General features: G+C 37.8%; 1 pseudogene; it reads left to right on the forward strand.

Moving 5' to 3' along the window:
* Nucleotides 1–39,903: 39,903 nt before the first annotated feature.
* On the forward strand, nucleotides 39,904–40,891 carry LOC101437828 (olfactory receptor 13A1-like; annotated as a pseudogene).
* The last annotated feature ends 31,198 nt before the right edge of the window (nucleotides 40,892–72,089 follow it).

Genomic DNA, 72,089 nt, shown 5'->3' on the forward strand with positions numbered 1-72,089 from the left:
ACAATTTGGATGGATTGTATGGTACATCAATATAGCTCTCAATAAAACTGCTTTAAAATTATGTGATCACAAGTAAAGAGACTGAAATAACATCAAAGAACTCCCCAAAATGAAAAGCCTAGAACCGGATGATTTCTATCAAGATTTCACAGTTGAGTTCTACCAAGCATTCAAAGAAGACTATACAAATCTTATTCAAGCTCATCCAAAAAATGAAAAAGAAGAAATGCTACCAAACTCATCCCATGAAGTCAATATCACTCTAATACCAAAACCAGCTACAGATATTACAAAAATAAACTAAAATTACAGATCAATTTCCCTAAAGAAAATCCTCAAAAAAACACACAAAACACAACTTGTTAATCAAATCCAACACATTAAAAGGATTATTCATCATGACCAATTGGTTTTTATACCAGGCATGCAGGGGTGATTCAATGCAAGAAAATAAATCAGCATAATATAACTCATTAATAAGTCAAAGAAGAAAAATCACATGATCCTATCAATTTATACAGAAAAGTGTTTTGACAAAATACAGCATCTTTTCTTGATAAAAATACTGCAAATATAGGAATTGAAGGAAACTTTCTCAACATGATAAAGGCCATATATGAAAAACCCACAATTAACATTATACTCAATAGTGAAAGAATAAAAGCTTTCCTGTTGAGATTGGGAACAAGACAAGGAGGCACTTTGTCACCACTGTTGTTCAATACAGTGCTAGAGGTTCTAACTAGAACAATCAGGCAAGAAAAATAAATAAAAGTCATTCAAATCATAAAGTAAGAAGTAAAACTTTTGCTATTCACAGATGATATGATCCTATACCTAGAAAGACCCAAAAAAACTACAATAAAGCTGCTGGTGCTAAGAAATGATTTCAGCAGGGTGGTAGTTTACAAGGATAATACACAAAAATCAGTAGTGTTTCTATAAACTAGTAATACACAATCTGAGGGGGATATTGGGGAAAAATCCATTTACAAGAGCAACTAAAAATCAAATATTTAGGAATAAATATAACCAAGGATAGAAAGGACTTGTATCCATAAAACTACAATACTTTGCTAAAAGAAATTTTTAAAATAACTAAATAAATGGAAGAACATTCTATGTCATGTATTGGAACACTAAATATTGTAAACATGTCAATTATACCCAAATTAATATAGAGATTCAAAGCAATCCTAATAAAAATGTCACCAACATTTTTTAAAAGAAATAGAAACCACAATTATTTTATTTATTTGAAAGGGTATAGGGCCTCAATAGCCAGAAAAATCTTATAAAAGAAGAGCAAGGTTGTAGGGTTCTCAGTTCTGGTACTGAAATCATATTACCTAGCTATGGTGGTAAAAAATTAAAAAAATAACTGCATGTTACTGGAATAAAGATACAAAAAGACCAATGAACCAAGCTGATAGTTCAGAAACAGGCCCTTATATCTATGGTCAAGGGATTTTTGACAATGTTTTCAAACACATCCAGCTGGGGGCATAACAATCTGTTCAACAAATAATGTAGGAAGAACTGGATGTCCATAGTGAAAAGAAAGAAAGAGGACTGCTATCTTACACCTTACACAAAAATTAGCTCAATATGGATCAAGGAACTAATTATAAAATATACAATCATAAGCTCCTAGAAGAAAATGTAGAGAACCATCTTGAAGACCTGATCATAGTTTGTGGATTCTTAAACCTTACACCAAAAGCATGAGCAATAAAAGAAAACATGGAAAAATAGGACCTCCTTAAACTTAATTTTGTTAGTCAACAGACTTCATCAAGATGGTGAAAAGTCACAAATACAATGTCCCATACAGGCAAAAGTGCTAAATGAGGCCCTTGTTAGTGAAATCATGCTAGCAAGAAAACTCTCTGTTAAAGTGTTGACTAAGATAAAGAAAATATTCTGGCAGTAACTGTGCAAAACCCCTGCTGCCTACATGATAATGTGGCTGTGGGCCAGTGGGGGCTAATAGAATTAAATCTCTGGAAGAGGAGGAAAACATGGCAATATTGGTGTTCTGTTTTGTTTCCATGCTGATTCTGATTGGACCTATTGAGCCAAAATAATAAAATTAGTACAAAATTTTTATCAAGGTGTTAAGAGGAATTTTTGGTTTTAAATCAATAGCTTACTCCTGAACTTCAAGTCTTAGTATAGTCTTAAAGAGTAGTAATCCATAAGATGTGTGTTAACTGTCTGTCTAAACTGCTAAATAAGAGCTTGACATCATTTATGCTGCTCAAGTTATCCTAACTGGTTGCCCATTACTAATAAAAGGATTTCAAAGAACAAGCTTTCATGTTACAGGCAACATGGATTCCAAAAGAAATCTTAAAAGCAGTAAAATCTAAGATGTGAAATGATGGAGAGCTTAAAAAACAGCTATACCAAAAAAAGTAAGAATTATAAGTCAAATTGTAAGCTTTATGTTTCTGTTGGTGTGTTGTAATTGTTTTTGTGTTTGTCTGTTTGATCAATGTTAGTATATATTTTGATACCTCTGGATGGTAATATAAATTAATAAATAAAAATTTCTAAAAGAGCTCTATTCAAATGGCCAAAAATTAAGTAAGTGCTTATATTAATACATAAGTGTAAACGTTAATAAGATCTCTAGAATGACAAAAATTTTAAGTCTTGATGAACAAAATTACTATGTCTTCATAAAAAATAGTTCTTGCCTAAATTAAAACAAGAGTTTATTTTTCTTCACAGGATACAATGAAGTATGTAAAACTTAACTGAATATTTAAAAAGGTAAAAAATGTGTAGGAGTGCTGACTGAAATTTAATAAGTTTGTTTAAAAAAAAGTGTGTTTTGTCCTAAAATTAAATGGCTAATTTTCATAAAATCAGAATGAACATATGCAGGATGGAACTTGAATGCATATGGCAAGTTGTAGAAGATATTATGGTAACATTAAATAAGGGAATGTATTCTGTGAAGGTGAAATTTGTTTTAAAATAATATAATTATAGTCTTTATGGTTATAAATAATTATAAGAAGTTTGTGGAAGCATTTTTTGAATTAAAATGTTTGAATGTCTAATTCCAAGAAGTCATTATTAAACAGAAACTGAATCGATAATAATAACAAAAAGTCATTTTATAACAGGAAAAGTTGTTGGCAGCCAGCCTTCCCTGCCAACTTGCTTCTAAAGACTGTTTCTAGTATTGCATGCTACTGGTATTTAAAATACAGTTATTTTGTTGAGTGAAGCAACCCAGACATTGAAGGACAAATACTACATGACCTCAATGATATGAAATAAACAAGCTGCCCTAGATAGCAAGAGACTGAACGATAGGCTTGCAGGAAATCGGAGGGTGGAGGAAGGATATGAGCTGATGTCTGCAGGGGTGGAATTTAAGACGAGATGGTGGTAAGTATGAACACAAAGAAGAGATAAAAGGGGGGCAAGGGGTTGCCTTTGCTTGGGGCTTTGCGGGTTTGAGGGTGGCTGGGGAGGGACGGGTGGGTAATGTTGCCCAAAAGTGGGGGGAGGGAGGGGTAGCATACGAAACAGGAGAGGGTCAGGTGTTGGTGGAGAGTAAAATGCCGAGAAAATCATATCAAAATATAATAAAGAGGGTTACCTGTTTAGAATGCTCGGAGGGGAGGGTCTGATGCAGGACGGGCTCCTGGGGAATGTCTAAATGCTCATTCTGCCAGAGTGGGTGACACCATGGGGTAGAAACCCAAGTAGTGAGAGTGGGGGTGGACCCACATCCTGGGGAGGACTAATGCCATCCAATAGAGGGAACTGTATCCCTCGAGAGAAAGGGTGGCTCCCAGGGCATTGGGGCAGTTGAGCAAGTTAGGCCCTGAACACTATTCCATCTATCTCTGGAAGTGGCTCCTCAGGAAACGGAGGTTGGCTATCACTGTGGGCACCAAGGTGGAAGGAAAAATGGACGTTAAATGTGTGGAACCAAAGTAAATGGGGGGTAAGAGAGGAGTTTCTTGAGAGTACACAAGGATGGATATAAAACATGTAATATTACACCATAACATATAGGAGATGACAGACTGATAATGTAAACCATAATGTAAAACATAGGATAACTAAAAATGTAAAGAACTGTGTATCCTAAAGTATGCACCATAATGTAAACACAGATGTCACCTTGTTAGAAAGCTAATGTCTCAGACTCTGTACATCACTTTAAGTAAATATGATATGAATAGGGCGTAAGAGTATCACTGTGGAAGGGAAAAGGTTTTCTGGTGGATGTGTGGGAGTGCTGTATATTATATATATACATTGCTGTGGTCTAGGACTCCTGTGAAGAAAAGCTGAATAATTAGGGGGGGGGGGAAAAAAAAAAAAAAAGAAAAAATAGGATGTGGAATTTTTTCAAGTCAACATTCTTTATCTAAGTTCTTTATCTAACTTTATCCAAGTTCTTTATCTATCCTTTAAACTCATCGCTATATGCCATTCCCTAGTAAGGGACCATGACATTATATTGGGCTTCAAATTTCGGGGAGTTCTGGATCACAGAGTGTTTCAACAATGGCAATGGAGGGATACTGGTATGGGATACCAATGACAGATGATATATGACTGATAGGGAGCTGTACAGAACATATGTCCAGGGTGCATGGTAATGTTTGGATATACTCATAGTGGCAACAATTAAAAACCACAGTAGGGGGGGTACTGGGTTCCTGGCCAGTGGTGCTCTGTCGTGGTCCCTAGGGGAGCAGCGACAGTCTCCCAGGTACAGTGGTGGGGACCGGGAGGGAGTGAGGGTTCAACAGTGAGCCCCTGATACTAATGACTATGCTTGTGAGCTGATAAACCCAAAATAATAACAAGGCCTAGAGCAACTTTGTGCCTGGGAATTTCCTTCTGTCAGTCTTCATGTTACTCAAATGTGGCCAGTCTCGAAGCCAAACTCAGCATGTAAATGCAATGCCTTCCCCCCAGCGTGGGACATGACACCCGGGGATGAGCCTCCCTGGCAACGAGGGACCACTATCAACTACCAACTGATGATGCAACTGGAAAATGACCTTATACGGAAGGTTCAATGCGGATCAGCAGAATATCCATGTCTACATAAAATACCATGACTTTAAAATGCTGTTTGACCTAAAGTAAGGGGGAAATGGAAAGGAGAAATGAGTTTATATGGCTACGAGTTTCTAAAAAAGAGTCTGGAGGCTGGCAGAAGGTTTGCCCTCATGCACAACTGAGCAGAGTCAGAGAGACAGATAAAGCAGATACAACCCCCAGATATTGGTTCCTTTGAGGGCTAAAGAGACCCATGGGAGTTATGGTCATGGCCGATGGGGTTAACTACCAGGGCAGATGGCCCCTCTTTGGAAATGGTGTTTATGTGTGATGAATCTGGACTCAGATGGGATCTCCCTTCATAAGACTTTCATGCTAATGTGCTGGAGGTGCAGTTAATGTTGGGGTTTAAGATATATTTAGGGGATTTGAATCTCTGGACTGACAATGTGATAGCCAGATCCTGAGCCTCAACAGACTCCAGCACCTACAATCTGATTTATTGGACTTACCACACTCAGCTAAGATGGAGGTGAAGAAGGACAACCACCACACCATGGAGCCTAGAGTGATTACAACTGAAAATGGGAGGATTGCATCCAGCATCCAGGTGGAATCTGAGCCTCCTCTTGACATAAAGGTGCAATGGACACAACCAATCCAGTGTCCACATAGAAGAGGTGGCATTGGATTGGGAAAAGTGGACATAATGGACAAAGGGTATGGGGAAAGGCAGGAAGAGATGAGAGGTGGAGGCGTCTTCGGGACATGGAGCTGCCCTGGATGGTGCTTCAGAGGTAATCACCGGACATTGTAAATCCTCACAGGGCCTACATGATGGAATAGAGGAGAGTATAGGCCATGATGTGAACCAATGTATATGAGGTGCAGAGGTGCCCAAAGATGTACTTACCAAATCCAATGGATGTGTCATGATGATGGGAACGAGTGTTGTTGGGGGGGGGGGAGAGGGGGGGTGGGGGGGTGGGGTTGAATGGGACCTCACATATATATTTTTAATGTAATATTATTACAAAGTCAATAAAAAAAAAAAAAAAAAAAAAGAATCCATTCTCTAACGTCCCTGAGAGAACCTCATGGAGAGACTGAGTGGATTCTCCCAGTGACAGAAGGCTCACCTCCTATGAGGCTGCCCGAGCCACTGTTGGAGAGCTCTTGTTATTAAAAAAGATCTTTATTCTAAAAAAAAAAAAAAAAAAAAAATACAGTTATTTTTGCATATAACCAAACTAAATCATTATTTTTAAAAGTTTGTTTAGTGTTAATGGTAATTGTATGTTGTAAGAAGTTTGCTTTGAGACAGTTTCCAAACTCGTTTTGGTAATTTATGTATGTAGGATGTATAGAATGTGTTTTTATTATTAAAGAAAGAGAAAATAATTTTGTCCTAAGATAAAATGATTGGTTATTAAGAAAGAGTAAAAAGTGGGCCAAAACCTGAATGAATACTAAAAGTGCAAAAGAGTCATGGAAAAGGAATTTTTATGGTTAATGTTGAGTAAGATTTGATGGGTCTATCTATAAAGTTTTTAAAGCTTTAGTATCAAATAGTATATTGATGCAAAGTTAAAATTTTGTTCTTTCTCAAAATTTCTCAAGTTATTAGTCTGTTTTAGTAAAAGTTTATAGAGTTTTTCTGCTGAATAATCAGTATAAAAAGAAAGTCTGTTTTATCAAAATAACTTCTTGTACTTTAACCTTATCATTTCCTCGTTGTTGTTTTTTTTTAAGAAGCAAGTCTCATCACTTTTTAAAGGAACATAATGTTCAAACCTGCTTTCTCAAAGTCAGATCCTGAAAAGTATATTTTTATTTCAAGCTATTGCAAAAAAATTTGTTCTTTTACCTTGAAAAAATTAAAGAATAAAATAGTTAAATTCCTTTAATATGTTTAATATGTTGAATGGAAAGTGTTTAAAAGTGTTATAAAATTAAAAGGGTTCTTTAACCCTCTGTTAAAGTTGTATGAGTAAAAATTCATATGAATATTTAAAGAATGCATAAAATTCTTGGAAATTTACCAATGTTTCAGCATAATATTAGACAAAAATACGATGTTATTAATAATGGTTGTAATTATTTAATAGTATGTGTCACAAAAACAACTTCTTACTGTAAATTAAAGTAACACCATTGTAGTATGCAGCAGTCTCAAGTATTGCTAGTTTGTTGCAAGAAACTAATATCCAATTGTGTCACTATCACTTTGTTTTAAAACTTGCTAAGACTTTTAGTATTTCCTTAGGCAAGTCAAGCCAGCCTGCATTCTCCTACCTGCAGAGAAGTCAGCAATGGACTTTTGCAGTGCTTCCCCAAGGCTGTGTGCATAACCAAACCATCTTCCCTGGTGTGATGGCAAAGAGTCTGGCTGCATAGAAGACATATGTGACTGCAAACCTACTGATGACATTATGTTAACCAGTAATCCTTTTTTCAGAATTAAATGAAACATCAGAAACAATAGTATCTTATCTTAAGAGCCTAGAATAGGCAAACAATTGGGAAAGCCTGCAAGGTTCCTGCTGCTCTATCAAATTCTTAAAATGTTAGTTGGTTGGGTAAGACAAAACTATACTCTCTGCTGTAATTGATAAAGTACAATGTTTTCTCATGTTAATGTAGTTTGTAATATTGTTGGAATACTAAAAATCTTTCATCCCTCATTTAGCTCAAATATTAAAAACATTGTATGTGTTAATTGGGAAAGGTCTTTCATGGGAGTAGGAGGACCTCCAGCAGGTTGCTTTAAAAAGTTTAAAAAGGAGAGAGAAGGTAGATATTGACTTAGGTTTGTGGCAAAGGCAGCATTCTAAACAAGTGCCCCTTGGGTTTTAGTCACAACTCTGGGATGGGGCCAAAAGTACAAGATAAAGAAAAGCAATTGTGTGCAGCATAGGAAGCCCTGCTGAAAGTGAAAGGCTTAACCTAATAGTACTGGTCACTCTGAAGACTGCCATCCCTCTCTAGGGGTGGATTGCAAATACTAAAAACCAAACAGAAAGGATAGACTGTTGTTACTAACCCCCTGGGAAAGAGATCTGTGGAAGAATATCTGGGACACTGCCAGCAGTGAAAGGTAACCTGTTTATCATGTCCCTACCCACTCCTCTAATATCTCTCTTAGGACTGTTGAGGCAAATGCCTTCATGAACATCCAGAGCCATACCATTGAGACCTGAGAAGCAGCAGAGTGGCGCCACCAGAAAGGTGAACATCTTGAGTATCAAACCTTGTGGTGCCTAGCCCAGCAGTTCCAGCTGCCTGATACTTGCCAACAGCTCATGGACTTCACCCATGAGAGTCCTTCATGCTCACTCCAATGACTGTGACATTGGTCCCTTCTGCTCTTGGGAAGGATTAGGTATGCTTTCACTGCTGCAGACACTGCATCGTATCTCTTATAACAAGACAGCTATTATTTTCTGACTAGAAAATGAATCATCAAAACAATGGACTAAGTTTCAATTCAACATTGAGTTGTAGCCCCAGGTCCAATAAAGATGCTAACAGAGAGACCAAGGAAGGCATTGAAATTATGAGTTAAGGTTCCAGGTGCCCCACAGTCCAAAATGGGGGAGCAATAATAATTTGTGGCTGCCTATGCCTCAAACTATACAAACTGGAGAAAATGAGGTCATTTTTGATTGAGTACTGTCCTATATAGCCTTGCTGGTTGGGAATCTTAAGCCCATGAAAAATGAAAATCTATTCATTAAATGTCTGCTAGTTGGAAGTCTTATTGTTTATTGTTGTATAATCTACTGCAGTTATAGAGTATACATAAAATGCAGTTTTGAGCTTGGGAGAAGAATTGCAAGCTGTAAATATGTGCTTATGCCTATAATGTGAGTGGAATATATCTAGTTTTTGTGTGATCCTTTATGTATACAATAGCAGTTATATTCCTTAGAAATCAGTGAAACATCATTTGTGTGGTCATAAAAACAGTTTAAGTTTAGCTATTTCTCAATTACAAACCCAAATAACAAGCACTCAACGTGCTCCTTTGCAATTGCTTCCTGCCTCACAAACTATGACAGGAATTGTGGGTGGATTAAGATCCTTGAACCATATGATATGGATTAAGAGTTGGGAAGAGTGTCTTCTAGGAGGTATATTATCTGTTTCTGTCTGTTTTGTATATATTTAGTCCTCAGATGCAAGCTAGAAACCCTCCAGGATATGAAGCAGCAAGAAATCTCCAAATCTGCCTTCACTACTTTGCAAAAACAAGAGGGGGAGATGTGGGAAAATAGCTTGAATTTGAATGTGGGAACCTGGCTTGAAGTTGAAACATTTCCAAAATGCAGATAAGAAGTGTGGGCTTAGGAACACCGCCCTTGACTAGACAGAACGCTGTCTGGTCAGCATGAAAATTGTTTGTTTGTGGAGATGTTTATCTTTGTATGGCCTGCTCGGTAGCATTGCCAGTGTTACAGCTTTAGTAACAAGCAGCCTTGAAATTAACATAGATAACTACTGCTTTGTAATTTCTAATAAATACAATGTGGAAACAAGGGTTGAGGCTGTCAGTTCCAGAAACTGTTAAGTCCTCTGGTCCCATCTTTATTTTCTCTCTTATGTCTTTCTTTCTGTCCTTTCATTTCTTCAGTTCTGCATCACCTTCCCTTCATGCAAACCTATTGCTGAGCTGGTCTCAGCACAAGTGCATGATTGTTTTGTAATTTCACAATAATTCTAATCAATATATATTTTTAAAATATTAAAAGATAAAAAATTAAAAATAATTAAGATATACTGGCTCAATGTAGGATTGCTACAAACCTCAATTTGTGAAAACCACAGTATCTGCAAAGCACAAGAAAGCTAAGTACACCAAAACAAGATATACCTGTACACAAATCTTTATAGCAGCATTAATTTCAATAGCCAAAATATGGAATCAACTGAAATATCCCTCAAGTAACAAATGGTTAAACAAAATGTGGTAAATCCATACAAAGGAATGGTATTTGACCATAAAAAGGAATGACTATTGGTGAATATATTGAAAAATCACTGAATATTTCACTTTAAATGGATAGTATAGTATGTGATTTATATCTCAATAAACATTTTTTAAAAATCTTCATCGCTACTTTACAAAATAAATAACAGTTAAGAAGGCTAATAGATATGAAGGTGATAGTTATAGGTATATAGATATTAGGGAAAATATATAAGAATATATTTATAAGTTTGGGGTTGACAAAGACTTATTAGATAAAACTAGAAGGCTTCCAATGTAAAAATAAAATTGGATATAACTGGTATTCCTTATAATTTTAAAATATTTTCTCCTCATGGATAAACAAAATAAAGTCTACCCATGCAATTGAATACTATGTGTCAAAGGAGGGGAATAATCTATATGCTATAACATGGATGAACCTGAAAAACATTAGGCTAACTAAAAATATTAGACACAAAAACAAACCCAAAACTACATGTTGTGTGATAAAATTTATTTATTTTTTTAAAGATTTATTTATTTATTTCTCTCCCCTTCCTCCCCACCTCTGTTCTCTGTGTCTATTTGCTGCCTCTTCTTCTTTGTCCACCTCTGTTATTGTCAGCGGCAGGGTAATCTGTGTTTTTTTTTTGTTGCATCATCTTGTGTCAGTTCTCCATGTGGGCGGCGCCATTCTTAGGCAGGCTGCACTTTCATGCTGGGCAGCTCTCCTTACAGGGCACACTCCTTGCACGTGGGGTTCCCCTACATGGGGACACCCCTGCGTGGCACAGCACTCCTTGCATGCATCAGCACTGTGCATGGGCCAGCTCCACATGGGTCAAGAAGGCCCAAGGTTTGAACTGTGGACCTCCCATGTGGTAGACGTTCACCCTAACCACAGGGCCAAGTCTGCTTCCCATGATTAAATTTATTTTAAATGCTCAGACAAAGCAAATCTACAGAAACAATAAACAGATTAGGGTGTGATTTCAGCTGTAGGAAGAATACTATTACATGATTAGGAATATTATTCCTAATCATGACATATAATATAATATAATATAATATAATATAATATAATATAATATAATATAATGTAATGTAATGTAATGTAATGTAATGTAATGTAATGTAATGTAATGTAATGTAGTGCAGTGTAGTGTAGTGTAATATATATTCCTAATAATATAATAAAATGTAATATATAATACATACAATTTAATATAATATTTCACTGAATGGAATCATATAATATAATGACTTCACTGAGCATAAAGTTTTCAAGGTTCATTCATGTTTTACAATGTATCAAATAATATTCCATTGTTTTTATGGTCATATAACATTCCATTGTTTGTATATGCCATATTTTGTTTACCCATTCATTACTTGAGGAATATATAAGTTGATTCCATATTTTGGCTATTACGAATAAGGCTGCTATAAATATCTGTGTACAGGAATACCTTGTTTAGGTACACTTAACTTTCTTGTACTTTGCAGATAATGCTCTTTTTTAAAAATAATTGAAGGTTTGTAGTAACACTGAATCAAGTAAGTCTGTCTGCATATTTTGTTTTAAATTTATTAAAGTGTATCACTCATACATAAGTGATAATTGTATAGTAGTAGATGTATACTTACAAAACAAGCACACATAACAAAATAGTGTTCTCATACCTCACCCTACCACAAATACCTTGCATTGTTGTAAAACATTTTTAATTAATGATTAGAACGCATCCTCAAAATATTACTACTTACCAAAATATTCCCCCAACCTAACCTATTATTATTATTATTATTATATCATTTATATCTGAGCACACATAAACTATAAGTGTATAGTAAAAGTTGTGAACTTACAAAGCAAACATGTATAACATCATACAGGATTCCCATGTATCAATCCACCACCAACACCTTGTATTATTGTGAGACATTTGTCAAAAATTATGAAATAATGTTGTCAAAATCTTATTACTAGCTATAGTCCTAATCTTAAATTTCATGTATTTTTCCCCAAACCCACTCTATTTATATTTTTAAATATATTTTTATGACAGAAGTATTAAACTTAAAACACAATCATGCACATGTACAGAATTATCAAGCACATTCCTCTAGCAACACACCACACTATGGTGGAACATTTATAACAGACTATGATATAATATCATGAGATTATTACATTTGGCACACCTTTTCAATTCTTCTCCATTATCAATACAGTACATCTTTGGCATAGATGCATGAATATTACATTATTACTGTTAACCACAGTCCATGTGTCACTAGAGTTGCATTTTCCCATGCTTCTCCATATTCTTACCACCCTGTAATAGTGACATACATTGTTTCTAACTCACAAAGGACATTCTTCATTTTATTTTATTTTATTTACTTTGTAATAATATTACATTAAAAATATATATATATGAGGTCCCATTGAACCCTACCTCCCCCACCCCACCTCTCCCCCCCTCAGCAACACTCCTTCCCATCATCATGACACAGCCATTGCATTTGGCAAGTATATCTCTGGGCACCCCCGCACCCCATGGTCAACGGTTCACACCATGGACAAAGGACATTCTTGCATCTATACCATCAACCACAATTCTCACAGACCTCTGAGTTTCCTGTGCTATTCAAGTCATTGGTTATTCTCTAGCTTTCTGTCAATTGGCATTTACATCACTAGACTACCATTTTCATCCACATTCCCATTCACAAACCAGCTGTTACTCACTATAATGTGTCACCATCATCTCTGTGCATTTCCACACTTTTAGAGTAAAGCTAAATAAAATCTCTAAATATATTAAAAATCAGTAGTCCTTCTAAGTTCTTCTCCTATCTCCTTTAAGAATCCATTACCTATCATCCGGTTTTGAAGATATTTTACTACATTTTCTTCTAGAAGCTTTATTGTTCTTGCTTTTATATTTAGTTTTTTAAATCAATTTTTAGTTAATTTTTGTATGAGGTGTAAAATAAGGATCCTCTTTTCCTTCTTTTGGCTATAGATATTCAGTTCTCTTAGTACCATTTGTTGAATGGACTGTTCTGCTCAAGCTAGGTAGGATTGACAGGGTAGTCAAAAATCACTTGACCATAAATGTGAGGGTCTGTTTCTGAACCATCAGTTTGGTTCCATTGGTCCATTTTTCTGTCTTTATGGCATTACTATCCTGTTTTTACCACTGTAGTGAGGTAATATGATTTAAAGCCCAGAAATGAGAGTACTCCAACTTCACTTTTCCTTTTTAAGACATTTCTACCTATTTAAGACCTTTTACCCTTCCAAATAAATCTGATAATTGGGTTTTCCATTTATTTTTTTAAATGTAGGAGGAATTTTTATTTGGATTATATTGAATTTGTTCATCAATTTTAGTAGGATTGCTGTCTTAATAATATTTAGTCTTTCAATCCATGAATTGGAATGTTCTTCTAATTAGTTAGACCTTTTTTAAATTTCTCTTAACAATAAGTCATAGTTTTCTGAATACAACTGCTTTACATTTTTGGTTAAGTTTTTTAATGAATATTTGGGTTTCATCTGTCATATTTTATTTTGACCATTACTTTGACACTTTTAGTTATTTTACTGATATATTCTTCATTTCTAGACTCTCTTCCAGGTCTTTCTCTTCTGCCTTTCCTTTTCAGGCTGTAGAACACCCTTTACAAGCTGATCTCTTGGTTACAAACTCTATGTATCTGTTTATCTGTGAATATTCTAGACTAACACTCACTTTTGAAAGACAATCTTGCTGGATATAAGATTCTTGTCTGGAAGTTTTTCTCTTGCAGTATCTTAAATATATCATAGCACTGTCTTCTTACTTCCATAGTTTCTAATGAGAAATCAGCACTTAATCTTATTGGGTATCTCTTATATGTTATGCATTGCTTTTCTCTTGCTGCTCTCAGAATTCTTTCTTCATCTTTGGCATTTGATATTCTGATTAGTATGTGTCTCTGAGTTGGTCTTTTCAGATTTATTTGGATGAGAGTATGTTGTGCTCCTGGGATATGTATATCTATTTCCTTCATTAGGGTTGGGAAATTTTCTACCAATGTATCTTCAATTATTCATCTGCCTCTTTTCCCTACTCTTCTCCTGCTGGGACAACTATGACACATGCTTTATGTCTCTTATTGTCATTTAGTTCCCTGAGACCTTGTTCAATTTTTACATTCTTTTCTTCATCTCTTATTTTGTATATTCACTTTCAGAGGTCATTTCTCAAACGACCCATCTTTTCTTCTGCATTCTTAAATCTGCTATTGCATGATTCCAGTGAATTTTTTATTTCATTTATTGCACCTTCCATTCCCATAAAATCTGCAGTTTTTCTATGTATGTATTATGTATGTACACATGTGTTTTTACGTGCTCATTCAATGTCTTCTTAATGTCCTTAATCTTTTTAGCCACCTCATTGAATTTTTTTATTTTCTTATATTTTTTATCTGTTTCTGAGCTCTCTTTACTTTTTTATGAGCATTTATTTTTATTGTACTTTTTGAAGGTATATAGATCACCAAAAAAATGTTACATTAAAAATATAAGAGGTTCCCACATACCCCACACCCACACCCCGCTCCTCCCCCATCAACAACCTTCTTCATCATTGCGGCACATCCATTGCATTTGTTGAATGCATCTTGGAGCACTGCTGCACCACATGAGTTATAGTTCATATTGTACTTTACACTCTTCCCCAGTATATTCACTGGTTTATGGCAGGATTTATAATGTCCAGCATCTGTCCCTGTAATATCATTTAGGACAACTCCAAGTCCTGAAAATACCCCACATCACATCTCTTCTTCCCTTTCCCTGCCCTCAGCAACTACAGTGTCCAATTCCTCCACATCAATGCTACAGTTTCTTCCATTTCTAGTCACAGTATTCCTATAGTAGAATACCAGTAAGTCCACTCTAATCCACATTTTATTTCTCCATCCTTTGGACCATGAGATGATAATGCCCACTCCACCTCTGTATCAAGAGTGTGCTTAGATCTCACATGGTTGGTGGATGCAATTCCCCTGCTTGGAGTTGTAGAAACTTATGGTTTCCTGTTGTGGTTGACCATCTTCACCTCCTTGTTAGCTGACCTGGGTAAGTCCAACAAACTAGAGAGTAGAAGTCACAAGGCTGCTGCAGCCAGGATCCAGCTGGCACATGGTCAGTCCAGAGATTGAAGTCTGCTGAGTATGCACCAACCACATTTTCAGTAAAAAAGACAGAAGAGGCATGTTTAGAAAGGTCACATCTGAGTTCAACTCCACCACACTAAGAAACACAAATTCCAAAGTGAGGTCCACTGACAAGGCACTGAACTCAAGAGCCAAATACCATGAACATAGAACATGTGCATCACTGTTACCCTCAGGAGCACCAGTACCTGGGATTGTATCTACTTTGGCTGCTTGTAGGTTCCTGCTGAGATGTGCATAAGTATCACCCCTTTGATGACCTCCCACTTATTTTTTGAAGACTCTTACCCATATAAATTGATTGTCTTTACCATTTCCCCCTTTTATTCAAGATCTTTTTTCTAGTTGCATCACCAGTTAGTGATTAGTAGTAATCCCTTGGCACCAAGGAGTCTTATCCCTAGGAGTCATGTCCCACACTGCAGGGAAGGTAATGCATTTACAAGCTGAGTTTGGCTTAGAGAATGGCCACATTTGAGCAACATAGACACTCTCAGGAGGTAACTCTTAGGCACTCTGCAGCTCTAGGCCTAGTTCAAATTTCAGGCACACAGATTCATAAGCATAGTGATCTGTATCAAGGGCTCATCATTGGACCATCCTTCTTCATTGGTCTTTTATTAAGGAGATTTGTTTGAATATCTACCATTAGTTGTCTCATCTCCTTTGTGTCCTCTGGAGGCTTATCTTTTTCCTTTAACTGGGCTATTTCTTCCTGTTTCTTGGTGTGGATTGTAATATTTGTTGGTGTCTTGGGATCTGGCTTACTAGAGTATTTGTTCTATGTGCCACTTCTCTCCTTAGGGCCTTCTTCCAATTTCTCCCTTGCTGGTAGTGTGGTAGGAGCCAAGCATGTAGTTGGTGCTGTAAGTTGCAAAAGGTCAAACTGCCCTTATTGCCTCAGGGACTAATGAAGCTTCTACCAACTTTCTCCTTTACCAGGGGTAAGGAGTGAGCCACAGTCATGTGCAATAAGCCATATTCTGCAGGACTAGACTGTAATTTCCCAGGGCGACTGATGAAGCTTCACAGCTCTTTCTCCCCTGCCTGAAGCAGAGAAGGAGCTACAGGTATAAGCAGCAGTATATGCCATGCATTTTCAAAATGACTGCAGTAGCTCCAGTAGACTTCTGACCATGCAGTCTGTGCCAGCCAAATGTACCTAAAGTTACCCAACAAGGCTGGTGCATGGCCCACCTGCTCCCTCCTTGCTAGATTGTGGCTGAAGCCTATGCTAGGGCTACAGTCAGATCTGGGTGAAAGAAACTTATCTCTACCATCACTATGTTTTCTGTCAGCCTTTGCTTCCCCTAATAATGGGGGCAGAGTCAAAATGGCAGTTACCAGACTTTCCAACTTGGAAAGGGTCAAACTTTAGCTGTTCTTAGGGTTATACTTTAGCATGCCTAATTCACTAATCAGTAGCTGAAGTCACTAGCCAACATTCTCCTCCTCCCTTGTTTTTGGGAAATGGAGCTTCCAATTTCAGCCACAGAATAGCTCTTGAGGTAGCTTGAGCTACCAAAGTAGGATGAACACTGACCTCCATGGTATAGCCTGTATTTTCTAGGAAAGGTTGCCACAGGTCCCTCCAGCTTTCTCTCTTTTAGAGGTGGAGCTGGGACTTATGCTAGAGTTGCAACCTGATCTAGATGGAAAGAAGACAGTCCCCACCAGTACTCTGATTTTCCTCATGCCAGGGGCAGAGCTAAAATGACAACTAATGGCAATTTTCTGACTTGGAAAGTTTAAAACATTAGTTGTTCTTAGGATTATACATTAGCCCACTGAACTTACTAATCGGTAGCTGAAGTTGGCACTCAAATATCTTTTCCTCCCCCATTTTTGGAATTGAAGCTCCTAATTCCAGCCACAGAATAGTTCCCAGAGTGGTTTGTAATGCCAGTGGAGGAGGGGCATTGGTCTCCAAGGTTGGAGTGCTCTACTCAAGGATCTTCTCTGCTGTTTTGCAGTCTCCTCCTTCAATTCTTCCAAGGATGTGTAGTAATATGTGTTTGGTTTCTTTAACTTAGCATATCTTTTTTTTTTAATTTTTTACTTAGTAAAGTTGTAGATTTATATAAAAGTCATATAAAAATGCAGTGTTCCCTATGCCTCCCTATTTTTGACACTTTGCATTAGTCTGACTTTTATTACAGTTGATGAAAGAATATTGAAATAGTAATAACTATAGTTAATGGTTTGCATTAGATGTATTTTTCCCATATACCACACAATTATTAACACCGTATAATATAGTCACTCAATTCTTATAATTCATCAAATAAATTTATGATTCTTGTACCATAAACCCCAGTCCATCATCCACAATAGGTTTGATAGTGTTATAAAGTTCCATGTTTTATCTTGTTTCATTCTAGTAACATACATAACCCAAAATTTCCCCTTTTAATCACATTCACATACATAGTTCAATTCTGTTAACAGCACTCACCAAATATGCTGCTATCACCATCTTGATTTCCAAACCTTTACAATCACTCTAAATAGAAATTCTGCACAAATTAACATCAGCCAGCCATTCTCTACCCCAGACTATCTCCTCATAACCCATATACTAGATTCCATTTCTATGTATTTGCTCATTATCATTAGTTCATATCAGAGAGATCATGCAATATTTGCCCTTTCTGTCTGGTTTATTTCCCTCAGCATAAAGTAATCAATAATGTGCTGTAGAATCTATCTAGATCCATGTTGTTGCATGGGTCTTGACCTCATTCTTTATACAGCTGACAACTATTCTATCATATGTATATACCACTGTTGGGAGCAGTCAAAATAAAGTACATGCCAAACTCAGCAGAGCCAGCAGCATGGCTGCCAGAGAGGAGCCAACTTTCTCATTTGAGTAAACTATAATTAGTTCACCACAACATGGTGGGTCCCACATCATGGCAGAACTCAAATCTGCCCTGTCACTTCCTTGTTCTTCTCCCTCCCTGCTCCTTTGTTCTCTGTTTCCCGCCACTGCCCAGACTGATAAGATAGTGCGCAGGCGCAAGGAGCGAAACTAAAGTCTGCCTCCCACCAATCCGCAACCTCTACCTCCTCACTCCCTGCTCCTCCCCTTCCCAAGAGTATATATGCTTTGTTCCCCTCAATAAAAATTGCAGCTTGATCAGAACCCTGTCTTGCTGTCATTCTTCGTGTCTCTTGTCCCACCATTCTTTCTTGGCAGGTTTCGAGCCCTCGTTGCCGTCCCGCGGGCCGGGGCATACCACATTTTGTTTATCTGTTCATCAGTTGGTGGACCCTTGGGTTGCTTACATTTTTTGACATTTGTAAATAATGCCATTGTGAACATTGAAGGGCAAATATCACTTTGAGCCTTGGCTTTCAGTTCTTCTGTGTATATGTTAGTAGTGTGATTGCCAGACCACATGGTTATTCTATGCTTAGCTTCCTGAGAAACTGCCAAACTGTCTTCACAGTGGCTGCAGCATATTACAATCAGCAATGAATGAGTGCTTCTCTTGCTCCACATTCTTATTTACTTGAAACTTTTGTTTTTTAAACTGTAAGCATTCTAGTTGTTGTGAAATTATCACATTTAGGTTTTGATTTGTATTTCCTTAAAACCTAGTGATGTGAAGCATCTTTTTTATTTAATAGTACATTTTTAAAGATACATAGGTTACAAAAAGTGATACATTAAAAATATGAGGTCCCCTTATATTCCACAACCCACAACCACACTCCTCCCACATCAACAACCTCTTTCATGATTTTAGCACATTCATTGCATTTGGTGAATACAGTTTGGAACTCTGCTACTCCACATGGATAATAGTTTACATTGTACTTGACACTTTCTTCCAGTTCAATCAGTGGGTTATGGCAGGATATATAATGTCCTGCATCTCCCTGCAATATCATTCAGAACAACTCCAAGCCCCAAAAATGCCCCCAAATCTCATCTTTTCTTCCCTCTCCACAGCTCCAATGGCCACTATCTCCACATTATTAATACAATTTCTCCATTGCTAGAGTCACAATTGTTCTATAGTAGAATACCAATAAGCTCATTCTAATACATAGTTTATGCCTCCATCCTGTGGATCCTAGGATGGTGATGTTCATTCCACATCTAAATCGAGAGGGAGATTAGATCCCACATGGCTGATGGATGCAATTCTCCTGCTTGTAGTTGTACACATTCTGGGTTCCCTGGTATGGTGGTTGACCAACTTTACCTCCCTTTTAATTGACCTGGGCAAGCCCAATGAACCAGAGAGTAAGTGTTGAAGTTCTGCTGAGGCTCAGGGCCCAGCTGGTACATAGCCAGTCCAGAAAGTCAAGTCTCCTGGGTATATATCAACCCCACCGCCAACCACAGTTTCAGTAAGAGTGACAGAAGAGGCATGTATAGAAAGTTCACATCTGAGTTCAACCTCATCACACTCGGAGCACAAATTCCAAAGTAGGGCCAACTGACAATGCACTGAACTTCAGAGCCATCCGTCCTGATTGTAGAACCTGTGTGTCTCTGTAGCCCTCAGGAGCACTAGTAGCTAAGGCTGTATCTAATTCATTGTCTATAGGATCCTGCTGAGATATGCATAAGCACAACCACTCTGATGACCTCCCAATTCATTTTGAAGTCTCTTGGCCATATAAACTCATTTGTCTTTACCATTTTCCTCTTTCATTCAAGGACTTTTTGTAGTCGCATCACCAGTTGGTGATTGGTAGTAATGCCTCCACACAAAGAAAGCTCATCCCTGGGAGTCATGTCCCATGCTGGGGGGAAGGTAATGCATTTACATGCTGAGTTTGGCTAAGAGAGTGGCCACTTTTGAGCAACATGGAGGCTCTCAGGAGGTAACTATTAGGCACTCTGCAGCTCTAGGCCTAGCTCAAATTTCAAGTATGCAGGCCCATAAGCATAGTCATCAGTATCAAGGGCCCATCACTGGACCATCCTTCTTCACTGGTGTTTGGCCTTGCACTTGGGGAATTGTTTCTGTTCCATTGGGGAATGTGACAAAGTTCCCCCAGCTAGGAACTCAGCATTCACTCAGTTGTTGTGTGCAGCTCTACCTACTATGACAATATCCAGTGAACAGCTGAACATTTTTTATACCTCATATACATTCTCTGGAGAACTCCCTCCCAATCATGTGTCCCCCATCAATGACACTCCATACCAGTACTTTTCCCCTAACCTCTGCGATCCACAACTTCTTCAAAACTGAAGTCTAGTATGTTGCCAAATTCAATTAGTAGAAAAATGAAATAGAAATGATAGGTTTAATGATTAGAAATAGAATACATACTAATTTAGAAAAGCTAAAACAAAGTAAAAAATAAATTGGGGTATTAAAAATGAAAAATATTATTAAACTTTGTTTTTGACATTTTTCCTTTCATCACTGTAATAAGTGTTTCCCTATATGTACAGTGGGAAGGCAATCTTTTCCATTCCTTCCTCAGTGTGTACATATTTTGTTTTTAATTTTTAATTTTGTCTTCAAAATGTTTTAGATCATAGCAGGAATAGAATAAATTGAGCTTCTTTTTATATTATTTTTAGTCATTTGTATATAGTCTTTGGGAAAATGTCTATTCAAGTGTTTGCCCATTTTTTTTAACTAATCAATATTTGGTACATATTAACAAAGCATACATTTCCTCCAAAGTGTACAATCAATGGTATTTGGTATAATCACATAGTTGTACATCAATCATCATGAAAGCATTTTCATTATTTCAATAATAATAATAATTATTATTATTATAAACAAAAAACCTAAACTAATAAGAAAATTCTTCACCCTTTGTTCTCTCTATGCTTCCCTTACTGCATATAGCTGCTATTTCTGACTATTCTTGCACAATTACTTATTAATTAAGCATTTTTTGAAATACATTCTTATACCATATGATCTATCCAGTGTGTAAACAATGGTTTTTAATATAATTGCAATGTTGTGCATTTATCACCACAAAAAAATTTAGAACACTTTCCTTACTCCAAAAAGAAAATCTCCACACCCCTTAGACCATTTCTTAATTGGGTTCTTTGTCTTTTTATTGTTGTGCTGTAGAATTTCTTTATATATGTTTATATATTTTTCTAGAAATGTTTCTCTTTCATCAAAATATCTAATTTGTTGGCATAAAATTTTACATAATATTCCCTTAATCTTTTTTTATTTTTTAAATGTCAATCATGATGTTTCTCTTTCATTTCTGATTTTAATGATTTAATCTCCTTTCTTTTTTTTTCTTTGTCAGTCTAGCTAAATATTTCTCAGTTTTGTTGATGTCACCAAAGAACCAAAATTTGTTTCATTGGTTTTCTCTACATTATCTATTCTCTCTACATTTCTTTCTGCTCTTATCTTTATTGTTCACCCCCATCTACTGGTTTCAGGTTTATTTTACTCTTCTTTGTCTAGTTTTTTTTTTTTTTTTAAACTTATGGACAGTTAGGGTATCCATATGATACTATTTTTTTTTTAATATTTAGGTGTTTATATAGCTGTAATTTCCACCTAAGCCAAGCTTTAGCTGCAACCCATAAGTTTTAGAATGTTGTACCTTCATTTTCATTAATTTAAATTATTTTCACATTTAACATGATTCTTTATACATACTGGTTACCCAGAAGTGTGTTGTTTAATTTTATTGCTTGTTAATTTTATAAGTTTCCTTTCATATTGATTTATGATTTCATTCCATTGCATTGTAGAGAAATTTGCATTATTTCAGTCTTTTAAATTTAATGTTGCCAGTTTTAAAGCCTAAAATATTATCTATCTGTGAGTCCCTGAAAAGAACATGCATTCTGCTGTTGTTGTGTGGAATGTTAGATCCAGTGAGTTTATAGTGTTGTTCAAAAAACATCTCTTTCCTTGTGTATCTTCCTCCTTGCTGTTCAGTCTTTCAGTGGGTTGTTGATATCTCCGAGTATTATTGTTAAATTTTCTATTCATTTCTGTCAGTTTTTGCTGTTTTGTATTTTGTGACTCTGCTGTTAGGTGCATGTGTATAAAATGAATTCACTTCTTTGTAATAAAAATCTGCTGTGTGTTTGTTTAGTTAATTTTCTAGTCTAATTCTATAAAGTCTGTATTTTTTTATATGTGCAGCCTCTGAAATCTCTGCTTTGGTAGTCTATTTATTTGCCAATGTTTGGACAGAGGCTTCCTTACATACTGTGAACCAAGAAGTCTCTCAGACTTTGCCAAGAGACTGCATGTGTCAGGGCGTGTGTTTAGTCAGGGTTCTCTAGGGAAACAGGACAGGAAACATCTGTAAATATTCTAAGATTTGTATAAAAATTGGCTAACTTGACCATGTGGATGTACATGTTCAAATTTCCTAGAGCAGGCTATAAGCTGAGACCTCTGATGAAGGTTTTTTAATGAATTTCTTGGGGAAACATGGCTGGTTGAGGTAGAGATGGAAATTCCCTTTTCTGAGTCCTGAAATCATCACCTCCTAAAACTTCATTCAATGGAACAACACTTCTCTCATTCTTGAAGGCAATCTCCTCAACTTATTGTAAATGTAATCAGCTATAGATATATGAAATTGGAATGATAAATGATTTGACTAATCATCTTGATTTCCCTGAACTACCATTTTATCCAGAAAATTATAAAGAATAAACAGTGTAACTGAAGCAGTCTGACATACCAATAATCCTTTTTGGTGATAAAACACCCTGCCCTTGCCTGAGAGGAAAATCTGTAACAGAGAATTCAAGTTGACACCAGGGTCTGCTGACCTTTCCCAGATGTCCACAATCTTACATCAATATCTTGCTTGCTAATAATTAACTGGGCCTCAAGGACACCCTGCCCAAACAAGCCCCTAGCCCTGTAGTACATGGAACAAACAGAATGCACAGAATACACATGACAAGCATATATCATGTTCCTTGTATCCCTCCCCCTTCCCCCCATACCTTCACTTTTTCTCAAGCAGTCATATAATCTGTCCCCCAACGCAAAATTTTGAGTTGAGCAGAGACCTCTTTTGGTGCTGCTTTTGCATTAAAACAACTTTAGCTCTGCACCCCCTTGCTCTGCACCCCCTTCTAATTCTGTTTGTTTTACTTTCAGCACAAGAGTACTTGGTGTACAGAATTGGGATCTGAAGGTGGATGCTGTGAAGATGACTCTGATGTCTCAGAGAGGAGCAAGGTAAGTGCAAGAATCCTTTGTGTTCCATCTTCCCTAGGGTCATCTCCTGGCTTACCTGGCTAGCCCATCTTGAATCTTTGAACTCCTTCCATGTTGCAAATTAGGTCAAAATCTGTTAGAGTTGGACTCAGTTGTGGTTTTCCTACACATGGCTCTTTTGTCCTTCTACTTGAACCTATAATTTGTACTAGAGTTTGTAAGAGTATGTCCAAGGTACTTAAATCTTTTGGCTGTCCATGTGCCATCTTGGCCGTGAAACTCAAAAGAGTTGCAACACCTACTCTCCAGTTCATTGGTCTCATCCAGGACAACTAACAAGAGGGTGATGATGGACAACTACCATACCAAGGAACTGAAAGAGTATACAACTGCAAGCAAGACAGTCCCATCCATTGACTCTAGGGGTTCACAGCCCCCTCTCAATTAGAGGTGGAGTGGACATCACCACCTCAGTATGATCAGGACTGGGGAATGAGAAATGGACTAAAGTAGACTTACTGGTATTCTACTATAGACTTATTTTGATTCTAGTAATGGAAGAAATTATATCAATGATGTGGAGGCAGTGGCCACTGGAGGTTCTGAGGTCAGGGCAAGGGAAAAAAGAGGTGTAATATGGGGGAATTTTTAGAACTTGGGAATTGTCCTGAATGATATTACAATGACAGATAAAGGTCATTATATATCTTCCTATAACCTAAAGAATAGGGTGGGAAAGAGTGTAAATTACAAGGTGAATTTTAATCCATGATTAGTTGCAATGCTCCGAAATGTGTTCATCAATTGTAATGAATGCACTTCACTAATTAAGTGTGTTGCTAATGTGGGAAAATGGGAGAAGTGTGGAGAGTGGGGCATATGGGAATCCCCTATATTTTTTATGTAACATTTATGTAATCAAAGTATCTTAAAAAATAAAAATTTAAAAATTTAAAAATTTAAAAAGAAAGCTTGTGCAACCATATAAAAAAAAAAAAATCTGTTGACCTAAAGTCCAGTCGGGCCCTCTCTCATGGCCTTTATTTTTGGCCATCAGGTAAGAGAATTCTTTTGTGTCTGTTTCTTTACTGTTTTCTACAGTTGTGGGAAACATTAAATTTTATGTTTTTGTACTTCTGTATTTCTGTGGTTTGTGTCTTTTTGTTTAATTTATATTTTCCTTATCTCTGGGTGGTAATGTTAAATCAAAAATAAAAACTCTAAAAAAATCTCTATTCAATTTGCTTAAAGATACATTTATATCCCTAGAATCCCAGAAATTGTAGAAGCTAAGCTTCTGGTACTCTTTAAAATCCTTCTGTCTTATCCTTCTTCGTTCTAATTTAGTTTAACTCTCTTTCTATAATAATATTTCCCAAATCCTAATTAAGATTCAGGAGGTTTCATAAAGAAATTGTAATTGTTTCAATTTTATGCAATTTAAGTGTAATCTCCATAGATTAATATAGATACTAATGAAATAAATTAGCATTATACTTATTAGATCTTTAAAATAATGAAAACTATAATTTTGTTTTTCATAAAATTAAGTTAAAGGAAAAAACCTATAAATCTGACCTAAAGTAAAATGACTAGTTTTCACAAAATAAAATGAGGGATGTAAGTTGAGACTTAAAGGGATAGAAAAAGAAGTAATAAGTTTGTGGTAATGAATTCATAGTAATGCTAGCTAAAATTTGATAAGCTTGTTTAAGGGAGTGTATTTTTGTCCTAAGATAAAATGACTGGTTTTCCTGAGGACAATAAGAAGTAAGAAAAAAAAAATAAACAAAATGTTATAGAGGAATTGTGAAAGTAAATTTCATCTGTTAAAGGTGAAACTTATCTAAAAATGAAATAAGTAGTCTTTACTTATGGATAATTATGGGAAGTTTGTAAAAGCATTTTCTAAGGTGAAGTATATCTCTGTATTAATGGATAATTCCAGGAAGTCATTACTGAGTAGAAATCTGAGTTAATATTAATAACATAAAGTAATTTCATAACAAAGAAACATCAGATACTATCTCAGTCTTCATATTATGGTGGTGGTAGAGAGAAGATAATCTTGATTCCATTAAAATTCTTTAGTTTTCATGAAATAATTAATACAGTCTTTCCTATACTGCTAAAACAAAATACCTGTGATTAACAATCTTAGTAAAGATGTAAAAGTAAAATGAAACTAAACTTCAACTATATGTTGTAATTAATAATCCATAGAAACCACTTTATTTAAGCAAATTATGGCCTAGATTGTAAACTCTTTCAGCAGTCACATTTATACCTGGGCCCTGATCTCTAGCAGTTATTTCTAAATCCTGAGAAGTTTTACTCTTTGTGTATAACCTAATAGTGCCCTAGAACTTTTTGAAATACCTGTATGACACCTGGAACCCAGCACTGAAGTTAGTCAACTCTAAAATTGATGATGATGCAGCCTTATGGCTACATGAGAGTGACCATAGAAGAGCTGAATGGTTAAACACAATTGGCATCGTGACCGGCTCCTTTGGAGGATTAACATGCGTGGTATTGTTAGCCCAGCTTTTGCCTAGTCTACACAAATGTCCTACAGCCTATGGGAGAAAGTTTCATTGTTATATTACTCACTGGAGAAAAATATACCCTTCCGGGTACCTCCTAAACATTTGTGCTTGTGCCATTAGACTTCTTTTCCAGATTCACGTGGCTTCTTCTAATTTCCTGTTTGACTGGGCTGCCAATGAAGCAACAACACATGATCAATCAGACTGTTAGAAGAGAAATTATGTGCCACCATCTGGTGTATCTGGTTCTCCCTGGAATATCCTTTCCTTATCTTTAAGATAAGAGCTACCCTTTTAGGTGGCAACTCTTAGAGCCCAGGAACTCCAATAATTGTCTTATTGTTTATAATGTAACTGTGCACTTATATCACAGAAGTACTATTTATAAACACTCAGTTCTATGCTTAGGGCTTTTTGTGAAAGAGGTGGTGGAAAGATTGTAAAGGATGTGGGAGAGGGTGGATTGTAGCATATATAACTTCACATTTTCTCTGCCAATCCTTTCAGTTCTTTCCTCTCCAGATTGCAGCAGTGTGAAAAAATGGAGGCAATGTATGCAGGGTACTAACCCAAAGACATGTTGATCATTTTTAGTTATTACAGCCAGACCTTGGATAAAGTAACACACAGCCTTCCTTCCTGCATTTGTGTTTTCATTGCCACTGCCACTTTGGCTAAAGCAATTTCTGAAGTAACCCTAGACTCATCTCTCACAATTTTTGTGCCTCATACCACGGGGACTCTGTTAAAATATCCATAGTGATTGTGGTACCCACTTTACAGGTCAACCCCTCTGTAAACTTCTGTCCCCTATTACCATCCTACAATGCCTTCACTGTGCCTATCATCCCCCCACATCAGGGCTAGTTGAATGCACTGATGGCTGAATCAAGGCACAGCTAGGAAAACTTTCTGAACAATTTCACCTCCCTGGGTTAAAGATCTCCACATAGTTCTCATGAATTTACAGGGACACTCTTTTGACCTTTGCCAACTTTCCCCATATGATCTAGTTACTGGCAGATCTATGGCCTTATTTCTCTGGTCACAAACTGCTGATGTTAGCTCCTCATTGGTTAACTACTGCTAAGAACTCTCACAAACTCTTCTAAGTTCCATGAACATTCTCTATAGATCTCTGCAATTTTCTACCATCTGTAGATCCAGGAGTCTAAGTGTATTATAAGTGGCATCCTCAGAAACATGGACTCCCCTTTTAAGTCTGTTTTATTTTCAACATGACAGATGCAATCAATTAACTGATGATTTAAGTTTACTTATTATCATCATGGTAAGAATAAGGCCAGTGCTTGCTTGACCAAACAATTGAGCACCATAAATTGACCAAGTCGATGCATGAACTGAGTCATTAGAGCATGTTTTCCACATCCTGGCACACAGTTTGCAACTCTGCCTTAGGTTCCACTTTCTTCTTGTGTAGCTTCTCAAAGTCAGTCAGAGGTGAGAACTGACTGAGAGCCTTCTCAGATACTTCCCAGTTGTGGGACAGACCAGCACAAGTACATGGCATACTAGGTTGTCATGAATATGTCAAAGCTTTGTGGAATCCCAAGGTCATCTTATTCTCTAATTTTTCCTTTTAGGTTTTTTGGTCATACTCTTGTTAGCCTCAACTTGTATCACACTTCAAGAAACTGTGATGTTAAACAATTGCCACAGTTGTTTCAACAATTTCCCCGGAGGCAAGGCTGTTTGCATAGAATGACCTGAGACAGGTGAAATAAAGCAAGCTATGGGAATGGAGATTTTCAGCAAGCTAGAAAACATTTCAAATAGTGAAAATTCCCTGGAGGCATGGCTTTCAAGGTGTTCCAAACCTGTTCTAAACCCTCCAGTGACTGCTAGGTTGGTAGGCTCATAGCTTCAGTACTGATAAGGCTGTTGGTTTTCAAGGCTTGGGAAGTTTAGATATTGGGATATTAGCTTTTAGAAAAAGTTAAAGCATATTCTTTTTTTTTTTTTTTTTTGGCATGTAAAATTTAATTCTGTGAAGCAAATCCCATTTCCCTACTCCCTGCTGCTGTTTTTTATTATAAGTCATTAGTCCTACATAAACAATCCTTGTTGTTGTTGTTTTTTTGCAAGTCTTTTGTTATTTTCCAGAATTCCAGGTAAGTTTATTTGGACAGTTTTGCCAGTATTCTTGTTGCTTTTATGGAAAGTAGAAAGGTGGATTTTCAGAGGTCATTACTGAAATTGTTCTTCATTTTTGAAAGATATTTGCACTGGGTGCAATGGAATTTTGGATATTTTTTTCTTTTGGCACTTTAAATATATCACTCCATTGTCTTTGAATTTTGTGGATTCTGATAAGAAGTCTTCCATAATTTTTGAACTTTGATCCTCTGTACATAGTGTGTCCCTTTACTCTTTGTCTTCAAGATATCTTATTTTCTTTGGTTTTCAAGAGTTTGAATATGATATGCTGAGGTCAACTTTTTTTTTTTAACAGTGATGTGAACCTTTTTTTAAAATTCCTCTCCCCTTCTCCCCCCCACTTGCCTGCCTGCCCCAGTTGTATGTTTTCTGTGTCCACTTGCTGTGTGTTCTTATTTGTCCACTTCTGTTGTTGTCAGTGGCATGGGAATCTATGTTTCTTTTTTTGTTGCATTATCTTGCTGTGTCAGCTCTCCGTGTGTGTGCTGCCATTCCTGGGCAGGCTGAACTTTCTTTCATGCTGGGCAGCTCTCCTTATGGGGTGCACTCCTTGCACATAGGCCTCCCCTATGCAGGGACACCCCTGCATGGCATGGCACTCCTTGCGTACATCAGCACTGTGCGTGGGCCAGCTCCATACAGGTCAAGGAGGCCTGGGGTTTGAACCATGGACCTCCCATGTGGTAGGTGGATGCCCTGTCCACTGGGCCAAGTCTGCTTCCCTGAGATCAACTTTTGTATTATTATTTACTGTTTAGTTTTCTCTGAGGTTCTTGGATCCCTCAGTCACTTAGTTGTTTCTCACTAATTTGGAATATTCTCATAAAATAGTTCTTCAAATAATTCTTCTACTCCACTCTCTCTCTCTCTCTCTCTCTCTCTCTCTCTCTCTCTCTCTCCCCTCCCCCCCAACCTCTCTTTGCAATAGCAAATGTGTTAAAACTTTATTATTCTCCTTTAGTCTGGAAGCAACAGCCCTTTTGTATTTGCCCTTTTCGGTATAAAAGAAAACTTTCCTTCTATGGTGAGTACTTAATAGGACCTTAAAAATTCCCAATAGGATTAGCCCTTATTCAGTGGAGCAATGTCTTTCTATCAATCAATTTGACCCACATTCTTTCTTGAGCAATCAATTATTTTGGTAGGCACAGGATGAACACTTAAATGTTATGAGACTGTCTGCCACCTTTTGATGAGAATCCTTGTCTTCTGAAGAATGAGTCTCTTATGAAAACAAAAGGTAGTCAGAGATGGGTTAGGTTGACAACTCACCCAACACCTTCAAGATAATTTCCATGCAACTAGAACTGGAATGGCTTGGACAACTAGAGCACAGGCTCTCTACCAGGTAAAACAAGTATCCTATGAAATGCACACTTACCTGAAACCCAGGCAATCCCTCTCATTTTAAGAATTTGGAATGCTAACAATTAGAACTCACTAACTAGGATATTGTAGACAACAAATGTATACCATGTCCATGGAACTCCCCTTTAAATGAGGTCCATGCTGCAAAGGCAAAACTCTTAGAATGAAATGAATAATTAATTATGGGATCTCTCTGACTATTTATGCCCCTCATTCTATTGAAGCCCTTTCTACAAAAGATTAACTTCTCACACAATTCTCTTGCATTTCCCTTCCAATATCACCTTTTCTTGTTACTGTTGTTGTGGAAGCAGAGAGATTCAATGATCACATATGGAAGACCAGGACTCAATAATATTCTTGGGAAGGAAAATTTATTAATGACCGTTTAGGCTCAGGAACTCCTGTTCAAAAACCCGAGCTCCAGATAGGATCCTTGGGTTTCTTTGATACAGAGGATGTAGGAGTTGGGAGTCAAACGGCGGTATTTATATGCAAAAGGAATTTTTTGTTAGTTTCTGAGAGTTTCAAGTGTTTTATCTGAGTATCAGATAGGTTTTGAATTAACACATACTCTCTAGGTAAACTTGAAATAACACATACCCCCACACATATCTTCCACATTCCAGTTAAGCTTGAATTAACATATTTAGTTTGCATCCTTCCTGAATATTCTTAGTCTATAGAGCTTGTATCACTTAATTGGCTTTCCAGGACTGGAATGGTTGACATGGTTACAAAAGGTGGGGCTGCAGTTCTTATTGTTTGACACACACTGTCCAGGTTATTTATGAAGAAACACAAACACAGATTCCCCCCAACACACACACATCTCATATCATTCTCCCCTTTGATGCCAGCTTAACTTGTTAAGCTTTGGCATCACTGTTGTTGGAGTTATGAGGTGGGCAACTATTTGTTGTTTTGATTGATTATCCTACTTATTAATTTCCAGTGAGGACCTAAAGATAAAGGTTTTGGGTAATATCCAGGGCTTTTTCTTGTTCTCAGAAGAAGCTTTTGTTCTGGATAGCAGAATCTTGGAGGTGGAGGTTTTCTGGCAACCATCTTGGGGGTTACTGATGTTCAAGTGGACTCTCTGGAAAGTTCCAGATCCATTTATTATTTTTTTATTCATTAGCTTGTTTTATTTTCCCTTTAGAGAGTTTACACGTTTAATCGTAAAGGGGTGCTGAAAGGAAGATGATCTTTTTTCTGTAGCTACTTCCTGCTGGCCATGGGCTGTAGTTCCTACCTGACAAGGTGTAAAAACTTTGCTATTTTATTTCAACTGGAGGAAGACGGAACTGGCATTCTGTATGAAACTAGATGAAGTTTTCACATGGCTAACAAGATGCCCATTCTGAAAGAAACAAACTTAATTAGAACTTTGGGAAAACATGGCTTTTTTTAAGAAGACCCTGGATTACATAAGTAGAAAAGGTCAGGTGTCTGCAAAGATAGCACTTTTTTAAAGTTGGTGAGGATCAGTATATATATATATATATAGTTATTTTATGTTCTTGGTTAACCCCAGAGAGAAATTGTAACAGACAAGGATATGAGACACTTAGCTTTGTTTTTTTAAGATGCATCCCAGGCTAGTCAATGACTGGCACTTGTGTGTTTTCATCAGGTGCTTCTGGTGAACTGATATTCTTGGGTAGCTGACTTTATTCAGGATTAGTAAATCAAGCTGGATATTCCTTTAGCTTTAATAACTGTGGGAATGATCAAAACTACAGAGTAAAGGTTTTATATAATGGCTTTAATTAAGCAACTTCTGATGAATATTTTTACTGTTTTTATCAGGCTTTGTTTGTTTTTTGTCTTTATTTTTTTAATGTTACATTCAAAAGGCTTTGTTTTTTTGAAAACCTGTTTGACTAAGCTGGTTAGGGCATTTTTCCTCAGATGAGTGCTTTGGTGAAGTTTGTGAAGGACTTTTTACTGCAATGCTCCTGGCAGTTATATTTGAGCATTTTTAACAAGCCACCCATCAGTTTCCAGGGTGAACCCTAAGCCAGTTGCCCTGGTTTGTTTACCATGGTATTCTGTGGAACTTTAAGTACTAGTACAGGTGCTACAATAAGGGGTAGGAGGGAAACCTGGGTTGAGAGTTTCATATACCTTTACTTGCACCTTGGGGTTTTTTAGTAATTGAGCCTGGTATTAATTAACCAACTACCTGTAAGTCACTGGTGGCCCTGGGCTCAAGCACATCCTTCAACTAGTGTGGGGAGAAGGGTGTAAGAAGTTGTCCTAAGTTAATTTGGTGGCTTTTTATATTTTTTTTCTTTCTTTAATTTTTTTAATGTTACATTAAAAAAATATCAGGGCCCCATATACCCCTACCCCCTCACCCCACTCTTCCCATATCAACAACTTATTTCATCATCTTGGGACATTCATTGCATTTGGTGAATACATTTTGGAGCACTGCTGCATCACAAGGATAGTGGTTTATATTGTAGTTTACAATCTCCCCCAGTCCACCTACTGGGCTATAGCAGGACATACACTGTTTAGTACTACCCAGGACAACTTCAAGTCCTGAAAATGCCCCCACATCATATCTCTTCTTCCCTCTCCCTACCCTCAGGTCTTACCATGGCCACGTTCTCCACATCAATGCTACAATTTCTTCCATTACTATCATTGCTCTTGGGCAAGATGGCCACTTTTTTATTGTGTAGATGTGTTCATTAACTATTCAGAAAATGAAGTTGATCAGGACCTTTATCATGTTCAATGTTTTTCTGTATATGATCTATTAGAAGCATTACCATAGTTACCAGACATATACCTAGAATAGGATATAGGTAGAGTACTTAATACTAATTAATGTATTACTTAATGTATAAGTTTTTCTTGAGCTGAAATTAATAGCTTTCAATTTCAGGTTTGCAATACTATACAGATTATTTTTCCATGGAAGCAAGCTATAGTTCCAACTGTGATTAAGTTCCACTTACAGTATTCTGTTATTTACTGCTCCACTTCATATGTTCTTCACAGAAGCTGCAGCACCATTGATCCTAGAGAGAAACTAGGGCATAGATCTTGCAGGTCTGGTGCGTAGCACTCTCTGGCACTATGAAACAGTGCCAGTTTGGAGACCATACCTATTGTACATTTGGCTCTACTTAGCCACTGCTGGCTGCTGCAGGAGCTCAAAACTGCAAAGTAGTTTTCATCCACTTCAGGAGCACAAGAAGAGATGTAGTAGATACTTTTATTGTTTTAGGGATCAGTGACCAAACTAGCCAATATTTTATATGGAGAAGTGCTCTGCATGTATTGGATACCTGGTTTGAATGCACAAGAGATTTTGACAAGGTTGAAGTTTATCTCTTGATTTTTATACATTTTTAAACACTTTTAATGCAATGTGCTATATATTAAATGAACTTTCAGTACTTTGGTTTTTACTTTTATACTTCTACCATGAAGACATTAATTTCACAGGTATTTTATTTTAGCAGTAGAGGGAAAAATAACCTTTTTTATTTTTAAAATGAAAACTGAAGATTCCCAATGGAATCAAGGTAACCTTTACTGCCACCACTTGAATATGCATATTGAGGTGATTTTCAGACAGGTTTTATTGGTATGAAGTGTTTTTTTATTTAACTTAATTTTATTAAACACGAACTTGCAGGGTTTTTAAAATTATTTTAAAGATCTAATACATATAATGTAGACTTATTAACCTGGTATTTTACAAACCAAAGAAAGATTTCCCTGAAGGCTCTCTTTTTGCTCACTTTTCCAGACTAGGGCTTTGTGATTTCCCCTTTATGGTTTTTTTAAATTAATGGCTTATAACCAAAATGTTTCCAATGCTATGATACAATTTTTTTGCTTTAGATTTGCCATAACTGTAAGCAAAGGCAAACTCAGTTTATAATTACCATCACAATAGTTGAAGTCTAGGGGTAGGTGAAATTAATTCTAAAATAACTTTAATTAAATGTAAATTTAAGTTATAATTACTATTTACTATATTAAGCACTAGATAAACTTGAAGTAGTCATAAACAAAATTAAGATTACTATTACAATAGCTGAAATTTAAGCTACATTTGCTCCATTGTAATAATTTCAGTTATTAGTTTTATATATATATAAAGGTACTTATACAATGATTTTAATTCTTAGTTTCTAGAAAGATTTTATTTAAAATTAATTTGGGTACCTTTATTTATTAATTATGCAATTAAAATAATTTTATTAGTAACAATTCTGTGCAGTTTTTCCACCTTTTTTGGCAACTAAATAAATTTTACTCATGAGTTATGTATTAAATTTACCAGCAAGACAGTATTGGTATTTAAAGATATATTTCCAGGTTACCTTTTACCATCATCCAACTTGTAACAGGTGAACTCTAAATTTGATTTTCTAGGCATAAGCCAACAGACAAAGTTAAATAGATTTTAAAGCTGAATACAAAAGTAAGCACAGATTAAAACAAATAATTTTATTCCTTTGCACTTCTCGGACAGTTTTAGACTTGGGAAATAGGCTGATTAAATTTTAACATGAAGTTGCCAAGCCAAATTGTGTTGCTTTTTTTTCTTCCTTCACAGTTTTAGTTTTATGACTTTATTGTCTGATGGTTTTCCAGTTAAACCAGCCATTAAAAGGCCACTAAGTGATTCATTGTTCCAGCTAAAAGGCTTTGGGTTTCTGAGGTAATAACTTTCTTGCTAGAAAGAGGCATTTTACCAGTTTTACAATTTTTAAAACATTCCAAAGCATTTTAACACAAACCTGCAGAGAGAAATTCAGTAGCAGTAAGTAGAAAGGTAAAACATAGATAAAGGTTAATAATGCAAAAGTATCTGGCCTGTGACCACCCTGGAGAAAAGAACTTACACTGCATTCATTTTGGCTCTGCCCAGCGCCTTCCCACTTCATTTTTCCAGGCAGCTGGGCATGGTCAGAAAGGAACATAGCCTGCAAAGGTATGGACCTGGTGGGAGGGCAAGCCCTCAGCTCTCTGCCACTGCCATGCAACCCCCCAGGGAGGGGGTAGGAGAAGGCAGTGGGAGGCAAGTCTCAGAACAATGGCTGCTAAAATGGATTGAAGAAGCCCTACAGGGCCTGGCACCATCCCAGGGGAACCTCTGTCCTGGCAGGGCCATGACCCAAGTCACTGCTCTATGACCCAGCCATTTTGACTGGGTCCAGATCCAATAAACCTGGGTGTGTGGTACAGACATGGATGCAGGGAACCCCCAAGCTCTGGCAAGTGGCAAGAGTGATGCACAGGTGCAGGGACAGCTTTGGATGTCAAAGAGTGGAGCACACACATGCTCAGACTATGCAGTCTGCTTTATAAACTATAATTACTCTACTCCTTTGTTAATGACAGGAGAGGGGCTCCAGCTCAACCAAAGTTCACCATTTTACACAATTTAATACTACCATCTGGAGGCATGAAAATATACACTGGCATTGAATAAACACAGACAGGAACACAAAGCCCATCAATTTGACTCATAATTTTCATTTTTCCAGTATGGCCATTTTGAGCTACAGTTTTTTAATTATTGCAACCTTAGGGAGGGGGAACTTCTAACACCAAACTTTAACAGGACATTTTGCCCACCCTTGCTGTTTGCAAAACAAGCTCATTTGCAATCCTGCACCAAAACAAAGACTTATTTCTGGCTGAACGTTCCACTGTTTAACTCATATTCAGACTAAGATTTATTCCAAAAACCAATCCCCTTTCCTTAACCAAGATTTTCCAAATCCAGGCCAGTTTTTCAGGATGCATTAGGACTTAACTCCGTCAACATCCTTTTCCATTACAATCAAACCTTCACTATCTCAGTGAAGGCAGAACCAGATGTCAACCAGCAGTTAGCTTAACTCAAACATCAGGGTTTTTCTCCTTTCCTTCAGACTTGGAAAAGATGGCTTCTCCCAAATTTCTGGGGATACTGGGGTCTTCTTTTTGGGAGCTGATCAGACTCCCCTTCTAACATTTAAAGTTAGGTTTTCCTGACACTATTCCCTCCTGTGGGGGGGTCTTACCTGTTTGATGTGTGGAGGTTTTTCATTCCCAGAATTTCCTTTTAGAACTTCCAGTGCATCCAATTGTCCCCAGAAAGACTCCAGTGGACCCCACATCCTTTTTCTGGACTGAAAGGAGTCCAAAGGTGAGCAGATTTGGGGTTCACCTGAGCCATCCTGGCTTCTTTGGAGATATCTGAAGGGGTAGTGAAGTGCTGCCATCTCTGGTCTTTGTTGCAATCCTAGATACACCCCCAGGAAATGTGGAAGCAGAGAGATTCAATGATTGCATATGGAAGGCCAGGACTCAATAATATTCTTGGGAGGGAAAATTTATTAATGACTGTTTAGTTTCGGGAACTCCTGTTCAAAAACCTGAATAAGATCTTTGGGTTTCTTTTATGCAGAAGAGGTAGGAGTTGGGAGTCAAACAGTGGTGTTTATATGCAAAAGGACTTTTTGCTAGTTTTGTAGAGTTTCAAGTGTTTTTTCTGAGTATCAGATAGGGTTTGAATTAACACATACTCTCTTGGTAAACTTGAAATAACACATGCCCCCACACATATCTTCCACATTCCAGTTAAGCTTGAATTAATATATTTAGTTTGCATCCTCCCTGAATATTCTAAGTCTATAGAGCTTGTATCACTTAATTGGCTTTCTGGGGACTGGAATAGTTGGTATGGTTACAAAAGGCGGGGCTGCAGTTCTTGTTGTTTGGCACACACTGCCCAGGTTATTTATGAAGAAACACGACCCCACACACACAGCTTATATCGCTATCTTAATCTTGCTACTTTACTTCCTACTATTTCTGACAAAAATCTCATGACAGCAAAGATCTAACTGACAGCAAAGATCTAATTAACAATTGTTAATACCTTGAATAAATTTACACAAAATCCCAATTGATAATGCAGATGTTATCTAGTATACAGTGATTGTTAGGTTAATGTGTCACCTTAGCCAGGTAATAGTACTTAGTTGTTTGGTCAAGCGAGCACTGAGGTCATTGTAATAAAAGGCATCTCATGAACTTTAAGTCATTTAAAATCATTGATTTTATTCCATGTATGGTTGATTAAAACTGCAATCAACTGAGGAGACTGCCATCAGAAATGAGAGACATCTCAGTCAATCAGTTAAAGGCCTTAAAAGGAGAAATCATTTCAGCATTCAGAGAGAGAATCTCCTTCTCTACTTCAGGCAGCCAGAGTTTCCTGGGGAACTCAATGTGGACCTTTATCAGAGTACCTGGCTTGAAGTCTTTCAAAAGGAATTTGGACTTGTGCATTCCCATGGTATTATTAGACAATTTAATAAAATCTCACACTATTTACAAATATCTCCTGTAAGTTCTGTTTCCCTAGAGAACATAATGAATATAGGGATACATTTTACCATAAAGATAATTCAGTTATCTATCATTTTGGATATCTTAATGCCTCAAACCATGAAATAAAAGAAACAAATTCCTTATATAACATCATGTCACCCCAGCAAATTGGGGTTTTTGTCCTCACAAGAACATGTATACTTGGAGAAGGTAAAAGCAAATATATACACTGATAGTTGATATGCCTTGTGGTTTATTCATGATTTGGTGATGTTATGGAAAAAATAATTTTTAATTTAACCTCCTTTGGTAAAAAGAGCTCTTATGATATGGAATTGCTAAGAGGTATACGGTTTCCAAAAGCTTAGGCTATAGTTAAAATTACTTGAAAATATGAAGGAAAACACTGACAACCACATATTAGAGACAGCCACAAAAGCAGTGACAAGTTCTAATCTGTTGGGTTTTTTTTCTTTATAAGTCATTTTAAATGACTTTTCACAAATAACTCTATTGGGAACATAAAAAAGAAATTTTCTCTTGAAGTTCAACAAAATTATCCTCCTCAGAAGATTAAAAAAAAAAGGAAGATGTTAGCTGCTTTTGTAAGTCTGCAATTAAGTCATTGTTTAGCTCTAATGATAAGGAAGTACTATCTACTTCCTCCAAGAAACAGTTTTGAAAGTTATTCGTAATATGACTCAATGAAATACTGATAAAATGGTAAGATGAGGAAAGCAATATTTCTTGAAACCATCCCTTAAATAGCTATGAGAATATATCACAATTGTTTAATTTGTTCCAGTCATAATTGAGGAAAATCTTCCCTTAGCTTCTAAGAACATTTTCCCTTGACATCTATATGTTGTAATATTGAGTTACTAGATTTCATTAATTTATGCTATCCCTAGAATATAAATGTCTTAATAATAATTTGTATGTATTCCAACTTAGCTGAAGCCTTTCCCTGCAGACAAGCTACTGCTGTAACTGTTACAAAGCATTATTAGAAAAAATATATATATCCAATGTAGCAATTCCCTTGGAAATTCACAGTGACTGAGGAACCCATTTTACAGGACAAATTACAAAAACATAAGCAAAATATAGCCTGTTTTGCAACATTTTATTGTACCTATCACCCACAATTCTTAGGCTTATTAGAAATACAAATGGTATAATTAAAACACAATTAATGAACTTCCAGGAAGGATGGCAGAGTAAGAAGTAAATACAGCTGTTTTGGGTAATTATAAATGTTAGTATTATTGTATTCTATTTTTTGTTTGTAACTCAAGTTCTTACTTCCTACAGGTGCTAAAATGAAAATGCAAAAAAGTTATGATAAGGAAGACGCTGTGGCTCAATCATTTGGGCTCCTATCTACCATTTGGGAGGCTCTGGGTTTGTGTCCCAATCTTGCTGAAACTCTTCCAAAAAAATCAAAGCAGAAAGAACATTGCCTAACTCATTCTATGATGCCAACATTACCCTAGTACCAAAGCCAAACAAAGACATCACAAGAAAGGAAAATTACAGACCAATTTCTCTAATGAACCTAGAGGCAAAAATCCTCAAAAAAATACTTGCTAACCGTATTCAACAGCACATTAAATGAATTATACACCATAACCAAGTGGGATTCATTCCTGGTGTGTAAGGATGGTTCAACATAAGAAAATCAATGTAATGCACCATATAAATAGATTGAAGGAAAAAAACCACATGATTATATCTATAGATGCAGAAAAAGCATTTGACAAAATACAACACACTTTCTTGATAAAATATTGGAATAGAAGGAAACTTTATGTACATGACAAAGGGGATATATGAAAAACCCACAGCTAACATCATTTACAATGGTGAAATCCTAAAATCTTTCCCTCTAAGATCAGGAACAAGACCTCTTCTAGTTAATATTGTCTTAGAAGCACTTGCTCGAGCACTGAGGCAAGAACCAGATATAAAAGGCATTCAGATGGAAAGGAAGAAGTCAAAATTTTATTATTTGCAGATGACATGATCCTATACATAGAAAAACCCTGAGAAGTCTACAAGAAAGCTTCTAGAATTCATAAACGAGTTTAGTAAAGTCGCAGGTTATAATATCAATGCACAGTTACTGGACACTGTATGTCCTCCCATGATCCACTGGGTGGACTGTGGGAGAGTGTGGGATATGGTTTGGACCATTGACCATGAGATGCAGTGGTACTCAGAGATGTATTCACCAAGTGCAATGACTATCTCATGGTGATGGAGGAGGTTGTTGTTATGGGGGGATTAGTGGGGTGAGGGGGTGGGGGGTATATTGGGACCTCATTTTTTTTAATGTAACATTAAAAAAATAAAAAAGGACAAAAAAAATCATCAAGGCAGAAAAGCCACAGAAGTTCTTGAAATTCAGAGGTCACCAATTTGGGAGGGAAGTCATCTGGAGTAATTGATCTGTGAAATGTCAGAGAGTGGGCAGAATCAGCCACAGGAATGGGATGATGGAACAAGAGAACACAGGGCAAGGAAAGATGCCCAAAGACCATGTGTGGATTCATGCATATGGTAAGGGAGGAGAAGAATTGCCCATCCCAAAAGGCTGAAAAGTGTAGCCATTGAAGAAGGGGTCCTGAGAGGCAAGGCTTTGTCAATGCTGCAGAGGCTCAGAGTGACTCAGTAAAGTGAATTGTTGCTGTGGCAGCAGACGTTGGAAGGAGCCTCTCTGGCCAGGTCAGCAGATTGCAGTGGATGGAAGGGACAGAGGGAGAAGGAACAGACAGTCCTCTGCAAGGCATTTTCTGCTTAACCTTGCTGTATAGGGAGAAGTTAGCTGGCCTGTTGAACAAAATCTGGAGGACAAATATTTTCAATGTGGGAAATGAAAGGAAAAGTCAATGAAGGATCTGAGGTTTTCTGAAAAGAATTAAAGGAGATGGTAGTTGAAATCAGTGGGCCTCATCAATAAAACTCTTTCCCTTTCTGAAATCAAGGTGGGTTCTAAGATTGTCACACCGGGAAACCTAACTCTGGCCTGAGTGTAATGTCACCTCTACAGAGAACTGCAGATTTCCAGAGGGACCAGTCAACATCGATGCCCAAATGGACCCGGCCAGGCAACCATGCCCAACTGGACACTGGTCATGGAGTTGTGCTCCAGGATTTCTCAGAGTACCCAGAGCTACGGCTATCCCTGTTTGGCTCCTTCTTCTTCCTCCTCACAGTGGCACTCATGGGAAACATTCTGATCATTGCCATCATCATCTGCAGCTCAAGCCTCTGCAGCCCCATGTACATTTTCTGGTTCAACCTGGCTACCATGGACATCACCTGAACCTCTTCTTTGCTGCCCAAGGTGCTAATGGGTCTGACCTCAGAAGAAAATACCATTTCTTTCCAGGGGTGCATGGCCCAGGTCTTCCTTGTCTGGTCTCTGTCTTCTGAGTTACTGCTGCTCACACATGGCCTATGACCACTATGTGGCCATCTGCCAGCCCCTGCATTACAAAATGTTGATGAGCCCATGTGTGTGGGGGGCACTGGCCACAGCAATCTGGGCTATCTGTGCCCTTAATTCTTCCATCCACACTGGTCTGATGGTGCAGCTGTCCTTCTGTGACTCCAATGTCATCACTCACTTCTGTAAGCTCCCCCCATTATCACTTCTCTCTTCCAGTCCAACCTACTTGAACAGCATCATGACTATCTTGGCTGATGCCTTCAATGGATTCATCAATTTCATGCTTGCCCTTGTGTCCTATAGCTGTATCATTTCCAGCATCTTATGCATCCACTCAGCTGAGAGAAAGTAGCGGCCCTTCTCCACCTGTTCCTCCCACCTTATTGTGACCTCAGTCTATTACTAAGCTGTGTTTTGTGCCTACATCAGCCCAGCTGCCAATTACAACCCTAAGAGAAGCAAAGTGGCTAGAGTACTGTACACAACATTAAATCCCACCCTGAACCTGCTCACCTATACACTGAGGAACAAAGATGTCAAGGCAGCCCTGGGGAAAGTCTTCCCCTTTTGAAGAAATTAAATGTCATTCTTCCAGCATGTGCTATCTCCTGCTTTTTCTAAGATGACTGTGTTTATAGATGGCACACCTAGATAGCACAGTTACAGCAAAATTATCCTCAGATGTGGGTGCTGGCCATGTTGTTGTGACTTTGCTAGGCTGGTTGGTTTGCTGAAACTGCAAGGACCTTGTGCTCTAGCCTCAGCACAATGTCGTAGGATATGAGCACATGATAACATTTGGGTCTTCAGAACAAGACTCAGCTCCTGAGAGGTACTTGTCTTGCACCCTGGGAAGAAAAGCCAGGCCCTGGGACACCACTCAGAGACCTGATCCTTAAAACTCTCCTGTAAACCTTTCCTGATTAATTCATCTTTAGATGTTCTTACCCCCTTCCTTGCACCCCAAGTTATAACTGAAAAGGTAGATGGTATTTGCACCTCACTGTTCCCCCACACATTGCCCACACATATGTATTGCCCCCATCCATGCATTTTCCCTACCCATGCACTACCTCCATTCATACACTCACCCAGAGGAGCCTATTTTCCTAGGATCCTCCCTCTTATAAGTCCACATTTAGCATCAGTACACATTCAAACCAGTTCAAGTGCCCCATTGTTGCAAAGTCTTCCATCAAGTTCTGAGCCAAAAATAGCACCTTGCTCTTCCTCTTCAGTGCTGGTTAACTGGACCTCTTGTGGCCTCTATATCCAAAATACTCATTTAACACCTAGATCAGTGTCACCATTAGTGACATGTGCTACATCATGTGGGAGGTAATTCTATCGTGTTCTGTCTAGGACAGGTCTCCCTGTCTAAATCATCCCTCCACCTACTCCCTCTAGTTTGGAAATGTGTCCAATGACACCACATTGCCAAAGTTTTTCAACTTATCCACATAAAATAACACATACATACATGTTCCAATTTGAGTTGCATCAGCAGCCAACACTGATATCTGAAGCTGCTAGGTTCTTCATGAACCATTTAAGTACTTTTACCCACACTTTACCCACACTTCATGAAGTGTGATGTTTGGATCTTGTCGTAGTCTGATTTAAGTGGGAAGGGCTCTGGGGTATATTGTTATGTCCAGTTTGGTGGAATGGAAGAAGAAATCCTTATTATACAACTTGGGGGTTGCTAATGGTGGATCCTGGATTGAGGGTTTTGAATTGAGCATTCATTTCCAAAGATATATGTGACTTTAAACTATAGAAATTTATTCTATCACAGTTCTGGAATCTAGAATTCAAAATCAAGGTGTTATTGGACCATCCTCCCTCTGAATACTCTTAACAGGGAATTCTTCCTTGCCTTTTCCAACTATTGGTGGTTCCTGGTGATCCTGGGCTTCTGGCAGAACACGTCAATTTATCCCTCCATTGTTATGTGGACAACTTCCTTGCATCTCTCCTCTGTGCCTGTGTCTTAAATCTATGCCTCCTTTCTCTTATAAAGAAACCAGCTATTGGATTAAGAGGAGACCCTTAAGTTAATTACATCATCAAAGACTCTATTTCTAAATAAGGAAACATTCACAGGTTCCTGAAAGATATATTTCCTTGAGTGATATATTAAACCTACTAGTCATCACTTGCTGACAAATTTCATGCTAGTACCACATAAAAAATGCAGTCACCCCATGCCACTATCCCCCCAAGTATCAACCCATTACATAATCAACTCTATGTACAAAATCTTATCTTAATATTATGAGTTCAAAAGTTCCAAATCACAACATTAAATCATCAAAATCAAGTACAAGTGAGAATCTGAATATGACCCATGGAGAGGAAAAAATTTCCTCTTTTGTTGATCTGTGTAATTAGAAAATGATTCAATCACTTCAAAAATACAATAGCAGGACAAGCATTAATAAAACATTCACATTCCAAAATGGGTAAATGGGGAAAAAAGAAAGGAGTCATTAATCTGAGAAAAATTCTGTAATGCAGCAAGTCTAATTTTCTTGGCTCCACTTGTTTCTATGATTAATTATGTCAAAGTCTAAAGAGGCCTTTCTCAACATCTCACATAGGCTCAAACTCACACAACCAGTGTCTCAGAAAGAAAAATTTCAGCAAAGTTGGCATGCTACTGATCCAGTTCTCTTGTGTTCCACTGGTCAAATAGTCTTTTTAAGCTTCCCTGAAAATTGTCTCTTTGATATACCCCATGGGGTTGAGTCAGTCTAGTCACTTCTGTAGATTAATTTTCAGTTTCAATTTATATCATGGAAAGCTTAAAACCATGGCTTAAGTTACATGAAAATTTATTTTTTTTTTTTGCCACATAAAGGAAATTTGGAGAGAGTACAGGGCTGGTGGCGTGGCTCCATGAGGAACTTTATAGACAGGCTTCTCCATTGCTCTGCTCCCCTTCTTTAGAGCATAAAGCCTATATCACAGCCATTTGGCTCTTTGTTTTCACCACATTTCAAACTTACCCTTGTGATGCACTTAGACAGGGGTCAGAACCTTCTCCTCTGACCTCCTCTGCCCTCCCCAGTCCCCTAATTTTTCACATTCTGCCTTCCACACCACCATCTTCCCATTCTGGTTTATGGTCTCTCAATCAATGAGATTCATACATTTTTCTCCATGAGGGAGACAGAATGGGACTTCATGAACCTTGAATTCAGGTAAATGATTTTAAGCAAGAAAAACTGCCTTTTTAAATATTTTATTCTATTACTTATCTTTTTTAAAGTTAATAGATCACACAAAATGTTACATTAAAAAATGAAAGAGGTTCCCATATACCCCACTTTCCACCCCCGAACCCCATCATTTTTTTACTGTATGTTTGGAAGATACATAGATCACAAAAAAAATTACATTTAAAAATATAGGAGTTTCCCATATACCCTCCACTCCCCCACCCAACTCCTTCCCCATCAACAAACTCTTTCATCATTTTGGCACATTCACTGCATTTTCTGAATACATTTTTTTAAAAAGATTTATTTATTTATTTCTCTCCCCTTCCACTCCCCACCCCAGTTGTCTGTTCTCTGTGTCTATTTGCTGCATCTTCTTTGTCTGCTTCTGTAGTTGTCAGCAGTATGGGAATCTGTGTTTCTTTTTGTTGCATCATCTTGTTGTGCCAGCTCTCCATGTGTGTGGCACCATTCCTGGGCAGGCTGCACTTTCTTTTGTACTGGGCGGCTCTCCTTGCAGGGTGCATTCCTTGCGCATAGGGTTTCCCTCTGCGGGGGACACCCCTGCATGGCAGGGCATTCCTTGCACACATCAGCACAGCACAGGCGAGCTCCACACGGGTCAAGGAGGCCTGGGGTTTGAACCGCGGACCTCCCATGTGATAGACGGATGCCCTAACCACTGGACCAAGTCCGCCACCATGCTGAATACATTTTGGAGCACTGCTGCACCACATGGATAATAGTTTACATTGTAGTTTACAATCTCCTTCACTATATTCATTGGGTTATGGCAGGATATATAATGCCCAGCATCTGTCCCTGCATATCAAATCTCTTCTTCCCTCTCTTTGCCCTCAGCAACTACCGTGGCCACGTTCCCTACATCAATGCTACCATTTCTTCCATTACTAGTCACAGTAGTTCTATAGTAGAATATCAGTAAGCCCACTCTAATCCATATTTTATTCCTCTATCCTGTGAATCCTGGATGATGATGTCCACTTTACCTCTATATCAAGAGGGACCTTAGATTCCACATGGATGATGGATGCAATTCCTCTGCTTTCAGTTGTAGGCACTCTTGATTCCCTGGTGTGGTGGTTGACCATCTCCACCTCCTTGTTATCTGACCTGGATAAGTCCAACAAAGCAGAGAGTAAGAGTTGCAACTCTGCTGAGGTTTGGGGCCCAGCTGCCATATTGACCATCCAGAGATTCAAGTCTCCAGAGTATACACCAACCCCAGCATCTACCACAGGTTCAGTAAAAGTGACAAAAAATGTATGTGTAGAAAGGTTGAGTCCAACTCCATCACACTCAGGAACACAAATTACAAAGTAAGGCCCACTGACATGACACTGAAATCCAGAGTCATCTGCCATGACCATAGAAACTGCCTGTTGATAATGAGGACTGATCTATTTTACATTCCCAGAGTTACTTTTAGACTTATCCTTTTTCTATTCAGGTTTTATCAAGGGAGTCTTATAGGGATCACTTGTTACAGACAAAAAAATTAAACAGAAAACATCAGTATTCATCTTTGACTTTAAATTAAACTTTAAAACACACATCCTCACCAATAGTTTGAGGTCATAGGTTTGTGAGGCCAACAGTCAGAACATGAGGTTCATGCCAAGCAGGAGCAGTGATGATGTGGGACACTTTGTCCCAGCTTTATAGAACATAAGAAACGTTTGTCATGGAGAAGGGCAGAGAATACAAGAGAGCAAAAGCATTAAAGGATGTTGAAAATGTTGACACAGTCATGCCTGGGAGATATGAGGATGGGGAAATTCATGCCCTGAGAAAGAAGCAGTCCCATGGAGTATCTCCCCAACACCAAAGAAGGGTAGCAAAGAGGAAGAAGCTATGGGTGTGACCATGCCGATGATACCCAGGAGGCTTTCCAAGCTTTGAGATTTAGCCATATAGAAAATTGACATTTCCATGAAAGAAGGTAAAAATAACAGAGAGATCTGCAGCATCACTGAGTCTTCATAACTGAGTTGAGGAGTTCATTTGTAGATATCAGGCTGAACCAGTCATTGAAGACCAGCAGGGAAGTCCATATGTAGCAGGTGACCTCTGGAATAACACAACTCTCAGAAGTTTCCTCATCTGCAGTGCCAGCTGGAACACAGTGCTGGATCTTGCTCTCCCCTGTTGTGATGCTACAGAAACCCCCAAAAAAGGGAGAGAGAGTGGGCCTCACTATGATCAACTTGGTGTAGGATTCTGCTGATGTGCAAAATGGGACCTGACATAGAAATAAGTTCAGTGATGGAGAAAATGATCAAGGTTATGATTCTTGCTCACCTGGATTCAGATTAGAATACTGTAGATGCTGCATTATTAGTGTCTCTTATGATGGTTTTGCATGGTAAACAGACATTGTCTCTCCCATCTCTCCAAAGACTTCACCCAGTAGGTGGCTGAAAGAGGAGGAGTCCCTATCCTGCTTCTGTGTCATCTGTGGAGAGCTCACTAGGCCTAGGCATAACTCTACCATTCCTGATCCTGCCAAATCCCCACTCTCTCTACTTTACAGGGTCTCTTCCAACTCCACAAAGTAGGGATTGCCTCCTGGATAGTCATGTGCATGAACAGGGACCTACAGTTGCAAGCTCTCTTCTACAATAAACAGATTAATTAATGATGTAAAATAAATTGTATTTGGTATTTTGTCATCTTGCATATACTAATCATAATTTCTTCTTTAAAATGACCACACCAGTTAGTCCTGCCCTGGCCATAACTACAGCTAGTTAGGCATATACCTTCTTATGATCTAGATGATAAGAAATGCTCTCAACTTCCCCAAATGGCTCTTTCTGCTTCTGCACTTTGCAATGTAATACAAGACCTGAGAGCTGCTTTTTCTAGGAAAAACAAACCATTTTCATTTTGAAATATTTTTATAAAGTAGATATCCTCATGAGTAATATAATCCAAAGAACACATCTTAATTAACTTGGGTATACTTCTTTAATGAAGTATTTTTCCTCTAATTAGATTAATTATATAGATGGAATTAGGGGAACTGATTGTGTCCTTTTTTCCTCTCCTAAAAATCTCAGAATAATCTTCATGCCTTTGCCCATATTGGGGGACTTCATTTAAGGATATGGGAAAACACTATTGGGAAGGATGACTAATATAGATGGGATTTTAAATATTTCAAAAACTTCTGTCTAGGTTTGAATCAGTTTAGAGTTCTTTTTCAGGCTGAGAGAAGATCTAAACCATCCCAAAGATCACAGGAACTGATATACTCCCAGAAAATGAGAGCAGAAGGATGGAATGGAGAGGGCTAGACTGGTCTGTAGTGGGCAACAGGCTGGCAGAATTTAGGGACAAAAAATCATCATAATTGCAGAGGTCTTTCTAATGCTAGTGATGACCAATTAAAGAATTTAAAGAGTTATATGATTATGTTTGTATTTGTTAAAGTCTTTTGCCAAGGATGAGTTTGAAGAAATTAAGAATGATGTTGGTGGCTAGTAAGAATTAGATGCTATTTGCCTAATGGGGTTGTCAGTGAAACTGAAAGGGGCCAGAATGAAAGACTATAAGAGGGAAGCAGATTTGACCTAACAGATAGGGTGTCTGCCTACCACATGGGAGAACCAAGGTTCAAACCCATGGCCTCCTGACCCGTGTGATGAGCTGGCCCACACAAAGTGCTGATGTGCGCAAGGAGTGCCATGCCATGCAGGGGTGTCCCCCATGTAGGGAGCCCCATGTGCAAGTAGTACACCCCGTAAGGAGAGCCACCAAATGTGAAAAAAGTGCAGCCTGCTCAGGAATGGTGCTGCACACATGGAGAACTGACGCAGCAAGATGACACAACAAAATGAGACACAGATTCCGGGTGCTGCTGACAAGAATACAAGCAGACACAGAAGAAAGCACAGCGAATGGACTCACAGAGCACACAACTTGGGGGCAGGGGGAGGAGGAGAGAAATAAATTTAAAAAATAAATCTTAAAAAAAAAAGATAGAATATAAGAGAAAGCAGAATGAAAAAACTCAATTGGTTATTTGTCAGGTGTAATTAAACAGTGATGAAGTGTGTGGTTTTTTGATAGGGACTAGCCATGCTATTTTGAGAATAATTACATTCCCCAATGTTAATGGAGATAAAATCTTATATAAATTCGATTGCATTACAAATTTTTTAAGTATATGAAGCAAATGAGCATGGTTTTATCAAAGAATTAAACTTTCATTTAGTTGAATTCAGTGAATAGTAGGCCTAAATGAGAAATCATTACAAATTTTTTTTAATTAGAGGGCTAATAACTAGGAATTAACTTAGAAATCATTATCAATTAATAGATAGGAGAGAAATAGAGGCAAATGTCTCAACCAATCCAAGGTCCACAGGATGGAGGAATAGAATATGGATTAGAGTGGACTTAACTGATATTCTATTCATGAACTATTGTGATTAGTAATCGAAGAAAATGTGGCATTGGTGTGGAGAAAGTGGCCATGGTGGCTGCTGGGTGTGGGGAATGGGAGGAAGAGATGAGAGGTGGAGACATTTTCGGGACTTGGAGCTGTCCTGGGTGGTGCTGCAGGGACAATTACCAGACATTTTATGTCCTCCCATGGCCCACTAGATGGAACGTGGAAGAGTGTGGGCTATGATGTGGACCATTGACCATGAGGTGCAATGATGCTCAGAGATGTATTCACCAAATGCAATGAATGTCTCATGATGATGGAGGAGAATGTTGCTATGGGGGAAGGGGTGGGGTGAGGGGGGTGGAGGATATATGGGGAATTCATATTTTTTAATGTAATATTAAAAAAATGAATAAAGACAAAAAAAGTCTCAAATAGAGGGAACAACATACATTGATAATTATTAGACTGATGATTAGTTACAAGCAGTTATCCTGGGAGAGAGAAAAAGGTTCAAACCTAGATTTTCTCCCAATGTCAGTCCCTGTGTGACAGCTAAGATCACCCTTTATGATGTGAATTTTTATAAATCAGCAATTTTGGCTAAAGTCCATCTGAATAGCTGATGAAAAACGTCTCAGATATCCCAGTGGAGAATTTTATGTTCAGATTTGGGGCTCAGATATATGAGATTTGGCCTTGAGACTTGGATGATAAGAACACAGAGATGGTATATTTGAGCAGAGGAATAGAAGGAGTTGTCTAAGTAAAGAGTAAAGAGGCAGAAGAAAAGGAACGATTGGACTTGAGATCTTAGGATTTCCAACATGCTGTATTTGAGAAAAATCTTCAAGTGCAAAGAAATAGTGGCCAAAGGAGTTAAAGGAAAACACGGAGATTGTTGAGACTTAGTAGACCAGGAAAAGACAGCTTCCAGAGTAAATTGTTGAATTTGTTGAGGAACCATGTAGTATGAGGAAATGTTTAGTGAATTTGGAGATTTTTTTAAAACTTGCTAAACAATAGCAGTGCTCTTTAAGTGGAGGAGGTATTGGCTTAATTGGAGGGTTTTGAAGATTGAGCAACATGAAGGGAGGATGGAGATATTAAATACTGTTCTTTGAATACACTAGGCAGAAATGTTCAAGAGAGAAGAAATAAATAGGGAAATAAAGGTAGACAGTAAAAAGATGAAAGATTTTAAAATAATACCTTTCTAGTAAAAGCTTTCTAAAGTTATAAAATGAGAATGGAGTAAGGCTGACTTAAATTTCATTTTGTGACGTATTCACCATAACAGAATGTATAGCACATAGTGAGGCCACCTAGATTCTTAGGCAGCTTCCACAGGAAAGCAGATCTTTGTTCTTCTCCCAAAATTGAACTGTCCAGGTTTCTCTTCTCTAGTCTAATGCCACCTTTATTTTGTCTTCCTTTTGTATAGAAAAAAAAAAATTAAAACTAATCAGTGCCACATGCCATGTGACAATGATTACATAGCTATTAAAACTAGTCTGTGGAGCCACACCATTTACCTTGATTGTATTTACCGAACAATTAAAATTTTAGACCCTTAGAAAGTTTGGAGATCAAAGAGAAGAGTCCATTGTGAATGATCATTTGAAAATGTTTTTCGTTCTTTAGTCATTAGATAAGTACTTTTGAGTGAATTCTTTGAACCAGGAAACTTCTAGCTCCTGGAGATATAACAGGGAACCAGAAGCACTGTCTATGAACAAAGAGTTAGAATTCCCTGGAAGAAATCTGGAATAAAGATGAAGGGAATATGAATAAATATGAAATTTTATATAGATATAAATTATATGATGACATACAACTTATTGCTAAGATAGAGAATTGAAGAGGCAAGTGGTAGGACAGAAGTCATATAGTACTCTCTAGGACAGATTAAGGATCCTAGCTATCCAGACTACATGAAGGAAAATGGGAAACCAATTATTTACCTTATTTTTCTTTTTTTCTGGGGGGAAATAAGTTAAAATTTAAGTGCCTTCCAAAGTGTACTGCATAGTTTTATTGCCTTTTCACTCAGAATTAAAATGTATAATTAAGTAGAATTCAACTGTTTTCCCTTTTTATAATTCCCTAAATTTAGCTTTGTTTTGTCCAAATATTGCTGCAAATACTTACTAGAAAGAGTCTGAGAATATAAGCCTTTGCTAAAGTGTATAAATATACAAAAGAAAAACCTTTTTTTTAATTAAAATACATAGAAATTTAGTTTTTGGGTATATCTGCATGTTTTTAAAAATAAATCAATTTTATTGATACATATTAATAAAGCATATAATTCATCCAAAGTGTACAATAAATGGTACTTAGTATAATCACATAGATGGGGAATTTCTTTGCTTGTTTGTTTGTTTTTAGCTTATTATTATTATTGAAATAATGAAAATGCTCTAATAATGATTGAAATGATGAATGCACATTTTTTAAGGTTATTGTTTCTTGTGTTCCATCAGATGCTCTGAGGCAGTGGATATCAATCCTTTCTGAAAGTTAAAATTATCTGGGTCTTAAAAATTTTAATGCCTGGGTGCCATCCCCAGAGATTCAAACTTAATTGCTCTGGTTTGCACCACAGGCATCAAAGTTTGATAAGTTCTTCTCTAAGAAGCTGAAACTCATAATAGGACCTGGTTACTCCTGCTTTAGGATACATGGTCCAACAGCATCAGTAATTCCTGAGAACTCAGAAGAAAAGCAGAACCAAGGACTCCATCCCAGATCTATTAAATCAGAATCGTCATTTTAACAAGATTTTAGAGGATATATATGCACAATAAAGCATGAGAAACACTGAATTTGAGTGTTTTTTAGATTCTAAACCATGGAATTTCAAATCGATAAAGGACAATGAGGATATTGCCAATGAATAATTCAGTTATAAACAAGCTTATCTTTGCTGAAATGATAAAGCACAGACATTGTAGGAAAGGTTAGCCCAGGGAGTTTGCCTAGATTTTAATATTTGAGCTTCCCTGTCCTAGATGTTAAACCTCCCAGTTTCTCAAACTCTTTACCTTGTTTGGGTATTATGTTCTTTTAGTCCTACTTCTCTGCATTTTCAACCCCATTTCCAGAGGTAACTGCTTCTAATTATTTTAACTCATCTTGTGTGTATCTCCAAAGTTTGGTTATATGTTTTCATTTTAAAGCTTTATCTTTCTCAGTTTCTACATAACATATACTTTCTTTCTGACACTCCCATAGTATATCTACTCACTTCTGAATCCTCAAATATTATTATATAATAATTTAAATTATATTAATTAACCTTTCATATAATTATATAAATATTTCTTATTGACATGTTTGGATGTGTATAAATTTCTTGCTTATATCATTATTTCTCTGTTAATAATAATTGCATTATATTGTCATTTACTTCATTTTTTAATTTGTGCAAATTTCACAGAAAAGTAACAAATTCTAACTTTCTGCCTTAGCTGATATATTTTAATTTTCTTTGACCCTCTGGAAAGAAATCACTCTGTATATATATATTTTTCTTTTGATTCATTTTTAGAGACTGGCTGATGAGTTCCTGAGCACAAATGTCTGTATTTCTTATGGTTTCCAGGTGAATTTTGAATAGATATTACCTTGACCACGTGCAGTTATTTGGGCTACTTTGCAATTTATGTTAGACCATATGCTTCTTTTTTACTGTCAGAGAATACCTGGTGCTAATGATTCCTTTTAGAATTGTATATGATGGACATCACTCTCTTCCCTCATATTACAGGTTGAATTAACTTGGTTCTTCCCTTCATGATCAAGAGCAGAGTGGCTTTTTCTACCTACTTTTAATTGCAGTGTTGAAATGATTAAGGAACATATAAATATGGAGAAAATCTGCTTTGGTGTGATGGTCCCTTTATTAACTACATAATATTTTACATAAATTTTTTTTTAATTTTTTAAATTGATTTTGTAAAAATATTACATTAAAAAAATATGAAGTCCCATTCAACCCCACCACCCCCACCGCTCCCCTCCCCCCACAGCAACACTCACTCCCATCATCATGACACATACATTGCATTTGGTAAGTACATCTCTGGGTATCTCTGCACCTCATGGTCATTGGTCCACATCATGGCCCACACTCTCCCCCATTCCATCCAGTGGGCCCTGGGAGGATTTACAATGTCCGGTGATTGCCCCTGAAGCACCATCCAGGGCAACTCCAAGTCCCAAAGGCGCCTCCACATCTCATCTCTTCCTGCCATTCCCCATACCCATCAGCCACCATGTCCACTTTTCCCACTCCAATGCCACCTTTTCTCTGTGGACCTTGGATTGGTTGTGTCCGTTGCACCTCTATGTCAAGAGGAGGCTCAGATTCCACATGGTTACTGGATGTAATCCTCCTGCTTTCAGTTGTAAGCACTCTAGACTCCATGGTGTGGTGGTTGTCCTTCTTCAACTCCATCTTAGCTGAGTGAGGTGAGTCCAATAAATCAGATTGTAGGAGCTGGAGTCTGCTGAGTCTCAGGGCCTGGCTATCATATTGTCAGTAAAAAGATTCAATCCCCTAAATATATCTTAAACCCCAATACCAACTAGAATTCCAGTAAAGTAGCATGATAGTCTTATGAAAAGAGATCCCCTCTGGGTCCAGTTTCATCACACAGAAACACCAGCTCCAAAGAAGGGCCATCTGACATGGCAGTGAACCCTATCCATGACCATAGAACCCGTGGGTCCCTTTAGCCCTCAAAGGAAACCAATACCTGGGGATTGTATCTACTTTATCTGTCTCTTAGACTCTGCTGACTCTGCTCAGTTGTGCATAAGGGCAATCCTTCTGACAGCCTCCAGACTCTTTTTTTTTTAGAGACTCAAAGCCATATAAACTCATTTCTCCTTTCTATTTCCCCCTTACATTAGGTCAAACAGCATTTTAAAGTCATATTATTCTATGTAGACAGGGATATTCTACTGATCCGCATCGAACCTTCAATTCAAGGTCATTTTCCAGTTGTATTATCAGTTGTTAGTTGATAGTGATCCCTCGGTGCCAGGGAGGCTCATCCCCAGGTGTCATGTCCCACGCTGGGGGGAAGGCATTGCATTTAGATGCTGAGTTAGGCTTCGAGACTGGCCACATTTGAGCAACATGAAGGCTGTCAGAGGAAATTCCCAGGCACAGTGCTGCTCTAGGCCTTGTTCTTATTTCAAGCATATAGGCTCACAAGCATAGTCATTAGTATCAGGGGCTCACTGTTGGACCCTCATTCCTTCTCGGTCCTTGCCGCTGCACTTGGGGGACTGCTGCTGCTCCCCTAGGGACCACGGCACAGCACCCCCGGCCAGGGACCCAGTACCCCCCCAGCTGTAGTTTTTAATTGTTGCTACTATGAGTATATCCAAACATTACCATGCACCCTGGACATATGCCCTGTATAGCTCCCTGTCAGCCATATATCCCCTGTCAATAGTATCCTATACCAGTATTCCTCTGCTGCCATTGTTGGACCACTCTGGGATCCAGAACTTCCTGAATATTGAAGCCCCAATATAATGTCAGGATCTCTTACTAGCAAAATGGGATATAGCAATGGGTTTAAAGGTTAGATATAGAATACGTATCGACTTGGAAAAATTCTACATCCTATCTTTTCCTTTTCCTTTTTTTTTCCTTAATTATTGAACTTCTCTTCACAAGAGCCCTAGACCACAGCAATTCATATATACAATATACAGCACTCCCACACATCCACCAAAAAACCTTTTCCCTTCCACAGCGATAGTCTTACAACCTATTTACAACATATTTACTTAAAGTGATTCACAGAGTCTGAGACAATAGCTTTCAAACCAGGTGACATCTGTGCTAACATTGTGGTGCATACTTTAGGACACGCAGTTTTCTAACATTTTTAGTTATCCTATGTTTTACATTATGGTTTACATTATCATTCTGTCGTCCCCTATATTTTTATGATGTAATATTACATATTTTATATCCATCCTTGTGTATTCTCACGAAACTCCTCTCTTACCCCACATTTACCTTGGTTTCACACATTTAACATCCATTTTCCCATCCCCTTGGTGCCCACAGTGACAGCCAACCTCCGTTTCCCGAGGAGCCACGTCCAGAGATACTTGCAACAGTGTTCAGGTCCTAACTTGCTCAGCTGCCCAAATGCCCTGGGAGCCACCCTTTCTCTCGAGAGATACAGTTCCCTCTATTTGATGGCATTAGTCCTCCCCAGGATGTGGGTCCACCCCCACTCTCACTACTTGGGTCTCTACACAATGGTATCACCCACTCTGGCAAAATGAGCATTCAGACATTCCCCAGGAGCCCTTCCAGCTTCAGACCATCCCTTCCAAGCATCCTAAACAGGTAACCCTCTTAATTATATTTTGATACGATTTTCTCATCATTTTACTCTCAAACAACACCTGACACTCTCCTGTGTTCGTATGCTACCCCTCTCTCCCCCCACTTTTTGGGCACTATTACCCATCCGCCCATCCCCAGCCCCCCTCAAACCCGAAAAGCCCCACCCAAAGGCAACCCCTTGCCCCCATTTTATCTCTTCTTTGTGTTCATACTTACCACCAGCTCATCATAAATTCCACCCCTGCAGAAGTCAGCTCACATCCTTCCTCCACCCCCCGATTTCCTGTAAGCCTATCATTCAGTCTCTAGCTCTCTGAGGCAGCTTGTTTATTTCATATCATTGAGGTCATGCAGTATTTGTCCTTCAATGCCTGGGTTGCTTCACTCAACATAAGATTCTCAAGATTCATCCATGTTATCACGTATGTTTGTAGTGTATTTGTTCTTACAGCCACGTAGTATTCCATTGTGTGTATATACCACATTTTATTGATCCACTCATCTGTTGATGGGCATTTGGGTTGACTCCAACTTTTGGCGATAGTGAACAATGCTGCTATGAACATTGGTGTACATATATCAGTTTGTGTCCTTGTTTTCAGTTCTGCTGGGTATATACCCAGCAGTAGTATTGCTGGATCATATGGCAAATCTATGGTTAGTTTTTTGAGAAACTGCCATACTGTCCTCCAGAATGGTTGGATCCTTCTGCATTCCCACCAGCAGTGGATGAGTGTTCCCCTTTCTTCACATCCTCTCCAGCACTTGTATTCTTCTGTTTTTTTCATAGCTGCCAATCTTATGGGGGTAAGATGGCATCTCATTGTAGTTTTGATTTGCATTTCCCTGATAGCTAGAGATTTGGAGCATTTTTTTCGTGTGCTTTTTAACCATTTGTATTTCTTCTTTGGAGAAGTGTCTGTTTAAATCTTTTTCCCATTTTTTAAATGGGTTGTTTATCTTTTTATTTTCAAGATATATGAATTCTTTATATATGCAAGTTATAAGTTTCTTGTCAGATATATGGTTGCCAAATATTTTCTCCCACTGTGTGGGCTCCCTTTTTACTTTCTTGACAAACTCCTTTGAGGTGTAGAAGGCTTTAATTTTGAGGAAGTCCCATTCATCTATTTGTTCTTTTGCTGCTCGTGCTTTTGGTGTGATATTCATGAATCCATTTCCTATTACAAGGTCCTGTAGATGTTTCCCTACACTGCTTTCCAAGGTTTTTATGGTCTTGGCTCTTATATTCAGGTCTTTGATCCATCTTGAGTTGATCTTTGTATAAGGTGTGAGATGGTAATCCTCTTTCATTCTTCTACATATGGCTGTCCAGTTCTCCAGACACCATTTGTTGAATAGGCCACTCTCTCCCAGTTGAGAGGGTTTGGTGGCTTTATCGAATATTATATGGCTATATATGTGAGGTTATATATCAGAGCTTTCAATTAGATTCCATTGGTCTGTGTGTCTCTCCTTATGCCAATACCATGCTGTTTTCACCACCGTAGCTTTGTAGTATGTTTTGAGGTCAGGTAGTGTGATTCCTCCAATTTTGTTTTTCTTTCTCAGTATGCCTTTGGGTATTCGGGGTCTCTTTCCTTTCCAAATAAATTTCATAGTTAGTTTTTCTAGTTCCTTAAAGAAGGCTGTGTTGATTTTTATTGGGATTGCATTGAATGTGTAGATCAGTTTTGGTAGGATAGACATCTTGACAATATTCAGTCTTCCTATCCATGAACAAGGAATATTCTTCCATTTATTTAGGTCTTCTTTAGTTTCCTTGAACAGTCTTGTATAGTTCTCGGTGTATAAGTTTTTTACCTCTTTAGTTAAATTTATTCCTAAGTATTTGATTTCTTTTTATTTTCTATTGTGAATGGTATTTGTTTCTTGATTTCCTCCTGATCTTGCTCATTATTGGTGTACAGAAATGCTACTGATTTTTGCGCATTGATCTTATAACCTGTGACTTTACTAAACTCATTTATGAGTTCTAGAAGCTTTGTTGTAGATCTTTCAGGGTTTTCTATGTATGGAATCATGTCATCTGCAAATAATGAAATTTTGACTTCTTTCTTTCCAATTTGAATGCCTTTTATATCTGGTTCTTGCCTCAGTGCTCGAGCAAGTACTTCTAAGACAATGTTAAATAGGAGCGGAGACAATGGGCATCCTTGTCTTGTTCCTGAGTTTAGAGGGAAAGATTTTAGGATTTCAACATTGTAAACAATGTTGGCTGTAGGTTTTTTGTATATACTCTTTATCATGTTCAAAAAATTTCCTTGTATTCCAATCTTTTGGAGTGTTTTTATCAAGAAAGGATGCTGTATTTTGTCAAGTGCTTTTTCTGCATCTATAGATATAATCATGTGATTTTTTTTCCTTCAATCTGTTTATATGGTGTATTACGTTGATTGATTTTCTTATGTTGAACCATCCTTGCATACCTGGAATAAATCCCACTTGGTCATGGTGTATAATTCGTTTAATGTGTTGTTGAATATGATTAGCAAGTATTTTGTTAAGTATTTTTGCATCTAGGTTCATTAGAGAAATTGGTCTGTAATTTTCCTTTTTTGTGGTGTCTTTGTTTGGCTTTGGTACTAGGGTAATGTTGGCATCATAGAAGGAGTTCAGCAATGTTCCATCTGTTTCAATTTTTTGGAATAGTTTCAACAGGATTGGTGTTAGTTCTTTCCGGAATGTTTTGTAGAATTCACCTGTGAAGCCGTCTGGCCCTGGGCTCTTCTTAGTTGGGAGATTTTTAATGACTGATTCTATCTCTCTGCTTGTGATTGGTTTGTTAAGATCATCAATTTCTTCTTTCGTCAATATGGGTTGCTTATGTGTTTTGAATGAATAATGAATTTGTCCATTTCCTCTAAATTGTCATTTTTGTTGGAATATAGTTTTTCAAAGTATCCTCTTAGGATAGTCTTTATTTCTGTGGGGTCAGTGGTGATATCACCTTTCTCATTTCTTATTTTGTGTATTTGCATCTTCTCTCTTTTTTTCTTTGTTAGATCGCTAAAGTTTTGTCAATTTTGTTGATCTTCTCAAAAAACCAGCTCTTGGTCTTGTTTATCTTTTCAAGTGCTTTCTTATTTTCTATTTCATTTAGTTCTGCTCTTATCTTTGTTATTTCCTTCCTTTTTCATCCTTTTGGGTCACTTTGTTGTTGTTTTTCTAATTCCTTCAAATGTGCAGTTAATTCTTCAATTTTTGCTCTTTCTTCTCTTTTGATATATGAATTTATGGCTATAAATTTCCCTCTCAGTACTGCTTTTGCTGTATCCCATAAATTTTGGTATGTTGTGTTATCATTATCATTTGTTTCAAGATAGTCATTGATTTCTTTTGAGATTTCCTCTTTGACCCACTGTTTTTCTAAGAGTGTGCTGTTTAATTTCCAAATTGTGGTGTGAAACCTGGGCCTCTGTCCCTTGCAAATTTCCAGCTTGACTCCACTGTGGTCAGAGATATTGTTTTGTATGATTTCAATCTTTCTGAATTCATTCAGCCTTTCTTTGTGGCCTAGCATATGGTCTATCTTGGAGAATGATCCATGTGCGCTTGAGAAGAATGTATATCCTGCTGTGTTTGGGTGTAATGATCTATATATGTCTATTAGATCCAGCTCCTCTAATATACTGTTCAAATGTTTTGTTTCTTTAGTGATTCTCTTTTGAGATGTTCTGCCCAAGGTAGATAGTGGTGTATTAAAATCCCCCACTATGATTGTAGATGCATCTATTGTTTCACTTAGTTTTTCCAGCGTTTGTCTTACGTACTTAGAGGCACCCTTGTTAGGAGCATAAATATTTATGATTGTTCGATCTTCTTGGCAGATTTTTCCTTTCACTAAAATGTAGTATCCTTCTTTGTCTCTCACAATTGTTTCACATTTAAAGTCTATTTTGTCTGATATTAATATAGCTACTCCTGCCTTTTTTTTGGTTATTGTTTGCTTGTATGATTGTTTTCCAGCCATTCACTTTCAATCTCCATGCGTCTCTGGGTCTAAGATGTGTCTGTTGTAGACAGCATACAGATGGGTCATATTTCCTTATCCAATGTCCCAGTCTGAATCTTTTGATAGGTGAGTTTAATCCGTTGACATTCAGTGTTATTACTTTCAAGGAATTATTTGTGTTAGCCATATTTTTATTGGATTTGTGTTTGTCATATTTTGTTTGTATTTTTTTCCCTTCTAGTTTGTCTTTTTTTGTTGCTCTTATACTTTCCTCCAACTCTGCCTGTCCTGTTTTTTCCTTTCTTCCTGCAGAACTCCCTTTAGAACTTCTTGAAGGGGAGGTTTCTTGTTGGTATACTCTTTCAGTTTCTGTTTATCTGCGAATATTTTGAACTCTCCATCATGTTTGAATGTTAGTTTAGCTGGATAGAGTACTCTTGGTTGGAAATATTTTTCCTTTAGTACCTTGACTATATCATACCACTGCCTCCTTGCCTCCATGGTTTCAGATGAGAAATCAGCACTTAATCTTATGGAGCTTCCCTTGTATGTGATGGTTTTCTTTTCTCTTGCTGCTTTTAGGATTTTCTCTTTGTCTTGATCATTGGATAATTTAACAAATATATGTCTTGGGGTGGGCCTGTTGGGGTTTATGACCAGTGGAGTGCGCTGTGCTTCTTGGATATGTACATCTGTCTCTTTCAGTAGATTTGGGAAGTTTTCAGCCATTATTTCCTGCAACACTTCTTCTGACCCCTTTCCCTTCTCTTCTCCTTCTGGAATACCTATAATACATACATTTGAGCGTTTTGCATTGTCATTCAGGTTCCTAAATCCTAGCTGGATTTTTTCTATCTTTTTATCGACCCCTTCTACTATCTGTTTGATTTCTGATGTACTGTCTTCCACATCACTAATTCTCTGCTCTGCCTCTTCTAGTCTGTTGATATTTGCTGCAAGTGTATTTTTGATTTCTTGACCTGTGTTGTTCATTCCCATCATGTCTGTTATGTTTTTGCGTATGTCTGCAATTTCCCCTCCCAGTGTTGTCTTCATGTTGTTAACCTCTTTCATTACTTCATCAAATTTGTTGGTGATAAATGTTCTGAGATCTTTCATTGCTTGTGCGAAGATCTGCTCCCCTTCCTGATTTTTAGTTTGTTGATTGGATTCAGCCATGTTTTCCTGATTACTGATTTGGTTTGTCGATTTTTGTTGCTTTCTGGTCATCCTTTTATCTTGACGGGGTTAATCAGTTCCTTAGCTTCTTTGTCTAGTCTTGGAGATTAATTAGCTGTTATTTTTGCATAAGTGTTATATCTTCTTTTTGTCACTTTGTTCTTCTTATTCTAATTTCTTGTTGCTGGTTAAGTTCACTTTAATGGAAAGTATTAGTGCCAGGGAAAGGCAATTGTGTAAGCAAGGAAAAAGTTTAGAGTAGTATTGGTGATATATGTTAACAAAGCAAGAATATGAGATCTGGGAGGATGGAGGTTAGATTCATGTAAATTGTGTAGAGTTATAGCTGTAGGTAGAGTACCTATTATGAGGTAGATGACCGAATATGGGAGGAATATGGTATGAGCTACAAAGCTATTGTTTTCATGAGAGAGGGAAAAAGAAAAGAAAGGTAATAGTTTCAAGAGTGGATACCAGACAGAAAACAAAACAAAGGTATTAGAAATTAAGAGTTAGACACTTTGTGGATCAAAGAAAGGGAGGTGGGGAGGTGGAATATAGGAGAGACAGTAGATCATAGCGGATATCAAGATGTAGGGGAAGGGCGATAGTGTAGGTAGTCTAAATCAGTTCACGCAGAAATGAGGCAGTGGAGAATGGGAAAAACCCAGCAAATGTGAGGTGTTCCCTGTAGCACCTATTGTATACTTGTATTAAAATATAATAAGTGGAAAATGAGGGACAACAGGGAGAGAGAAAACAGAAAAAAAATAATAATAATAAAGAAAAAAAAAGAAAGATGAGAAGGAAGGAAGAAAGAAAAAGAGGGTGGGCAAATGGTGAGGAACAGGTAGGGGGAAGAGAAATACATGTATACACAAACCACAATTGCAACACTATCTACAACAACAATGAAAAATCCCCTAAATAACTGTATAAAAAAGGACCTTAGGGGACAGGCTAGGAGAAAAGACTAGGGGATAATGCAATATTAGCAATCAGGGCATCAAAAAGATTAAAAAATAAGATAAAATGAAAATAAAAACAAAACAATATGAACCAATAAAGATAAAACGGAAATGTTAAAGTCCAGGGCACTCAAGGACCCCAGGTAGACCCCAGGGCATGATGGATTCAGGGGTGGAAAGTCTGAGACACTGAAGACTCAAGAGGTGTGAGTCTGGGGTGTGGACCACCAGAGTCCAGGGGACCCAGACCTGGCAACCTCAAATCTGGTCAACAGGAAACTTAGGAGCCCCGCAGTGCAACACAGCACTCAGGGATCCCTGTAGCTGGGTGCCAGCCCCATGGGGGAAGCCAGATCCGCAAACTCTATATTTAATGTCTGAACCCTGCAATTCACCTACTCCTCAGGATTTCTTTATGTGGGTTTATCATCAATTCAGCCTTTGGACAGCTCCCATCCTGTGCTCCCATGCAACGGCCAATTGAGGGCGCCTCTACACCACAGCCAGTTCAATGACCCAGATCCCAAGCCCCGCCGGGTGGGCTGGGCTTCAGCTGGAAATGCCGAAAACAGACTCCAAAACCAGAACTCCCAAACTTCACAAAATATTCCCCAATCGGCTTCCAGACGTGTCCCCCTCCCTCACTGCACCCTGCAACAATCTCCCAATTGTGTCCCCTTATTGCCAAAAATCCAATTCCATTGCAGATTGGCAGCCGGACCTGTGGGGATGGGGCTCCAGGCGGAAGCGCTACTACCCCTGTCCGCAACCAAAAATTCCCCCGCTTCACAACAAAACACGGTCTGTCTCTCCAAATCAATCTGCAAAGGAGTCCTGTCCCATCAACCCCTCACCAGCCCACCCAGGACCCGTGAATTCCTCAGCACCACAGAGCCTCCAAAAAAAGGGAAAAAAAACCCTGGCTGTGGTGGCTCCCCGAGCTGCAGCAGCGCCCGATACCGCGGCTCTGCCCACCCAAGGAGGGAACTTTCCGCGCCCAGCTGGGACCTCCGTTTATATATTATAGACGTATCCTCTCTGTTACCTTCCCACCAAATCGACATCCAGACACCTTCCAACCAGCAAAAATCCCCGAAACAGCGCGGTCCCAAAGAGCCTTCAACGCTGCCCAGCTGCCCCCTGCAGAGACACTACCAGGCAAGTTCACTCAGCCACCATCTTGCCCCAACTCTATTTTACATAAAATTACATTAAAGAACTCTTGCATTTAACTTTTAAATGCCCTCAAGAATCACTGTCACAAATGAAAACATCACGTTAATTTAAAAAAAAACATTTAGCAACAAAATGCTTCATTGAATTATAACTTTCAAAATTAATCACTTAATTTTAAAGTGGGACTAATTTTTAATATTTTATTTTATTTTTAAAGGAGCTTTAGAGTACATAAATATTTCATCAAAAATAGGGGAATTCTATATACCTAACGCCAACACACACACTTATCCCCATTAACAACATCATTCATTTGTGTGGTACATTTATTATAATTGAGAAACACATATTGAAGCATTGCCTCGAACCATGGTCTTTACTTTATATTCTGATTTACACTTTGCACTGTACAATTATATAGGTTTTGACAAATGCATAATGGCCTGTATCCACCATTGCAATGTCATGCAGAACAATTCCAATGTCCCAAAAATGCCTCATGTTACACATATTCTTTGCTTTCCATCATCTCAGAACCTCTGGTTAACCATTGTCTTTATATCAATGTTACAAGTTCTTCCATTACCAGAATAAAAATAAGACTACTTTGATCCATAGTTGCATTCTCCCTTTATGTGTGTTCATTCCTCAATCTCGAGAATTTTGGGGTGGTAATGCTGTTCTGCTCCTGGTTGAGAGGGCCTTCGATCCCATGGGAGAGATGAATGGAATTGTCTTGTTTGCCATTGTACATACTCTCTATTTTTTGGAATAGACATTGTGCAGCATCATTCTTTTGATAATTGCCCTGGTAAGTCCAATGAACTGGAAAGTATGTGTTGGCTGTAATTCTGCTGATGTCCAGGGCTCAAGTGACATGTGAACAGATGGAAGAAAAGTCTCTGGAACACATATTTACCAGTTAGAGTGCTTATTATTGGTTCAAATAAAAGGGACTTAAGAGTCATGTGTAGGAAAATTATAAATGAGTCTAATTTTAATTCTACACTTTAGTTAAATTCACTCTTTCAAAAAATGCATGTTATTTTTGAAAGGATGAGGCATAGATTAGTCTGTGAACTGACAAAGGTGGGCTGATGCCAGGGGGCCAATTCTTAAATATACAGATCTTAATATGGATGTTCAAATATTGTTTTCTATATTACATCAAACTGATCTGCAAAAAGAAATGGTAGAAAATGGAGAGGAAGGGAGTGCCCAAGCATGGACTGAAGTCTTTCTAGCAGTGTTTGACAGAATGCAGATTGAGTAAGATAAAATGTGATCTTAGTAATGGTGGCATTTTAGATGAACTGGAGCAAGCTTAAATTAAAGAAACCCAATAGAACAAATGCACACACTTTGACAATTAAACTTGTCAAAGTTTGCTTTTGACCAAATTTACTTGTCAAATTTAACTTTAAACTTTTACTTTAAAAAGTAAAAGTTACTTGCAAGAATTGTATATATGATAACATGCATTACAGCTCATATACACAGTTTGTTGAACACCCTCATTCAGCAAGTAACAGAGAAAATCAGCAAATAAGTCTCAGGACAAAAATACTCTCCATTAGCCTCCGTATAGAAAGACCACAACTTTAATGGGTTGTAGAATCCTTAAGATTAATCCTAGGTCAGTTTGGATTTCCAAATCAAAATCAAGTCTTGAACTGTTTACATTAACTACTCTACAGTAAAATGCTGTCATTTTCTTCCCAGTATGTCTTCCTTTGAAAGACAAAACTGATCAGAAGCTTTCATTCTTTGCCTATGCAGGGATTTGTGAAAAACCATACAAAATGATGACAATGTCCTTCTGCAAAACTAGAATCAACTATAGAGTCAAATAAACATCAAAACCAAACTGAGGGACACAGATGTATTTCAGTGGTTTGAACAGGTTCAATGCTCTGTACTTTCTAGAAAATTGATTTGAATAAAGCAAAGTTATGTTTCCAAAAGTAAAATGTGTTAAGAACAAGTAATATACATGCACAAAAAGTTACAAGAAATGATGATCATGGTTAATTATAGTTGTAAATCATCCCTGTCTTGAGGACATAATAATTAAAATCAAATTCATATGTGGATTCAAATATTACATACAGTTTAGATAAGCTGGTCAACTATTATTTGAATACACACCATGTTTGATAAACCTAAAATTATATAACCTTTTCTTTGCCTCAAATATTTCAGGTCCATGCCAATATGGAAAAAAATGTAATTTCCATTTATGTATATATAGCTTTCTTCACTCAACATGTAATGTCCTCCATGTTCTTCCTATATACTTATCTATGTCACAACTTCATTTCTTCTGGCATAAGGACAGACAGGTTTACCAATGGAACTGAATCAAGAGCTTAGAAATTAACCCCAACATAAACAGTCAAGTGCTTTTTGGCAAGGCTGTTAGACCTACCCAGCTGGGCCAGAAGAGTCTATTCAACAAATGGTGCTGGGAGAACTGGATATCCATATCCAAATGAAAGGAAGAAGATCCCTATCTCACACCTAATACAAAATTAATTAGAAATTGATCAAGAACTTAAATATAAATGCCACACTTCTCAAAAAACTAACCATAAATTTGCCATATGACCCAGTAATACCACTGCTGGGTATATACCCAGCAGAACTGAAAACAAGGACACAAACGGATATATGTACACCAATGTTCATAGCAGCATTGTTCACTATCACCAAAAGTTGGAATCAACCCAAATGCCCATCAACAGATGAGTGGATCAATAAAATGTGGTATATAAACACAATGGAATACTACTCAGCTGTAAGAACAAATACACTATAAACACACGTGATAACATGGATGAATCTTGAGAATCTTATGTTGAGTGAAGCAACCCAGGCATTGAAGGACAAATACTACATGACCTCCATGATATGAAATAAGAAAGCTGCCTCAGAGAGCTAGAGACTGAACGATAGGCTTACAGGAAATCGGAGGGTGGAGGAAGGATGTGAGCCGATGTCTGCAGGGGTGGAATTTATGATGAGCTGGCGGAGATGGAACCAGAATGACTCTCCAGACAAAGCAGCAAGAGTGCTCTGATTTTCTTATGTGGATATTTCCTCAAGAGTGAGTGATTCTAGAATATGTGCTGTTTTTGCTTCCTCCTAGAGTCATTCCCAGTTACAGAAATGACAATTTCATACTGGATCATGCTGTGTAGTGTTTGCTCAGGTACTTTGTTCCCTTGGTGCTTTATAAGAACAGATGGGAAACAGTGGTCAAGTCAAAGGCTCAGTAAGCAAGTGTAGGGACATCTATGGAAGGACACATGCTTTGCTTGGACATAAATCTCTCAAGTAAATTTTGCTTTGTGATTACAAAATTCTTAATCAGTGGAAGAAAAAAATGTTGCTGAGGTAAAGACCCCTACCATTTAGTTTATAATCTGCGACCACCTTTTGTGGATGCCCTTTTAAATAAGGGGTCATTTTGAAGAGGACCCCACTCAACACTTTTCTTTCCTAGGAAATTGTATATATAAAATATATTATACATAATTAGATATCCTTATCTGAAGTCAATGGAAAGAGAAAGAAACAAAAAAGGTAACACATATCTTAGGCAAAGAATAGTGACCTCACCTCAGCATTAAATGGGCCACCTCATCTTCTTGGTCTTTGGGAAGCTCCACTATCAGAGTATTTCTGACCACATTGGTGTTTAACCATGAATTACTCAGGGAGTAGTCTGGCCTTAGACAGGAGAGTAGATTGTTTGGAGTTTGTGGATTAACAAATACAGTATGAGCTGCTGCTGGGCCATCCTTCTTACTGTAAGAAGAATAGCAAAGACAATAGGAGAAAAGAATCGTAGTTAATGGCAACCTAAAGTAACTTGTAATAATCATTCTATGAATGGTTTTAAAATGCAGTGACAGGGTCCTGTGATGCCTCCCATTTGTTCTGTATCTCACCTAAATTTCCAAAATTGTCAGTGTGTTCTTGACATCTTCCAGATCATTTCACCCTCCATGGATCCACAAATGCTGATCCTACAGATACTGTATGTTGTACAGGAAATTCCCTAATGAATAATGACTTTGAATATTTTTTCATGTGCTTATTGGTAATTAATGTATTCTCTGTAAGGTAAAGGAATGGCTCTCAAGTACCATCTTTATTTCTTTAGATGTCCTTGTCTTATTGTTGCCTATACTGTCTCTGTGAGTTTATGTCTAGGGCAGTGCCCCTCTTCACATGTCTCCTAGGTGCCCTAAGCCTAACCACTGGTGTAGGAACTGGGATTGAAGTTTAAACCTAAACCTAGCAGGTCTACTACAATCTCTCCCTAGAGTTAACCAGCAGCATAAAAGAATTCAAGGAAGAATGCTGTTTCCATCAACTTTGGGAGGAAGCAGCCTCTGAAGGTATCTGGCCTTTCTCACTCTTGTGGTCTAATATGTCATGACTGGCCCCCTTTTTGGATCTCTTTGCCACCGTCTTCTTTATCCTTTGATTGGGAAATTGGGACCATGGACCTTCAAAATTCTAATTGTTTATTTCTTATGAATCAATGCCTTATTAGTCATGTGGGGATTTCATCCAGTTCCAACCAGTATGCTGCACCATTCTTCCCTCAGACACAATAGAATAGCAAGAGAAGTTCATGCCCTGTCAGGCAGGGACTGCTGCCCTAACCAGCAGGAAGTAACTACAGAAGAATGATCTTCTCCCCTCAGCACCCCCTTAAGAATAATGGCATGACTCCCCTGAGGGGAAGTTGAGGCAGTGTAGGACAGGGAAATGAGATGAGCCACAACATGGCCAACAGACTTTGGCAATGAGACCCTACTGAGTCCTTGACCTTGACTTTCAGGTTCCAGTTGGGACTCTTTGCTGGGCTGAGGGAAGGCACTGCATATTCTAAATAGTACTCAACTTGGCCCCCACTATTGTTGGGATAACAGCTTGGGCCCCTCCCATTACCATTGGTAAGGGGAGGAATAATTAATAGCTTTGAAGGTGACCACACAAGCCAGAACTCATTTTCTCTGCCTAGAGGAGCCAACACCAAATTTTTGTTCTTATTTCCATCCTCTTCATTTCTCAGCAAGTTCTGTTCTTTCCCTCATTTCTAAATAAAATCTTTTTCCTGGCCTAAGTAAAAAAAGAAAGAAAGAAAGAAGAGAGATTCCACAATAGATGTTTCAGATGGAGCTGTGAATAGGGTTTAGTGACTTCCACAAATGACAGTCCACTTAGCTGCAGAATGTCCCCAGGGTATAGGAAGCCTGGGCGTGCATTTCTGAAATCCCAGAATGTTACCCCATTAGTAAGAGACCATCATTTCAGTGCACACAATTCTTAGTAATGTGCATGTTTTCAAGATACTCAGTCAAGAGAATCAAGGTGTCTTGTGGCTGGCAGGATTTTTATGGGTACATGGAAAAATTTAAAATATCAGTAAACAAACATATCTATTTTTTCTTGCTAGAGGTTATTTCTAAAATAAAGTGTTTAAATACAATATATATATATATATATATATATATATATATATATATATATATATATAAGCCACAACCATAAAACTCTGAGAAAAAAAATGTATGAAAACATCTTCAAGGTCTTCTGGTAGGCAGTAGTTTCTTAAACTGTACACCCAAAGCACAAGCAAAAAAAAAGAAAAAAAAGTAGGTAAATGGGACCTCCTCAAAATTCAACACTTTTGCACTGCAAAGGACTTTGTCAAAAGGGTGAAAAGGCAGTCAAGTCAATGAGAGAAAATATGAGGCAAACATATCTCATAAAGGATTAATATCCATCATATATAAGGAAATCATGCAACTCAAAAATAAAAAGACATACTATTCAATTTAAAAATAGGCAAAAGATTCAAAAAGATGTTTGTCCAAAGAAGAAATACAAATGGCAAAGAAACAGATAAAAACGTTTTCAACACCACTAATGATTAGGAAAATGCAAATCAAAACTACAATGAGATATCATTTCAAACCTATTAAACTGGCTGCTGTTAAAAAGTCAGAAAACTAAATTTTGGGGAGGATATCGAAAGATAGGAATGTTTATTCACTATTGGTGGTATAGCAGTTTGATATAATTGATGAATTCCAAAAAGAAATATTGGATTATGCTTGTAATCTGATCTGTACTTGGGCATGACTGAGTAATGACTAGGGCTTTGATTGGGTCACATCATTAGGGCATTGGGTCCCCCACCCCTTAGTGGGTGAGGACTCACAGATAAAAGGCATGGCGAAGGACAGAGTTGGAACTTTTGATGCGAGGGTTTCTGATGTTGGAGTTTTGATGTTGGAGTTGATGCTGAAAACTTAACCTGGAACCCCAGGAAGTAAGCTCCCAGAGGAAAGAGAAGCCAGGCCCAGAAAGAAAGGAACCTTGAACCCAAAGAAAAGCAAGCCCCAGGAATGTAGGAACCCAGGAAGTCTGAACCCAGAAAGTCTTTGGTAAGGGAAGTAACTTATGCTTTATGGCCTGATATCTGTAAGCTCCTACCCCAAATAAATACCCTTTATAAAAACCAATCGATTTCTGGTAATTTGTATCTGCACCTCTTTGGCTGACTATTAAAGGTGGGAATGTAGAATGGTACAGCCACCGTGGATGAGTGGCAGTTTCTAATGATGTTGAATGTAGACTTGTCTTGGGACCCAGGAGTACAATTGCTAGGTATATACCCAGAAACCTGAGAGCAGTGACACAAATAGACATCTGCAAGCCAATATTCATAGCAGTATTATTCATGATAGCCAAAAGTTGGAAACATCACAGGTGTCCACCAAATGATTAATGGACAAATTGTGGCATATACACATAATGGCATATCATGCAATGGTAAGAAAAAATGAAGTCCTGAAACATCCATATAACAACATGGATGAACTTTTAATGTATTTGTAATCCCATACATTGTGTCTTTCATTCCAATAAGCTGTGTTACTTTCCTCTGCAGGCTTTCAAATTGTTCTTTATGCTCACACAATGTCATCTTAATATCCATTATTTCTTTGATCATATTTTCCTTCAAATTTTTAATTAAGTAGATTTGCATAAACATCATTGATTAGTTTTCTTTACTCTTATATCTCATCTAGAATCTTTGTTTGTTCCATCGTATGAGCCATTATTCTTTCTTCTTAGTATGGCTTATAATTTTAGGGGCTTATACTTTTTTGTTGATATCTATGCAACTGATTGTTTTGGATTTTTACTCTGTTGATCAATTTCTCTTTCCTGTGGTTTTATTTCTCAGCTCTTCTTTGAGTTTTTTTTAATTAAAACTTTAAGATTGGCGCTATTTAGATGATCAAAACAGGAGTAGGGAGACACAAAATGTGTGTAGACCAAATTAATGTGCCTGGAAAACAAATGTAGAGACAAGCCTAGCCTTCCTTCACTTTCCCTGTTGTCCACCAGATGGTGCCCGTTGACAAGCCTTTCAACTGAGATGAATCTTTCAATTTTCACTCCCTGGAGATTCTGAACCAGAAATTCAAAACTGGCTTATGCTGGTTAAACTCACTGAAGAGAAATCACAATCAGCCTTCTACTGCACAATCCCTCTTTCTTGGAAGGAATATGTCTTTTCCACTCTCTTTTGGCTTCTCAGTCACAGGTTTTCCCGAGGCTGTTTTCCTCAAGGGTAGGGTGAAGGACACCATTCTCAGCCATGAGGGCCAGCAACTCACAGTTTTCCTTTGGTCCTCTTAGTACCTCCATTCCCAGCCCCTCCTGGATGATATGTCCAGCATTATTCTGACCTGTGGGTGCCCATAGCAGCTCCCTGGGATGATGTCTATGCTTTCTCCCTATTTTTTAAGAGAGCTGTGCTCTGTCTGAGCTACACTGATGATATATCCCAGATGTCTTATCATTGACTCTTGTTGCTTGGGTTTCACTTTTGCTCAAAAACTCTAATTTCTCTTAATCCCAGGCCTTAGGGAAGATTTACATCACATATTAATTTTTTCAAGCATTCCTCTTACCCCTTTCTATAACTAAAGGGAGCATATCCATCTTCATGCTTATGAAGAATCTTTTCTTCAATAAAATCTTTGCTCATGAATATGGAATTTCTAGCAAACCCACAACTCATAAGAAATGGAGGCCAGATTGAGGAAAGATACTCTCCTGTGGCACATTAATGGCAGATTATCATACAGTTATTGGAACATTTTTTATAGTACTCAATTGAAACTAAATTTCTGCCACCTATGAATGTAGCACATTTTTCAGGATATAAGGGTTGGATGAATAATGTTCTCACATGCATCTTCTTCAGAAAATTTAAATTATTGCTTTAAGTCCGTTTACACCAAAGTATATACAACCAAGAAGGAAGAAGAGCAATTCCATGTGGTAAATGATAATCACACTAGAAAATAATGAAGGAGCAAAACCTCTATACCTCCATGTTGAAACCAGAAAATATTATCAATATTATCATTTGTAATATTATTGTTGGTAATAATGCATGCCAAGTTAAGGGTGGGGAATCTACATAAAACAAGAAAAAGCCTATTGGGTGCAGGTCCATAAAATTCTGTTGGTATTTTATTATTATTTTTTTTTAAAGATAAATAGATCACACAAAATATCATATTAAAAAATATGAGGATAGCATATACCCCATTCCCCACTTCCCCACTCCTCCCACATCAACAACTTATTTCATTAGTGTGGTACATTCATTGCATTTGATGAATTCATTTTGGAGCACAGCTACACAGCTTGGATTATAGTTTATGTGGTAGTTTACATTCTCTCCCAGTCCATTCAGTATTATGGCAGGATAACATCCTGCATCTGTCCCTGCAATATCATTCAGGACAACACCAAGTCCCAAAAATGTCCCCACATCACACCTCTTTTTCCCACTCCCTTCCTTCAGCAACTCCCATGGCCACTGTCTATACATAAATGATATAATTTCTTCCATTGCTTGAGTCACAATAATTCTATAGTAGAATACCAGTAAGTCCACTCTAATCCATATTTTACTCCTCCATACTGAGTATCCTGGGATGGTGATGTCCACTCCACCTCTAAATGAAGAGGGAGCTTAGATCTCACATGGCTGATGGATGGGATTCTCCTACATACAGTTGTAGACTTTCTCGGTTCCTTAGTGTGGTGGTTGACCATTCTCACCTCCTTGTTAGCAGACCTGGGTAAATCCAATGAAACAGAGAGTAGGTGTTGCAACTCTCCTGAGGTTCAGGGCCCAGTTGGAACATGGACAGTCCAGAGATCCCAGTCTTCTGGGCATACACCAGCCCCAGCATCAAATACAAGTTCTGTAAAAGTGAGAGAAGAGGCATGTGTAGAGAAGTCACATCTGTGTCCAACTCCATCACAATCAGGAGCACAATTTCCAAAGAAAGACCCAATGGCAAGTCACTGAACTCCAGAGACATCTGCCATGACCATAGGACCTGGGAGTCTCTGTAGCCCTTAGGAGCACCACTGCCTGAGGTTGCATCTACTTTGTCTCTAAATTCCTGCTGAGACATGCATAAGTGCAACTGCTCTGATTACATCCCAACTCATTTTGAAGTCTCTTAGCCATAGGAACTCATTTGTTTTTACCATTTCCCCCTTTTATTCAAGGTCTTTTTCTACTTGCATCACTAGCCAGTGTTTGGTAGTAATCCTTTGGCACCAGGGAGGCTCATCCCCAGGGGTCATGTACAATCCTAGGGGAAAGGTAATGCATTTATGTGTAGTTTGGCTTAGAGAGTAGCCACATTCGAGCAACATGGAGACTCTTAGGAGGTAACTCTTAGGCACACTGCAGCTCTAGGCCTAGTTGAAATTTTAAGCACACAGGCTCTTAGGCATAGTCAGCAGTATCAAGGGTCGATCGTTGGACATTCCTTCTTCACTGGTCTTAGCCTTGGGACTTGGGGGATTGTTGATGTTCCATTGGGGAATGCAACAGAGCTCCCCAGGATAGGAAATCAACCCTCCCTCAGTAGTCATGTGAAACTCTATCCACTATGTCAATAACCAACAAACATCAGAATGTATCTATATACCCTATATGCATGCCCTGGAAAATTCCCTCTTACCTATGCATCTCCCATCAATGACACCCCACACCAATGCTCTTCCCTTGCCATTGTTGAACCCCTCTGTAATTTAAAACTTCTTAAAAATGAAGCCTAATATATTGCCAAATTCAACTACTAGGAAAATAACATAGTAATGACAGGTTTAAAAATAAGCAATAACATACATAATAATTTAGGAAAACTAAAATAAAGTAAAAAATAAATAGGGGTATTAAAAATGAAAAATACCACAATTTTTTTCACCACTGTAATAGATATTGTCCTGTATGTACAGTGTTCAAGCAATCTCTTCAATTTCTTCCTCAGTGTCTTACATCACTGTTTTTTGTCTTCACAAATGTTTCAGTCTA

This window comes from Dasypus novemcinctus, chromosome 16 (genome assembly GCF_030445035.2).
Source record: "Dasypus novemcinctus isolate mDasNov1 chromosome 16, mDasNov1.1.hap2, whole genome shotgun sequence".
Lineage (NCBI taxonomy): Eukaryota > Metazoa > Chordata > Mammalia > Cingulata > Dasypodidae > Dasypus > Dasypus novemcinctus.